This window comes from Epinephelus lanceolatus, chromosome 1 (genome assembly GCF_041903045.1).
Source record: "Epinephelus lanceolatus isolate andai-2023 chromosome 1, ASM4190304v1, whole genome shotgun sequence".
Lineage (NCBI taxonomy): Eukaryota > Metazoa > Chordata > Actinopteri > Perciformes > Serranidae > Epinephelus > Epinephelus lanceolatus.
Window position 1 is genome coordinate 51,838,840 of NC_135734.1, and position 72,089 is coordinate 51,910,928.

Below are 72,089 nucleotides of genomic sequence, written 5' to 3' on the forward strand. Positions count from 1 at the left end.
CAGTGAAGTATGAAATTAGAACAGGTTCACAACTATACTTCTGACCAACTGGAGCTGTTTCAAAGGTGCTGTGTGGCTTTAAATAAACTTGATTTGAATTGCAGTGGATTGTTCATCTTTGATTTGTCTTATGTCACCAAGCGCCTGTTTTCGATGACTTCGGAGTAAGACTGTGTTGGCAGGTAGTGAGGCAAAGTCACTGTGGGATCTGTGGGCAAAATGTACATAACAGAGACACAGCATGTGTGGACTCTGTGTTGTGGTGGGTTCCAGTCATTGGTTGACATTAACAGACTCCATTTCTTAGCTAACGTTAACTAGCATTGCGTACTATTATGCTGAAGCACAGCTGAAGAGAGGCGAGGCGATCATGGACGTGTATAAAAGTCTCATCCTTTGGATTTTCCCTGAAAATTCGTCCTGAGTCCTTCACATAGAAGTCTGTCCACAGGCTGTTGCATGCAACTGAGAAATTCTGGTAAAGTCTTAGTTTTTAAGTTTCGTTACAGTCTGTTTACTGATTGCCAAAAAAAAAAGATTAATACACGTAACAAGTTACATACACAACCTTTAAACATCCTGGGACTACAGGGCGTCTGCACGAACTGGAATCCTAAAAATAATATAGACGTACTTGCAAATGACAAAAAAAAAATCCCTGACGTTTGGTGCACGAGTCTGCCGAGCGAAGTTGGAGATTTTCTGTACTAGTGGCCCAAATCCTTAAAGTCCACCTTCACATCCTGACACTGCAGTAATCCTAAATGAACTTGGAGCGAGTTTGAAGCATCAGCCCAATGAAATCCCATCAGGAGACTTTCTGCTGGTCTCTTTTAGTTTTGTTGGAGGAAACTCACTGTGTGCCTGAATCATTCTTTTCCCCTGCTGGCTGCAGTTTGTGTGTTATTGATGGAGAGGTTTAGAGGTATATAATGTAAATGGCATTTCAGCAGTTCAGACAAGAGTGTGCTTTGCTCCTGACAGGGGGAACAGTGTATCTGCAGATGGATGTTATTGGACTGAAATGAAATGGTGAGAAAACTTTGTCTGTCTCTGATTAGCTCCCACTCCGTCTTTGTCTCACCTCCTCCCATCAGCTCCACTCAACACGTACACAAGCTTTCAACCTCCACCCGTCACTAACTTTTCTCTCTCTGCTCTCCGCGTTCAAAATGTGATTTGATCCTCGCAACATTGCATCACTTTCCAAGTTGAGTGATGAGCGATGCAGCTTTTCAGCTCGACGCCATGAATCATTCATTCAGATGAGTCTGTGACAGCGGTGTCATCGCCTTCCTCTAATACCTGACAGCAAGAAAAAAGATTCTTCATGCTGTGAATGGAATATTTTATGCTGCTCCATCCACCTCCTGACACCACGAGCTCACAGGGAGACTGACTTTTTATTTTATTTTATTTAAATAAAAGTGTTTAATGAGATCGTTTAAGCACAAAGTCATTTGATTTTTTTTAAGTCAGGTGTGCTCTAGATTCACATAAGGTTGGCTTATAAGACACTGAATCCTTTAATCTTAAAATAAGGCCTTAATTGACCCTTTGCTAAGCTCTGCCCCTTTGTAATGGTCTGTCAAGCTGTTGGAGATGGCACGGAGCCCACCCTGTAACTAACTGCCCTCCCTGAAGAAATATTATCATATTCTTGGAAAGACGAAGAGAGCAGCAGACAGAGGGGTCTGCAGTCTGTGTCTGAAGGATATATCCAGCATGTCAAACTGACTCAGCAGCAACAACAGGTTAAAAAGACAAAGAGAGTTAGAAGCTAAAGCCGAACTATATATACTATAGAAGGGTCGTAGTGATCGGCACATCTGAGACTGTGCGTTGTCATGTTCAGTGTGTTTCCATTAATACACATGGAACGCATGTCATGTGACCTTACATTACATCAATAACCATCAAACTTATTTTAAGCCAAACCATGACTTTTTTTCTAAACCTAATCACATTCGTTTTTGTGACCTAAACTTAAGGAAGTAAACCTTAAACAAACACGCTGTTTTACCTACAATGTGAGTTTATTTTCAAGCAGAAACTGTACATTTCCTGTGAAAAAGAAAGTTTATTTTTGAAAAGACACAAAGTACGTAATGAGTGCACATTGACAGGCCGTCCCTGAACATCCAGAACCGAAGCAGGTAGGCGCCTAACACATCATTTTGACAAGTATGGCCACTGACAGAAAGAGTTGAGACTTTTTTATACCAAAATGTAGAAAACATCATCATCCTCACTGTGACCTCGTCACATGTCCACGTTTGGTCATGGACTTTCCACGTCCACATATGGCGTCCAAGGTACCCTGGGTGTGTTGGTTGTTGACGTTCTGGGACGCCGTGTCAACTTCAGCCTGTTACATGCATTGTCTGTTTTCAAAATACACTTCTGTTTTCACAGGAAATGTACAGTTTGCATACAGTCTCTTTCAAAATAAAAGCACTACGTCGGTACAACACCGCCAACTGTTTCTTTCCTTCAACAACACACACACGTGGTAGTCGAGGTTGGGTTTAGGCAACAAGAACAGGGTTTGGCTTTAAAATCTTACAGGAAGTGAACACCAGCGTCCTGGGTGAAAGTCGGCGAGTGTTGGACCCGTCTACCACTACTCCTGCCTGCCCCACTTGGACTTCTGCCGCCTTAACTTTTGTTGTTGTCCCCCCGCTGTTAAACAATAAAACCAGAAACCACTAATCATGCCAGTGTGAAAGGACGATTTTGTTCGTGAGTGTCTGACGCCAGAAGTCACTGACTAAGTGCCGGTTTTCAATGACTTCGGAGATTTTGGCCTTTAAAAACTCTTCTAACCTTCGGCATGGACATTGAAGGAAGTTGCACATACTGGAGGTGAAAATGTAGTTAGCTAACTAACGTTAACTATGTTCATTTTTCATATGTAAATGTAATTTTTGATGATGATGATGATGATGATGATGATGGACAGAATTTTCTTTGAGAACAAAGGAAGAAAAAAACCCATTTTTATGAAGACTTTTGTGGCGGAGGCCTCAGAGCTGTGAGAGCTGGACTGTGTCTGTAATCAGCTCCACTGCAGGAACAAGGAAACACAGACCCAGGATCAGCCTGTGCCTCTCTGTTTAATTATCTAATGAAGAAGTTTTACAGGGTGTGTTTCTGCAGTGACATTCATTGAGTCATATCTCAGTGGATAAAAAGCTAACAGGCATCTGAGCAGATCATTTATAACCCAGTCTGATGTTTCACAGGAACAATGAGTGATGTGTTAACAGACGGGAGCTTCTCTGTTTCAGATACATTAATAACACACTAACTATCATACATTTGTCTCCAGAGCTCTCGCTGTAACAGCTTGCTGCTGAGGATAACTAATGCATAATTAAAGCGATGAACGTAATAATGTTGTCTTCCTCCGGGGCCGTGAATTGTTTCTTCTCATAATTGGAACGGAAGTGATTGTTTTTGTTTCCAGGGTGTGTGATTTGCTTCAAAGCCGATTCATATACTTTCTTTATTTGTTTATTTTTTTAGCGAGGAGAAATGCAAATAGCTTCCAGATTAAACTGCAAGACAATCTGGAAGAATAATAAACTCTTAATAGAGAAAAAACTCAATTTAGACTTCCTAAGAAACAATGCCACAACACAGACTCAGCCTTCACCTGAGCTCTCTGACACCCTCCGTACAGACCAGTCACCGTTATGAAATAAAAATAAGTGAAGACTTATGGGCTGAGAACATTCAGGAGTGCATTAATTAATTACAAAATTATTCTAGTGTGTATTTCAGAAGACAAAGCAGCTTGTCATAATTAGCAGCCTCGTTCCTGTGAAGGCTAATTTAGGATGTGTCCATGAATAACAGCAGCACCACCTCAGCAAAATAAAAACTAGATTTGGGTTATGTTTCAAAACAGGAAACTCTGCACACGTCCCAAGACAGTTCAAGTTCAGCCAAAGTCATCCAAGAATGAATATCACATTTCCTCCAAACTTGTGAGCTCAGCTGAATCCACCTGAGTGTCTCCGCATAGTTTCTGTTCCAGCCGTCGCTCGGCTGTTTTCCCTCTCTGTTCCTGCAGGAATCCCATTAGCCTGCAGGACGGAGCGGTGCACATTACCAAGCGTATCTGCACAGCCTGCAGGTGCTGGATCTCTGAATATGGAACGATGCTGATTACTAAACGCATATAAAGATAAGCAGGTGCTGTGTATTATTATTTTCTGTTTTATGCTTCTGTCAGAGTCGATGAGACTTTTTATCTGCAGCAGTGACCAGCGGCTGCAAATCTGCTTGTTGACACAACATTCAGTCTCAAGACTAAGCTGAGTTATTTTGTATGAAGAGGAGACACAGTGTGCTGATCCACAGGAAAGTATGAACACACTCAGGGTGACTGCTGGTGGGACTGTGGAGCTACAAAGAGTGAAGAGACGCAGGAAACAGACACATTTTCAACAGTTCATTCCAGGCAGCAGAGAGGAGAGGAGCACAATTAGCTTCAATAAACAATAAAAGTCTGTCTGAGTGTTTGAACGACAAAAAGGTTCAGAGAGAGAGAAACCACCTGGAGAGTTTATTACAGCAACTCTCGATACTGCATTTTCATTCTGAACATCAATCCTGGCGTCAGCAGGATCAATACTACAAAGAGATTTGTTTCTCTTTTCTATGTCGCACAGATTTGAATGTTCAAGAGTAAAACTGTGCAAACAACTCACTTGTTGTGAACACATCTAGGACATGCACTCTGCTCTCTACCTAATACCTTGTCTTTGCACTGTCCTCAATTTAATATATGTCAAAAACAATTTGCACATCATTACATTCTGTTTGTAGCTACGTTTTACACAGAAACAGATGTTTGAATGGACTGAATGAAAACTAAAAATAAGGAATTACAGGAATGAGAGATATCAGGCTGCAATAACAACAAGTCACAAACAACATGAGACAGATGAGACAAAAAATATGCTAAAAACAAGATTAACAGAGATGTGATTATCAAATCATGAAAAACATTTCAAACACAATCATGTTGTAAGAACAACAGAGGAGAGAGCAGCCAGGCTCTGCAGCAATATTCTGCAGAAGGTTCCAGACAGCAGAGCAGCTCACAGAAAAACCTGTTCCGCCCAGTTCAGAGCCAGCGTGGGGAGCTGCTGGTGAGACTGAGTCCTGGGACCAGAGCGCACAGCTGCTGGTGCTGCTGGTGAAGAAATGTACATGGTTACGCTCAGTGATATAAATCCAGTGTTGCCTTTAGACCAGAGAGGGTGGACGTGATCCACAGGTGTCAAACACATGTTTCAAACATTAAAACTAAAGATGTGGTTCAGACATTCATGTTCCCTCAGCATCATCTCTCAAACATCTGCTGACTGCTGGTTATACCGCTGATGACATCAGGCTCAGACGCGTCCAGCCGCCTCTCTGTCAGCGCCGCCACATTTGTGCTACATTTAGGCTCTCATGTCGATGTATCTATGTTGGTGGTGCCCTCATCCGGACGAGGACATCAGCTCACCTGTCTGTAAACTCTCCATTTGCTGACTTCTAGCGAGCTGCTAGCCAGGTCGAGGTTTTTAAATGTAAACGTCAGGAGCTGTAATATCCTCAGTGCTGTGTTGAAGGCAGCTGGACTTCTTCAGTTCAAACTGACTCGCAGGCTGGAAGCCATGTGTGGGCGTGAACCCTTACAGAGTTGTCGACGTCACTACAGTCTGCAGTTTTCTAGTGTTTTTCTTGAAAAATCTGTGGTTAATAAGAATTCAATATATTATAATAATATAATAAAATCATTATAAATAATGTCCCTACACTTGTCTTCACTGTTGTGTTACAGAAAATAGGGGAAAAAATAAAGTAAAATAAAATTAAATTAAATTTTAAAAAAAAAAAGTTAAATAAAATAAGTTTGGAAGGCTTGTTTTCTTTAACGATCTGTGGTAATTAATAATAATAAAACATTTAATAAAAAATAAAATAATTAAAACCATATTACTGCACTTTTCTTTAGGCTCCTTATCACAGTATTACACAATAAAAGGGGGGGATAAAATAAAATAAACTAAATTAAATAAATGTAGTTTGGAAAACTAATTTTCTTTCTAAATTAGTGGTGATTATTAGTATTATTATTATTATTTTTACTACTACTAATGATAATAATTTATTATTATCTTAGTATATATAGAAATATAAAAAAATAATGTCCTTGCACTTTTCCTCACTTGTTCTCTTATCACACAATTAAGGGGAAAAGAAAACATTTAAAAAGTAAAAATTTGCAGTAAAATAAATACAACCATTTAAATTTGTATGCTCCCCCCCCAAGCCAAAATAAAAAAGTCCCTCTCCAGTGCTTAAAAAATTATTTGACATGCCTCCAACTTTTTGCACCACCCACTCCCCCCTCGCAAATAACGAACAGTCCCTAAAGTTTAACTGCAGATAAACAAATGATGGACAGGACATGTAGAATATTTCTCATGTAATGGAGCAGCAACAGTAAACATGCAACTAATATTTCAGTTACTGCTTATTGTTTTATTAAAAAGGAACTTCAGAGATGAAACCTGTGATCTTCAGTAGTTTGATATTCAACACATTGAGCCACCGGGACAGAGGTGTCCACTAGATGGAGCTGCTGTTCCACACACCACCTGCTCTCCAGCCTCCTCCTCATGTTTTAACACTGAGGGGTTTTTTGTCTGGGATTCTACTGTGAATTTTTCAAAGGATAAACTCTTTATTTTTTTCTGATCACCATAATCAAGTATATGGATATGCCATGAGGCAGACGATGTATACAGAGCCCCAGCTTTAACTGAATAAGCGATCTTGCAGCGTCAGAGCGACGGTGAGGGTTTTATGAAAACCACTCTGGACCAAAAATCCAATTTCCAGAGCCGTGATGGACTGTCAGAGCGATGCTAATTGCTCTCTCTCCTACTGATAGACAGAACAAAGGCTGGCAATCAAAGTCCACTTTTGTCACACTCATTAGCCCAGTTACTGCCCATTTATTTCAGATGGGTTTTCTCCCCTTAAAGCGTCACAGCTGAGTGTTAACAGTGTTATGTGGGGCTGCTATAAATACCGCCACAGCCCGGGATGAAATTTGATGTAACAGGAGTGTTTTGAGTCACACTGCAGCATCGTTTCATTCAGCCCCACCTGCCTGAATGTGCTCAGGTACAGCTGGGATCAGGAATAAGCTGCTGAGTCTGGACGGTGATGTGATGCATGAATACAGCAGAACAAACAGTAATGGGATCTTTCACAATGTATAACGCCGTCTAAAATGAATGGTTTACACTATCCAGCAATTCAAATGTGCGAGGAGAGCGTGAAGAATGGTGAGATTAGTTTTCCTCTAAGCCTCTCAGAAGGAGAGAAGCTCATCAGGAGGAGATCATGAGGCAGCACTTTCTGCCCAAACCCCACGACGTACAACAACACCTGTGCCCACAGATGCAGCCATTATTCTCACATTATCCTCCGTACTGTGCACGATGCACCATCCTATATACGGACATGTTGCACACAAGGTGGGACACAAAAATTAGTTTATTACAATACATATAATTGAAGGATCAGCAAGAATTATTCAAAACAACAAAGAGAATCACAGCAGGATTAAAATGTGTTAGATGTGTCGGGAAAATCAGACGTTCTGGCCCATCGGAAGGATTATGATCTACTTCGTTCGTCCGGTTCAGTCGCCAGAAGAAAATGTTGCATTGTGCATTTCTGCAAACCACTAACACGTTACATTTGCACAAATCATATCAGTGTTTAAAGTGATGTAGTATATGAGCTGACTTTGTCATCAGGAGGTGGAGGGGATGATGGACGGTGTGACAAAATCACTCCACATTGACCAACTGTAAAATGCTCCTCAAACATGAATGCAACAGTTAACATCATTCAGCGCTGAATAATAATAATAATAATACATCACTTAGACCATTTTCTGCAGTACTTTCAGTTTTGATCATTTAAATATGTAACTTGATAAAATTGGACTTCTTTACTGTTTTTGTGCTTTTAGTGAAGGATCTGAACACCTGATCACCACTGATGAATTCACACTCAGATGTAGGTGTGAAGATTCCTGTTATACACAGTTCACGTGGGATCGATGAAGCAAACACGCTGCACTGTGGAGAACTGGAAGTTTTATTTCTTTGTGTGTGTGTGTGTGTGTGTGTGTGTGTGTGTTTAGTGGCCTTCACTACACTTCATCAAAGTGCAGCACAGTCACTGCTGTAACGGCTCTGCTGCACATCATTGCTTTTTGGGTGAAGGGCACCACGATGTCACCAAGAAGAGGATGAAAAGGACAAAGGAGAGCGGATGTGTATCTGCTGAGAGGATTCTCAAAGTCTGATCCTGACCTTCCCCCTGACCCTGGAGGAATCATTCAGTCCCACGCCTCCTAAACTTAAAAAAAAAAAATAAAAATACTGCCTTGTGGTTGTATGCCTCTGTGAAACAGTTAAGTTGCACTTACGAGTCTCCATCCATGTCAGTGAAAACATGGATGCTTCACACACAGAAGATCTATACAATCAGCACAGTTTCAAGATTAGAGTCACCAATTCAGTATCTGACCAAATGTCTCCCCTTCTGTTCCTGAGATATGACGCTGAATAATGGACAGGAAATTGTTCAAAAGTACCTGAAAGTGTGACGGACATTCATGTGAAATTTTATCATAATTACTGTTTGAATTCTTGAGTTTTGGCCAAAAACATGTTTCGTGATGTCACAGCGACCTTGACCTATGACCACTAAATTATAATCAGTTCATTGCCGAATTTGAGAAAACTCCCTCAAGGCCTTTGTGAGATATTTTTCTCACAATTATGAGATAGATGCAAAGTCACAGTGACCTTGAATTTTACCATGAAATTCTAATCAGTTCATTGTTGAGTCCAAATAGATGTTTGTGCTAAATTTGGAAGGAAAAAAAAATCCCCCAAAGCGTTCTTGAGATATTGCATTACCAAGAATGGGATGGACAGACGACAACCAAGAATATAATGCTTCTGTCTACAGCTATCACCGGCTAAGAGGCATAAAAATGATATTTAAGCAAGTGAAGGTTTACTTTACTAACAACAATCTACTCTCCATCTTTAAGCACACATACAGAGGGACATTCAACAACCACTACACTTCCACATGTAACCATGAATGAGAAGAAGTTGGTGGCAGCAGTAATGTTGAATTTGAAGAAATTCCCTCAAGGTGTCGTTGAGATATTGTGCTCACCAGAATGTGACAAAAAGGGTTGCAGTGACTTTGATGTACCACCAAAATCTAATCAGGCCATCTGTGACTCAAAATGGATGTTTGTGCCAAATTCAAAGAAATTCCCTCAAGGTAGTCTCTAGGTGAAGTTGTTCATGTTCTGACGGATGAGCCGGATGCAAGGTCAAAGTGACCTTGACCTCTGACCACCAAAGTTTCATCAGTTCATCAATCATTCCAAGCGGACATTTGTGCCAAATTCCCTCAGGGTGGTCTCGGGATATAATGTTTAAGAGAATGAAACGGACACAAGATAACAGTGACCTTGACCTTGAGAAAGTAGTCGCAGACCAGCTGTGTGATTTTCTCCATGATAATAATTTATTTGAGGAATTTCAGTCAGGATTTAGAGTGCATCATAGCACTGAGACAGCTCTAGTTAAAATTACAAATGACCTTCTGATTGCTTCAGACAAAGGACTCGTCTCTGTACTTGTTTTATTAGATCTTAGTGCGGCGTTTGACACAATTGACCATCAAATTCTACTGCAGAGACTGGATCACTTAATTGGCCTAAAAGGTTCTGCACTAAGCTGGTTTAAATCTTATTTATCTGATCGTTGTCAGTTTGTTCACATTCATAATGAATCATCCTTATGTACTAAAGTTCGTTTTGGAGTTCCGCAAGGTTCAGTGCTCGGACCAATCCTATTTACTCTATATATGCTTCCTTTAGGTAACATCATTAGAAATCACTCTATAAATTTCCATTGTTATGCGGATGATACACAGTTGTATTTATCTATGAAGCCAGAAGAAAGTAATCAATTCACTAAACTCCATAACTGCCTTAAAGACATAAAAACTTGGATGAGCACCAATTTCCTGATGTTAAATTCAGACAAAACTGAAGTTATTGTTCTTGGCCCCAAACAACTCAGAGACTCTTTATCTGATGACATAGTTTCTCTAGATGGCATTGCTCTGGCCTCTAGCATTACCGTAAGAAACCTCGGAGTAATATTTGATCAGGATTTGTCTTTTAATTCTCATTTAAAACAAACCTCACGGACTGCATTTTTTCATCTGCGTAATATTGTGAAAATTAGGCCTATCCTGACCCGAAAAGATGCAGAAAAATTGGTCCACGCTTTTGTTACCTCTAGGCTGGATTACTGTAACTCTCTATTATCAGGTAGCTCTAGTAAGTCCTTAAAAACTCTCCAGCTAATTCAGAATGCAGCAGCACGTGTACTAACAGGAACTAAGAAACGAGATCATATTTCTCCTGTTTTAGCTTCTCTGCACTGGCTCCCTGTAAAATCCAGAATTGAATTTAAAATCCTACTGTTAACTTATAAAGCTCTAAATGGTCAAGCTCCGTCATATCTTAGAGAGCTCATAGTGCCATATTATCCCACCAGAACACTGCGCTCTGAGAACGCAGGGTTACTCGTGGTCCCTAAAGTCTCCAAAAGCAGATCAGGAGCCAGAGCCTTCAGCTATCAGGCTCCTCTCCTGTGGAATCATCTTCCTGTTACGGTCCGGGAGGCAGACACCGTCTCCACATTTAAGACTAGACTTAAGACTTTCCTCTTTGATAAAGCTTATAGTTAGGGCTGGCTCAGGCTTGCCCTGTACCAGCCCCTAGTTAGGCTGACTTAGGCCTAGTCTGCCGGAGGACCCCCTATAATACACCGCGCTCCCTCTCTCTCCCTCTCTCTCTCTCTCTCTCTCTCTCTCTCTCTCTCTCATCCTATTACTGCATCTTGCTAACTCGGCCATTCTGGATGTCACTAACTCGGCTTCTTCTCCGGAGCCTTTGTGCTCCACTGTCTCTCAGATTAACTCATATCACAGCGGTGCCTGGACAGCGTGACGTGTGTGGTTGTGCTGCTGCCGTGGTCCTGCCAGATGCCTCCTGCTGCTGCTGCCATCATTAGTCATTAGTCATACTTCTACTGTTATTATACACATATGACTATTGTCACACATGTATACTGCCAGATATTAATACATACTTTCAACATATTGTACCACAGTAGCCAGAACTATAACTATAATATTATTACTTTCATTAATGTTGTTGTAAGCTACTGTCATTACCTGCATCTCTCTCTCTCTCTCTGTCTCTCTCTCTCTCTGTCTCATTGTGTCATACGGATTACTGTTAATTTATTATGTTGATCTGTTCTGTACGACATCTATTGCACGTCTGTCCGTCCTGGAAGAGGGATCCCTCCTCAGTTGCTCTTCCTGAGGTTTCTACCGTTTTTTTTCCCTGTTAAAGGGTTTTTTGGGGAGTTTTTCCTGATCAGCTGTAAGGGTCTTAAGGACAGAGGGATGTCGTATGCTGTAAAGCCCTGTGAGGCAAATTGTGATTTGTGATATTGGGCTTTATAAATAAAATTGATTGATTGATTGATTTTCTAATCAGTTCATCCATGACTCAAAATGGACATTTGTGCCAAATACACATAAATTCCCTCAAGGTGGTCTTAAGATATTACGTTGACAAGGATGAGACAGATGCAAGATTTCTGTGATGTTGACCTTTGACCACTTAAATCTGATTAGGTCATTGTTGAGCCCAAGTAAATGTGCCAAAAGAAGTATCGCTTGAGCTGTTCGTGAGATAATGGGCTCTAGTTTCCTGGCGCAGTGCAGGGTGGCGAACCCCGCGCAGAGCTAGTTTCGAGCAGCGCAACCTGAGGTGCGCTCAGTTTGGTAGTTTGGCAGACCGAGGTGCGCTGAGATGGGTGTGGCGGCGCAGCAGGGGGAGGTGTCGACAGATCCAGCTTGGCGCAGTGACAGTTTCGTGCCAAAAGGCTTTGCCAAAGGTGCATTAAAGCTAGCCAGCTGAAACCAGGTCTACTGTCAGCGCAGGCGGAGCGCAGCTGGTGTAAGCCGAAGTTTGGCTGACCAGCGGACAGTGCGCACACGTCACCAAAACCTCACAGGCAGGTCTCCAGAATATCAGGCACATTAACGATGCAATAAATACCCACAAAACCACTATTCAATAAAACTATCTGCAATCAGCACATAAATGTATCTCTGTATCGACTGTCCCGTCACATCTGATGTCAGATCAAAGGGGTTTGGCACCGTTTGGCACGTTTGGCACGCGTAATGGAAACCCAACCTGATTTGATTAACACAGCTGCAAACTAATGAGTTCACATCCCTCTCAGCCAACCACAAACAGCCACAGCATCAGATAGGGAGTATATATTCAGCATCTGTCATCTTAGAAAAGTCAAAAGAAAAGAAACAGAGTGAGACTGCGAGAGAGAAAGAGAGAGTGCACGCGCACGAGAGAAACACAACATTGATTTACAATTGTGGTGACCTCCTCCCAGGCTACCTTTGCATCATCAGCCCGTGGAGGTCTGCTCGCAGTTCCTTATATTCGGACACTGCAAGCTTGGACCTCCCGGACCAAACAAAACATCAGTTTCCTCCTGGGAGAAGTTTGGCCGTCTGACGCTGCTGCTCTCTCCTGCCATGGCGAATTGAGTAAACTCTCATTACGCCTTGGCGCAGCGCATTTAAGGGCGAGGAGAGGGGCTCATTTGATTGGTGTGATGTGTGTAAAACCCACTCCACGCCTTCTCTCCTCCCTCTTTCCGACTTGCGCAGGTAGGAAGGACGGAGGTGGGACAGACGAGTAGCTGCGCCAGGCGCACGGTGTGCCAAACTTGCAAAATCCGCCTGACCACACCCAGTTGGCGCAGCGCAGGTGCGCTGTGCCTCCGCCTCGCCCGGTCTGCGAAACTAGAGCCCATGGTGTTCACAAGAATGACACAGACAAGGTCACAGTGACGTTGACCTTTGACCTATGACCACCAAAGTTTTATCAGTTCATCATTAAGTCCAAGTGGGCGTTTGTTCTAAATCTGACAGGACGTTCTTGAAATATTGTGCTCACGAGAATGTGACAGAATTGGTCACAGTGACCATGATCTTTGGCCACCAAATTCTGATCAGTTCACCCTTGACTAAAAATGAATGTTTGTGCCAAAGAAATTCCCTCAAGATGTTTTTCAAGATATAATTTTCACAAGAATGAAATGGATACAAGGTCACAGCAACCTTGACCTTGGACCACCCAAATCTAGTTAGCTCATTGTTGAGTCCAAGTGGACATTTGTGCCACATTTGAAGAAATTCCCTTGAAGGTGTTCTTGAGATATTGCGTTGACGAGAATGAGATGGACGAAAGGCCACAATGACCTTCACCTTTGACGACCATTATTTTATCAGTTCATCATCGAGTGTGGACGTTTGCTCCAAATTTTAATTCCCTCAAGGTGTTCTAAAGATAACTGGTTCACAAGAATGAGACAGAGGACTCTATGATCATTTTTAACAGACCTATTTCAAAGTAAAACGTTGTGAAAACAAATTTGTGAAGAAAAACTGTGAACGTAGAACTCTTCCTTGTCTCTGAATGCTGCCTTAGATCATTGTGTCTCACCTAAATTATCTGACTGACTAAGTTCAGCCTGATCTGCAAACCCCAGAGCTGTCTCTTTTTCTTTGTATTGGTCTTTTACCCTTGTATCAGTGTCACAGTCAGTCAGCGCCCTCCTCTCGGGCTTCCTAATGTTGTGTGTCTCCACACAGCTTTAGGGAGGAGATCATTCAGTTGATTGACTTTGTGTTTTCCTTTCCTTCCGTTGGGATTTGCAGCAAATAGAGCTCATAATTGAGTAGCTGGGTCTTAGAAAATGAGCTCAGTTACTATCTAGGTGGTTTTGGTGTGTGAGTGGTTGTGGATGGATGCTGGGTGTCTGAAAGCGGCACTTAGTGTGACACTCTAAAAATTGAGCACCAGTGTGATTTGTGAGTCCCAAAAGTGTCCCGCTCCTTCAACAGTTTGTGTCAAGTGCTTCTCAAGCAGAACATAACAGAACATAAGACTCGTATAGATACAGCAGGCTCCATATGTTTAGACAGAGATCCTGAAAAATATTCCACTTTATTCACAGGATGGGGGTAAATATAATCTTCGTAGTAAATACAAACTATGTAAACCAACAGTCTCCTGGAAATATGTCCATAAACAACTGATTTGGGAAGCAAATACATTATGAAGCAAATATAACGCTGCATGGATTATGACGAAATCAACACTCTGTACTTCTGATCAGCTTGACCAGCTGAGTGTCAGGTGACACCATCAGCCGGCTTGAGTCCAACTCAGACCAGCCAGTTTACACAGCTGACACTTTTCTCTGCAAAGTTTGTCGCCAGTTTTGGTCTGAACTGGAGGTGATGAAAACACAACAATTTTTATTTTCAGCTGATTATTCACTAAAGAAACCAGACTTATTATATTATATTCCATTCTGCCAGTATATCCCCCTGAATCCTACACTGCACTTCAAAGGTTAGAAAGATGGTGTTCGTGGTTTATTAACATTAAACCAAAAACACAAATGTGTCCTGAAGTGCTGTAGCGGCCTGGTCAGTCTGGATCAAAGTGGTGGAGGGACTGACCGACATCCCTGAAGCCACGTCACTACCATAGCTAACAAAAAGCCCAAACCATGTTTATTAACCCAAAACAAAGCTCAGTAATCATGTAGTATGTCGTCATCTGTGATGAGATCTCTCTCACAGCACTTTATACAGTGTTTCCTAAACTGCACATCAGGCAGCAGCTTCATGGCCAAAGTTATTCACTTGAAGAGAGCTATTTATTATTTATTGACGTTACAAGGCTACTTTGGTCGCTGTCTGCTGTTATAAACGTCGTTGTCACTACTGCATTGCATTGTGGGATATTTCTAGTTTCCAGTGTTTGTAATATTTCACTGGAAATAATATGCAGGTCATATATTGCTGGTTTATACTAAGGCAGGGCTGCTCAATTACAATTTAAATTTTAAACCAGGAAATATCGATAGGCGAGTCATTTTCCTCTAAACGCTAAAAAAAAAATGCAAATTAATGTAATAAAAAATAGCAATGTTTATGGTTTCACTTTTGAATAGAAAATGTATATTTTGGTCACATAATCACATAATGCAGAAATAAAAGAGCTATCAATGCACAGCAGCACAACAAGTGGCACTGACAGTAACCTGTACAACTCTATCACTCTATGTCTATCTAATGTTTTCCTCTGAGGTCAAATGTTCAGGAAAAGTCGTAGGATGTTTTTTGTAAAATCTATATTAGCATCAGTCATGTTTACAACAGCAAAGTCACTATAAAAACTCAGTAATATCTCACTGGAAACAAATCTAACATGTCAATAAAGTAAATATCACTCCTGACATCACAATACTGAGCGAGGCAAACTGCTAACGTTATTAAAGAATGAAAAATACAGGCGTCAGTCATTCTTCCTGTCCTCTGTTCTCCTCCCTCTGCTCATGTGATTCACTGTCTGCAGGTACCACTGGTAAATTTTAAGATAAGTGGGAATCTAAGCTAAACAGTTTACAGTTTAAATACAGACAGATTTCATTTTTAGCATAGGTGAGGGTTGGGACGTAGATAGACCAGTAAATTGAAAGCTTTGCCTTCCAGCTCAGCTCCCTATTCACCACGCAGAGCCTGCATCACTGCAGACGCCGCACCAAACAATCGATCCATCTCACATTACATTGTGCCCTCAGCCGTGAACAAGACCCTGAAATACTTGAAATCCCTCGCTTGGAGCAGCAACTCTCTCCCAACCCAGAGAAACCATGTTTTCAGACTTGGAGGTACTGACTCTCATCCAGACCACTTCACACTAGAAGCAGTCAAGATGACTTCCTGTGCTCGGACGGTACGATGATGTCGTTCTGCTTAATAATTAACCATGTGCTTCAGTTCAGGAGGGTATATTTGGAGAAATGGCCCTCCGTAAACAATGGGCATTTTTTGGGGGGATAACGGGCTGCGGTATAAATGAGTTTTCTGTTCAGTAAACACAAGTTGGTTGCCTGAAGTTCACGAATGAGTGCTTGATACGGAGAAATCTGGACGTGCCATGTGAATTACTGTAATTAGGTGTGTTTTTCCAAAGTCTAGCGGCCCTGTCAGCAGCTGCTGAAATGCTAATTTAGTGACACTGAACATAACAGAATTGTGGATTGCGTGTCAGATAATATATGTATATGTGAAACAGTGTCATTTGCAGCTACAGGAAAAAAAAGAAGCTTTTATTCACTTCAGAAAACAAAGAGAAGCTGTCATTAGTAATTGGGTACGATTATCTCGGTGAGGTTCACAAACACTTAACAGACTTCTAAACAGCTTCTCACTGAGCTGCAGAGGGAGTTAAAAATAATAAGGTGGAAAGATTTGGGCTTAAATACAAATCTAACGTGGTAGGTCAAGGTAATGAAAAGGCCTCTTTACGATCTGTAAAACACAGAGGGGTTCCAGGTTCGATCAGAGGAGAGGCTAAACATGCATCTGCATACATTATGTTCCTGTTGATGTAACGTACCTGAAGCCGAATATGCACATAGGCTCTGAATCAGAGGAGGCTCTCAGTGTGCATGCAGACTCATCAGCAGGCTGCCTGCTGTACTACAGACTTCATGAGAGCTGTGGAGAAAGATCTGTGGATCCACGGGGCTTACTTACACAAATAGGTCTCACCTTTAATGGAGTTCTATAGCAATATTTAAGAAAGGTCTCGGAGAATCAACACCGCTCTCTGACATGCTCCGAGCACAGTCCATTGATCTACGGCTGTAGACCTTATTGAGGCACTGCGGGACACACTGGACGAATACAGAGGTGATTCATCTTTTGATGAGCTGTGGCAAGGCTCTGTAGACACAGAGAAGTAGTGCAATGCTGCAGTAAAGATTGGTCAGAACAGGCTACAAAGCGGCAGCTCTGCACTGAGAGGACATGTTGTGGAATAGACAATCAGACAGCGAGCTGGAGATTAAAAGAAGGGCACAGGGACAGGATCAGGAGACGCTTATTCCATCCCAATTTGAGATCACGTAAATGTAAATATGCAGAAAGATTTCAGCAAACAAGATGAGAAATTAAAAAGACTGCAAGATCACTTACAGTAACAGGTTTCTGCGTGGAACATCTTACTGCCTCAGTGTTAAGTAATTCTGTGATTCTCTCGTCCATCAGGACCAATGCAAAGAGTCAGGTAACTTTAATACAAGAGACTGCAAGTCTTTTCCTGTTCCCTACCAACAGTGACTGTTGGCTTCTTTTAACCACGATCACAATTCCTCACCAACCCTAATAACATCCATCCATCTATTTTCATCCACCTATCCAGGGTGGGGTTGCAGAGGCAGCAGGCCAAGCAAAGCACCCCAGATGTCTCTCTACCCAGCAAAGCTTTGTAGCCCCTCCAGGTGGATCCCAAGGTGTGCCTAACCCCTGCCTAACCTAAAGCCAAGGTCAGACCAAAGATTTGCGATGAGAATAGTTGAAACTTGCAACTATTTGCAATGCACTGGTTTGAAGCATTCTAAAAACCAGATAGTTTGCACCAATGCGACTGGACGAGACAGTGTTTCGTCTCCATAGCAACAACTCTCTGTGCTTACGTTCTCATTTCAAGCTTTTAAAGGTTATTTCGTGGCTGAATATAATTTGTAGTATCTTAAAATATCAGGATTGCCACACATTTTCATGGACAAAATTTCAAACCTTTTCTATGACTTTTTCGTGACCATTCATGACCTATAACTGTGGTTGTATGACTCCGCCCACCAGTCCAGTGTCTCTGACAGTCTCCATCCATGTCAGTGAAAACATGGATGCTTCACACACAGAAGATCTATACAATCAGCACAGTTTCAAGATTAGAGTCACCAATTCAGTATCTGACCAAATGTCTCCCCTTCTGTTCCTGAGATATGATGCTGACCTTGACCTTTGACCCTTGGCTACCAAAATCTCATCAGGTCATCCTTAAAGCTATGGTCTACATTTAGAAAGACAATGAGAAAGATTTGAAAAAAGCATTCCCCCCCACACACACACCCCTCGCTCTGTGCTCCATGATCCCTCCCCTCCGAGCTCGTGTCCCCCTCCCCTCGGAGCCTCCTAACGACACACCCAATACACACCCCCTCCCACAGCCAGCATTGGCATACAGTTATCTATGTCACAACATCCACAATAAAAACGAAATATTACCTTTTCAACAAAAACTGTTGTATCAGCAGCATAACTTTTCAGGCCCAGATCTTGCCGGAGTTTTCTCCATCGGTCAAAGGATGACCCGATGTTTACTCTGCTTTGAGCCCTCAATTTGTCGCATTTCCTCTTCGTTTCTGCCTTTTCAGAGGCAGACTTACGCTTCCTTTTGGCCTTTGCCGGTGGGGCAAGCAGAGGCCTGTTGCTGCTGTCGCTCTCTTTATTTTCCATATCAAAACTCGTGTAGCTGAATCGCTCAGGGCCTTACAAACCACTCGTACTTTGAAAGGCGGAGGGGGGTTGGGACGAGGCGGGACGAGGAGCAGAGGAGTGTCAAAATGGAGCGAGGGGATTGGATGGAGGGTAAGAGAGAGAGAGTGCAAATTTGAGCAAGGAGTAACTCCATGCAGACCGGATGACTGTGATTGCTCAATTTCTTTGCAGGCCTGCAGCCGCCATGGAGAATGGAGTTTTTTGGTTCCTTTTGTGCCAAATTTGTAGAAATTCCTTCAGGGCGTTCTTGAGATATTGTGTTCACAAGAATGGGCAGGATGTATGGATGAACAACCCAAAAGCAATGCCTTCCGCTGCGGCTGTTGTCGACGGGGAAACATAAAGGGAACGCTCCATATCTTAAAATATTTATTCTTATTATTAATGGAATATAAGGGTCCACGTGATTCGATCATTTTGCTTACAAAAAAGTACAAACTACTGAACCAAATGACTCCCAGCTGGCAAAGTGATCTGTAATTTCCACAAAGAAACAAAAAACCTTCACCAGCTTTTCATGTGTGACAATATGTTTCTGTGTCAAGGTGCAGTTTTATGATATTGTGTCTAACAGATGACATAAAAGACTTCATTTGAAGAGGCAAAACAGACACTGGCGTCCCTCTGAAGAACTCTTCCTCGCTCCCTTCCTCAGAATAAGCCACTTGAAGAGATGGCAGCCAATTTAAATGCATATCAACGTGGGTTAGACGGTCGGGAGTGATGTGTTGCAGTTCGGCATGTGGCAAAACTGGTTAAGTAGCTCTTTAGCTGTTTGTGTGGAAGCAGTCAAGAGGCGATGCATAATCAGTCTACATCCTGCTTTTTAATTCTGAAGCATGAGCCCAGCGCCTCGTATCTCCGCCGTATTAAAATGCAGCAACATGAAAGAGTTCATGTGAACCAACGCAGCATCGTTCGCTGCATCTGCTGCCGCCAAGAGCTGCGAACTGATCGAAGGCACGCAGAGACGAGATCTAATCAGACACTCCTGAAGTGTGTGTGAAGCGCAGAGTGTGAGTGTTTAGTATTTGGAGATCCGTCCTTGCAAATGTGCTGCTGTGAGTGTGTGTGTGTGTGTGTGTGTCTGAAATCCAGCACAATCAGCTCTCCTCAGCTATCACGAGCCTGCTGTCAGATCACACAAATCTGAATGAGAGAGAGAGTCTCTGCCCTGAATGTTAAATCCTCCAATTTAGAGTGAGTGGAGGTGCAGAGCCTCGAACATCCTGGTGTGAGTTACAGAGTGATTTTGACAGTGATTTTCCCCGCTTGACTTGGGATGGGAGGCGGAGGAAGACAGAAAATAACAGGAAGAGACAGAGAGAGGCCGTGTGTGTTTATGTGTGTGAAACTTGTGTGAAATCGTGTTTGTTAGAGAGGTTGCAACCCACCATCAGAGATTTACTGCTGTTTATCTGCTCCTTTCACTCTTTGTCACAGCTCTCCTCTGCAGGCGTGTCACTGATTTCATCACAAAATGAAACAAAATAATCTGACTGACACAAACATATCTGAATCCTATTAAAGAAAAATCTATCATAAGGAGGGGAGGGAGGACATGATGTTCCCTGGATGCTGCTGGAACTAAAAGCACCATTAAATAATATATGACCTTTATGGACCTGCAGGTGAAGACAACAGAAATGTCCAAAAAGACACTTTGCTTGTTTCACTTTAAAGGGCCAGTGTGTAAAATGGGTTGAAAACAGTGACATCAGTGGTCAAATTCTAGATTGCAGGGCTCACTCGCTCACCCCTCCTGTCGGGTAAATGACGGTGGCCTCGTAGGGACAAAAAGCCTTGTGCAGACATGAGTTTTTCAGGAGTAGGTCTGTCTAGCGACCAGGTGAATGTTTATTTAGAAATCTAAACCATGTTACGATATTGTAATGAATCCCTCACGAGCAGGAGACCAGAGGAGCGTTCGGGAAAAAGGCCTGTTTATTTGAGCACTCCAGAAACTCCGGTAACACTCCACTCCGTCCCAAACTCTGACTCTTCTGGTGTAACACACACACTTCATACACACATACTCATTTACCACACCGAGTGGGGACCCCCTCCCCTCTCTGCTCCGCCAATCTCCAGCCCGCACACTGACTGACAGCGTAGCCTGTAAACAGAGCTCAGCTGTTTATTTAGCCTAGCAATATCTCCGGACTATAGTGGCTGCAATGGACGACTTTGAATGCGATTTTGAAGAGTTTCTTGTAGCGGACACAGACCCAGAGCCATACCTGTTTGAGCCGGAGCATACAGATGAGGAACTCCATGTGTTTGATGCTGAGCGGGTGAGAAGAGAGGCTGAATGCACAGAATGGGATTCGGTGCTACTGCTACCATCGTTGGGGAGATATATCATCAGGAGGAAAAGCGCCGCAGAGAGTGCATCACAAGGAGTGAAGTTGCGTCTTCTTTTCCTCGCAGATGACGGTTCGGGTTCATTCTCTCCTGTTGCGTGGTAAGTGTGGTCCATTCGCAAACTTTATAACTAAAAAAACTTTTCACTACTCTCTATCTACGAACTACTAACACTCTCTGCTGTTTCCTCCTTCTTCCTTCCTCCCGCTGTCTTCGTTGGTTCATTTATACACGCAAAACGTGTTCTCTGGCTGGCTGGATTGTCTGCTCGGGCTGCCGTACATACATGGCGGTGCAAGATGGCGACCTCTCTAAAGCAAGGCCCTTGCTATATATATATATATATATATATATATATATATATATATATAAATAAAAGCATAATTATAAGGCTACAAAAACCAAACGAATTTTATTTTATAGCGATTATACACTTATATAAACATATTAATGGGTAGAATATTCAGATTCAGATTCAGATTGACAATAAACCATGCCAAATATTACACACTGGCCCTTTAAGGTCGACTGTTACGTTCTGCTTTTAAAGAAAGACATAAACAAAATTCTGTTTAATTTAATGCCAGGTTCACACTACATGACACCCCTGTCCGTTCTGACAGTCACAATACATGATTGTGGAGTCATAAAATCGTGCTGTGACTTGGCCGACAGACATGACACACTACATGATGGTCCACACCAATCATCCCCGGTCATCTTTTATGACATGTGTGATGTCATCAGGTTATTCTTGTCCTATTTTTATTAATTTTACTATTATTTCAGTCACTGTGTTTGTTCATGTGTCAGCTGACATGTTGTTGTAGTAACGTAAAAAAGTGCCACCAGATGGGCGGAGCTACATTTGAAGTACCGTACGCAAAGTCACTGAATCCTCCACAGGACGTTCCTGCAAATGTTTCACAATAAAAGCCTTTTTAGAAATGAAAGGATTCTGTCAGCCGAAGTTATAAGGGGCTTTTAATTGGAAACAGATACAGGAAGTGTTGAGTTTGAAATGACGGCACAATGTATTAACTTTATCAAGGCAAACGGGAGTGGATAAAAAGTAAAAATATAAAAATACAGAGGGTTTAATAAATAACGTCCTGTTTCTAATGCAGTGTGTTTGAGATGCAGCTGGTAGCCTCTGCAGCTGTGCTGAGTAAAGGCCCAGACACTTTCTGTGACTTTGATTCCTTTATATCCTCCATTATGAAGAAAGAACATTGTTTGCTAGCTTGATGCTAATGGCAGTACTCAGCGGGTTGATAAAGTGCCTCTGCTGTTTCCTTTTTACTCTGTGTGCTAACGTCCCTACAGGAACTATCTAAAAGGCTGGGCTGTTGTTGTTCTACAGTTTCCACGGCAACAGCTAACTCTGTGTTCCTATTGGTCAAAGTGACGCCTGTGACGGTAGAAGTCGTGGAGGACAAAAATAAAATCAAACATGCTAGACTTTCTGTCGGGACGTCGTGAGGCGTCTCAGACATGGCGTCGGTTGTCGTCTACTATGACACACTACATGAGATGAAACTATTTATTATCGTGTACGACACTCTTTGTCGTTCACAATCCATGCTGATACCATACGTCACTGTGTCCGGCTGTAATCAGGCTGATATTGTGTAGTGTGAACCAAGCATTACATTGATGACTTCGGCAGAGCTGCCACAGTAGTTGGTCATTTAATATGTTTTTTTTTTATTTTTTATAAATATTGTGCTACTACTGCAAATGTTTAAGGTCCAGTGTAGGATTCAGAGGGATATACTGGCAGAAATGGAATGTAAGTATGTTTTCTTTAGCACATAATCACATGGCAATACGAATTGTTGTGTTTTCGTTCCCTCAGAATGAGCTGTTTATATCTACACAGGGAGCAGGTCCTCGTCTACAGAGATCACCATGTTGCACCTCCATATTTCTACAGTAGATTTTGACATTTGCATGTTTGTGTTTTAACGTTGGCCGCCGTAGTTAGAGGACCCTCTGTGACAAGCTGCATTGGACAAACACGACCTGTCTGTACCTGGAAATGGACTGTAAGTGACTTGCAAACGTGTCAAGTTTGTAAAAATCACATTTGATTTGGAAGTACATTGAATTTTAGGCGCAGAGCTTTTATTTTGAAGTGTTGTTTCCTGCTGTAGAGTGAGTGACTAATGGACAGATACTGGACAGAGACAGAAAACTAGCTTGATGACATGGCCAAACGCAAGTATGAGTATATTCAGTGGACCTTGAACTAATGACTGAGGAGAAATCTGGAGCCTGTGGCTGGACCAGTTGGAAACCACTAATTTAATGCACATAAACAGTTAGTAACATTATTAATGTGTTGTTTTTATCTTTTATGGCCAAAAGTAAAAAAGAAAGGTTGTCCGAAGAATCGACTTAATAGCATATTGTGATGAAACTGGTGATTTACAGTCCTTATTTCTACATGCTGAACACGTGTATTAATAAACTTTTGGCTTTTCACTGGTGAGGCTTTTATGGCACAGTCACAATCACAGTTGTCCCAATAAGTCCAAGTAACGTCAGAGCTTATTATTACTGTGGTCTTGATTCATTTTGCCCCGGGCCATTTAATACTGGGTCTCTGTACTCATCTCTAGCCGGCCCACTCGGAGGCTGCTTCTGGGCTGGATGTGGCCAGCGGGCCACCAATTGAATTGGCCTGCTGCAGTCTCATTTTACAATGTCACATTATTAAATTTAAGCACATTGTAATGAGCTATATTTGTTATGATTTTAGTCCTGGTTGATTTTATGACATCTTTACTTCCTGCTGTTTGTTTTTTGTATTCTGTTACACGTATTATTTCACATTATCAGCCTGTTTCTAATCTCCCATTTTCCTGGTCTGCTCTCCCTCCTGTCATACACTGACTCTGCTGTGCTTTCAGATCCTGCCACCCCCACCTGCCCTGCAGTAACCCCTGTGTTCCCGCCATCCCCCATCATCTGACCTCCTCTGCCCACCTGCACACCTGCTCCCACTTCCTCATCAGCCCAGTAGCATGTATACTGGCCCACTTTCATTCATTCCCCACCACTCATTTTCCCTTCCTGCCTGAGTTTCAGACGGCTGCTCTCCACAGAAGTCTGATCCGCTCTCTGATATGTTCGCCTTGTCTCCTCTTTCTGCCTGGTTTTGACTTTCATCTCTTTCTGAACTTGAGTAAACTTTTTGTTTTACTTGCCTCGTTTCAGAGACGTGCTTTTGGCTTCAAACCTTATTCTTTATATTTTACACAGATAGAAAATTCTGAGGCATTTTAAAACACCTGTTGCATTAGTCATTGGTACTTTTACCAGTCCAGCACTTGGTGTGTCCTTGGGCAGACAAATAAACCCAGGACCGTCTAGTTTCGGTGATGTTTTCAAAAGATTCAAATCAGTTTGCACTTTGAAAGGCTGCATTCTTGCTCGCTGAAGTGTCCTTGTGAGCAAAGCTTCATGCCACATATTGTAAGTGTGTAAGAGCATCCGCCATGCTCGAGGTGTGAATGGTGCGATGATGTGAACAGCTGGCCCCTCAGGATTCTGTGTCTGTGTCTGAGGTTAGTGGAGATAATCGTGCATTATGTTCAGAGGTGGACCGCCTACACGTTTGACTGAGGTCATGTGGCCAGTGGAGTGGACTTTTAAAATGTCACCTTGAGCTGTATCTTTCATTGTCTCCTCAGAAAGAAAGAAGCAGGGCAGAGTGAAGGGCTGTGAGTCACAAGGTTCCTTCTCTCTGCCGCTGCTGTCTCACACTGCATTCTTTTCTCATCAGACATCCAGGGCAACTCGTCAAAGCACCAACTGACAGCACGGTGTTACTCACATTCTCACTGCCTCGCCATCCCTCACGCTCTGTCTGACTTTTTCTGAGACGCTGTACCTGTCTCTCTCTGACGCTCTCTGTTTCTGTTACCAGTCGTGCCTGCGCATCTCAGTTTTCTTCCCGGAGGCATGTCAGTTTGTCATCCCTCATTAATTCAGCGCATTTATTCACGAAACTCAAAGAAACAAAGTGCATACAACAGCATTAACCCTCAGCATCTGACTGATGCATTTTACATCATCCAAATGACATACACCTGTTGGAGAGTACCAGCGACAGGCACATGAACCAACAGTTGTAGTGTTTCACACATGGTGATACACACATACATAACTTAAAATAGGTCAATGTTGTCTTTGTTTCACATGTGACGTGACCTGGGTCAAAGGACTGTGTATGTTTGATCCATCCACCACCCTGACCTCTGACCTACGCAGACTAAGGCTGTGTCCTCTGTGTTACTTATTACTATAAAGTCCACTCTGTAGTGAGTCCGCCATGTTGTCTGAAAGTATAGTGGAAATTATTATTCCCTATATAGTGGACTCAAAGTATCTTGCAATGCACCGTGAAAAGTAGTGTACAACGGACTGTCACTCACCAAGCACTATCCCATCATGCATTGTGCCAAAGAAACGGATGGATGAGAGGACTGAGAGCAGCGCCATTACAACCTGTAATGACATGTTGAAGTTTATTTTACCAGTTATCGTTTGTCATGTAATGAACCGTCAATTTAAGAGAAAAAAATAAATCGGCTATTGATTGGTGCTTCACAGTTACTGCGACCTGGGTCACTACTAGCTCTGATCTGTGTTGTTACGGCATAACGCACAACGTTAACATTAAATTCACAAGTTATTCCATGACTGACTGGTAAAATAAATGTCAACACAACAAAGGTTAAACAGAAAATGGCTCATAATAGGAGGAGAGAATTAAATTAGAGCACTCTGGGCTGAGTGTTTCGTCATCTACTCTGATTTGCCTTGATTCCTTCATATCATATAAAATGAATGCCTTAAGTTATTTGTTTTACTCCGAATTTATATTACTGATATTACTGAGGTCTGCTGCTGAATTCAGTGTCATGTTTGACTTGGTAGAACTCTGATTTAATAAATCAGCAGTGACAAAAATGTGTAAACTGTCATTAACGCAGACAAGTGGAGGATTAGCTGGTAAACATCACGTTTATTCACTTTACATGGAGCTAAAATTAACACAGAATTATGTCAAATGTTACCATAATGTGTTACTGTCTGTTTATGAGTTAGAGAAATCATCCTTTAGGAGTAGATGTTTGCCGTAAACTACCTCGGGCTCTGTTAAATTTAACAATATGCTAACGTAGCAGGGCAAGCTAATCGCTAACACGCTTGGTAAAAAAGGAAAACAACAAATGCTTTGAGACGGCTGACATAGATGACAGAGGTATGATCACATTATACAGAGTTTTCATCATTATATAGTAAGATAAACAGGATTATGCTGGTTCAACCAGATCTCATCCAAACCGTCAGTTCTGGTGGTGAAGCAGAAACACTGTGTGCAGCTGATGTCTCCCTTCGTTCATGAAGTGGTGAGTTTAAATGTAAAGTCGTCATTAGACCAAGCAGTGAGCACAAAACTTAAGCAAACTGGTCGTCCGCCATTGTTCGAGTTGTTTCCAGCGTTTGCTCATTACACAAAGCAACAATAGGCATGTGTGGTTTGAGAAGATGACATCATCATCTGTTTTCCACGCCCACACAGATAAACAGTAAACAAAGCGTTTACAAAGATATGTGTTCTAGGTTTTTTAAACTCTGTTCGTGTGGACGAGAGGCACAAATGTAGAGGAATATACATTCCCCTCCTTCCTGTGACTTATCTCTTTAGAGCCTGTGACTGTTTTGGCCACGGCTGCTGATGCAAGAGGATCCCCTGTGCACATTAAGCACTGTTGCCTCCTACATCTTTCAAAGAACCCCTCGGATCCGAGACCACTTTGAAGTGCCCCTTATCGATCTGTTCCTCTGAAGTGAGAGCCCCTTAAGGTTGAGGAGGTGGAGGAAGTAAAGAGACAGAGTAAGACATTTAGACTTTACCTCCACCTGACGTCACGGGCCCCAAGAAACAAATCCTGCTTTGTTGATGTATTGAGATGCTCGTGGACACTCAGACACAGTGTGGTTTATAGCTTCAATATCAGGCCTGAATGTTTTGCTGTGATTTTAACATTTTTACTTCCTGTAGATATATGTGTAAAACACAAATACAGGCCTTTGCACGCTGAGTCTGTTTTTTAATCCATCATCCCCCAAAAAAATCGTAACCCACAGAAGCCTTGCACACTGAACATCGTTCTATTTGTTGTCAAAATAAGCAATAAAAAGACAGACAGAGTTTCCTCCTTTACCTCTCTCCACTGCAGTTACCCATCTGTCTGTCATTTGGCACCACAGCTTTCCTCCTCCTCTTCATCATCATCCACCTGAATATTACCATCTGACCTGTTGAAAGTATCTGTCTGAGTCATGAAATGACAAACAACATCAGAATCAGACATTTATCTCTCATTCTGCTTTTATGTTTAATCTGCTCCCGTTTGTCTTGGTAAATTTAATGCAGCAGGATTTTATGACTCTGCGCTTGCTTAATCTGACACAGTGACTGTTGGAACAGACAAAATGTCAGGTAGTCTGAGCCAATAAACACTGAAACACTCCAACTGGAATTCCTGGATATAACTCCAACAACTCGAAGCCCCCCGCGCTGTTTTAACACTGGGCTACTTTCACTTTCTCAATCACTGTTAACTGAAGAAACATGGAAAAATATTCAGCAAAAAAATGTGTGTCTTGCTCATAGCAAACACACAACTGCTCGACACAGTGCCTAAAACTTAAACTGAATTATTAACAACAAACTTACTGTTCACAAACTGTCAGAATCAGAACCATCCTCACTTGTTTTACACAAATCTGCCCAGTTGAAGTGTTCAGACGTCGCTCTGCTCACAGCGTCTCCGCTGAAACAGAGAGAAATAAAGAAAACAGAGCTGCTGGCATCAGACGTGAACGTTCACACATTGCTGTCAGCTGGGGTTTAAATACTGAATGATGTCATCAGCTCTCCAATCAGCATGCAGCAATTTCAGTACAATCGTAAGACACCACCTGTAGCTCATCACACACACACACACGCACACACACTCGGCAGAGGTAGGGGATCTGTCAAATGAAACGCCAAAGCCAGAGCATGCACGTGACTTTCACATGAGAAGAATCAAAGACTTCTCTGAGTGATGGTCTTCACACACTCAGTCTGTTTCATTCGTCCGAAATCGTCACACGTCTAAAAATAAACACAACCTCATGTTGTGTTGATCGTGTTTGCACACTGAGTCCCAAACTTTCTTCCATCATTAAAATTTCGAACAGGTTTGATTTTCTGTGTTTTTTGTAGCCGTCAGCGCCTTTAGAGACGTTTGACCGAGCATCACGGCCTTTGCACACTGCGTCTGTTGGGGGTGCATTTCCAGGCATGTTTTAGGATGACTCACGGGCAGTCTGACAACCTGCTGTGTATCGCTGGGTCATATAGCTCTGGGTATCCAGCAACTGCTACCACAAGTTTTTCCTCCATTGTTTACCAACTGTAAACTTGTTGTCATGACCACCACAGAAGGTTCGATAAGATGAAAAGAGATGACATTTTTCTGCTTTGAAGTTTTTTCAACTTGAGGAGTTCAGAGCGCTCCGGCAAAAACACCAGGCGCCCACAGTGCAGAAACACGAGGCACATAGCAGCGCAACAACAGCAAGCAAAAAGCTTCATTCTCATTAAAAACAATTGTAAAAAGCTGCTAAAATGTTTTCTGTGCAATGAGGGCCTGTTGTTACATATATGACCTGAATGAACCTTTTCTTTTTAAGAGTGTGAACAGGTTAAATAATGAAACTGACTTTGAAATGTTTCTGTGGATTCACTGTGAGAGGCGGGAGTGTGTGTGCCTCACGCTTGTGATGGTCATTTAAGCTTCAAAGGCAAAATGAGTTTTAAATCCATCAGTGAGGACGTCTGTCAGAGAACATAAAAACAGTCTTCCTCCTCTTTATCAGAACTTTTCTAACTCAGTGCTGTCCTCTCTCTCAGCAGGTGGTAAATATCAGCAAACTGAGGCTCTCTCTGATGATTCCGTGTCTGAATGAAGCTGTACCGAACTTTAAAGTAAAAGTTTCCGTCTGAGTAACAGGCAGGGATCCAGCAGTTAGATGGAGGCAGGTGTTATGTATTCACGTCTGAACAGGGTATCAGGAGCAGCATTCAGCGAGCAGGGAGACGCTGGAGTGTCTTCAGTTTGTAGCGTCCACTCTGAGGATGGAGTCAAACAAAAAATCCCCTCTGCTTTCTGAGTGCGGAGGAGGTCACGGCGATGCTAATCGGCCTTCCTCACGTATTGCAGCTGCACTCTGATTGGTTCAGGTGGCTGAGGTTGAGAGGTAGCGCTCTGAGGATGGTGAGAACAGCTCCAGGCGCAGCACAGCCAGAACTTTAGCTTCAGATTCACAGTGTGAGGGCGAAAGGAAAAAGGTAATCCATTTCCCTCCGTCTCGCTTTCTCCTCAGCCTGCTGCTCTCCAGAAATCCTCCTCCAGCAGAGGAACAAGCCGGGGTCACTGTAGGTGAGCTCAGCGCCTGTATCTGACAGCAGTGTCGGCGTTACGCATTCACAGGTGGAGGAGTTTGTGTGTGTGTGTTTATCTGCGTATGTTGGAGTGGCTCTGAATAACGAGCAGCTAGAAGGTGATTTTAAGGAAAATCAAACAAACAGCCATCCATCATTGTCTGCGTATCAAAACACGTTCAGAGTCCTTCATCCTCTCTATTTGTCTCAAAGGCCTTAAAAACTCCAACTGTTCATATTTTACCGTACAGCCACAATCTGTTTCTTGTGAATCTGTTTTGGGACAGATGGAAAAAACTGTGCAGACATTTACAAGACATAAATATCAGCGCAGGACGGAACATAAACTGCAGAGATGGATGGTGCAAAGTGCCACAAGTGACGTGATGTACAGTCCGATAGGTCGGCTCACACTCACTTAGGGAAACTAAAACTTGATGAAACACATCTGCAGGATAAACCAGCTCTGTCTCTGAGGAACCATCACTCACTTAGAGTCTCTTCATTTCCTTAAGTCCTCCTCCTCCACAGTCAGCTCAAGACAAATGGAAATAAGGTGCTGCGTCCATCTGTCCTTCTGTCTCTGTAAAGGATAACTTAGGCATTTTTCAACCTGGACCCCAAAGCCCTGTTTCCACTGATCAGTTCAGTTCAGTTCAGTTCAGTTCGGCTCGCTTTTACTTTGTTCCCACAGTGTAAAGTTGTGGATGGTCCCAACAGAAGCGTTACTTAGCGTCCCCATGTTTGGTCCCCCCTCTGTTGGGGTACCTAGCACACAGATCTGGTACTAAAAGGTGGAGCTAGAAACCCTGCAGTCTGATTGGTCAGTAGAGGACGCTCACTCTGGTTTTATGTAACCTCTGTTCATATATCAGTAAACTACAACTATAAAATGAAAGAGAAAAGTATAGCCAGTATTGAGTTGCTTAAAGTGTGAGTTTTCGTCGAACTGTGGGACCATGGCGAGGTGTCAAACTTCCATGTTTCGTCACCAAACAAAAAGTGGTTCGTCACTTCAGCATGTGGTCCAATCTGCCACAAACTTCACATGTTTAATGACTGAATGAATTATGTATAGTTATAGCGCCCCCTACTGGCAATAGGAAATGACATGCTTTATGCTTTCAGTGACTTCTCCCAGCAAGTTGATCAGATCCAACTCAAAACTGTTCAGCACAGTTACGTTAAGACTTTGACGATGCTTGCCTGTGAAGATTGCGAGTTTACATTGAAGGATGTTGCCATGGTGATGTTTTATTCATCATGAAACAGGAAGTTGTTGTAACTTCAGTGTACCTTGTCCAATCTGCCCCAAATTCAACTTCTGTAATAAGGCTCCAGGCCTGAAAGCATCAACATGCAAATTAGGTGTCATGGTGACTGCGCCACCTACTGGCAACAGGAAGTAAGCCTTATGAGACAATTGACCTATGGCTAAGTCCCGCCCTCAAACGCGATGAGCCAGTCACAGTGCGTATAGCCATTCCCATACACTGGGACATTCTCAACATCCCTGCTCATAAGTCAGTGGTGATTACGACTGACAAGGCAGCAGCTGTGCGAGACACACACTCTGCTTTTATTGCTTTGTGCCGCAAAGACGAGGAGTTTCCAGAGTTATCAGTGTGTGATCCATCAACAGGTGCTCGCCAGCAAAATTGTGTATTTTCTCTGTGTAATGACCCCAGAGGATTTGTTAACTAGATGAAGTTATGACTTGCTCCTGCATGCTGAAATCTGTTGATTAAGTTGTGGGAAAGTGCTGCAGCGATTTATCGACCAGCGGCCTGAGCACCATGCATGGGTGACTGATTTGGGGTTTCTTACAGACCTGATGGTCAAACTGAACGAGCTCACCTCTGAACTGCGGGGTAAAGACAAAGAGGTGGCTCACATGATTAGTCCTGTCAACACATTCAAAGCCAAATTGGATTGAGAAACAGGAAACTGACATTCATTCCAAACCTGAGAGATGGTCGCAGGACGTGACAGAACCTGAACAGTTCTGTGCCCATCTGGATGAGGTGGCAGCTGAACTTGACAGGCGTTTTCAGGGAATGGAAGACATTGTCATATTCATCACAAATCCATTTCTTCCCACTGACACTGACACTGTATCTGTCAGGCTGCAGGATGCATTTTCCTTCCCAAGTGGAGTGGACATGGAAATAATTGAACTGCAAAGTGATGCTGAAATACAAGCCAGGGAGGACAGAAACTTTTGGAGACTGTGAGCAGGGAGACATCTCCTCTCCTCTCCTCTCCTCTCCTCTCCTCTCCTCGCCTCTCCTCTCCTCTAAGCCTCCTACTTTGGCTCTACTGATCTTTGTCAGATAACCTTTTTACTGATGAAAATGATCAAAACAGAGCAGAGGACTTGCCTGACTGACGGGCACCTTACTGACTGTGTGGGCCTTTTCCACTGTCACTTTTGGCTGCGCTGGGTCAAGCCATGCGTACTGATTCACGTTTCCATTCTCAGTTAAGATGCGCCATGCCACGCAGAGCTGTGCCAGAGATGGACCTTCTCTGGAGTATGTCCAAAAGCCGGGCCGCCTGTCCTAAAGCAGGTAGCAGTGACATCTGCAGCCAACCCACAATGACCCTGCTTCTCCCCCTCAAACATGTCGTATGTGTTGACACTCTCCTCCCCTCTGTCTGCAGGAGACCAGAGAGAAAGATATCTATAAAAGTCTCTGTGTGTTCAGCTCTCAGTCTGTCTGTAGCTTCTAACTGAATCTCTGTGGTTTGGAGTTTAGTTTCTCTTTTGCGTCCTGTTTTTACTTCAGATATCCGCTTTATTTTACTGTTTCACTGTTGCATGTTTCTGACCACACTGTCAGAAACAGACTCCATGAGGGTGGCGTGAGGGCCCCACGTCCTCTAGTGGGACCTGTGCTCACAGCCCAGCACCGTGCAGCTCCATCATTCACCAGAGAACACCAGAACTGGCAGGTCCACCATCGGCGCCCCGTTCTCTTCACAGATGAGAGCAGGTTCACACTGAGCACATGTGACAGGTGGGAAGGAGTCTGGAGACGCCGCGGTGATCGTTATGTTGGGCATTGATGCATTGATTGGCCCTCTGGTTCCCCTGACGTACACCAATTGGACCTTATGTGTCGGTGCATCCGACATCTCTGCTGCCCTGATCCAGGTCTGGGAGGATATCCCCCAGGACATCATCTGCTGATTCATCAGGAGCATGGCCAGAAGTTGTCAGGAGGTCATACAGGCAGGCGAGGGCAGAACACGCTACTGATGAGTTGATGTGATAAAGTTAAAGCAGGTTGGATCAGCCTGTGATTTACATTTTTGACTCTGATTCTCGGTGTGATTTTCCCCATCACATTCTCTGGGTGTGTTAGTCCCATTTTGAGAAATTCATTTAGGACCATTTGAGTTGGACTAACATGGTTACATGGATTTTAAAAGTCCGTTTTTAGTCGGACTGACACAATAAATCCATTTTCTCTGATGTCATGTCAACGTACTGACTGACTTTGGGGATGTTTTGCATAGTTTGGAGTGAAACACTGAGTATAATGCTTGTTTAGTTCCCTTCTGTGGCACATGGCTCAGTAGAAAGATTTATGTTGCTCTTTTAGTTAAGACAAACTACATTAAATGCATTGTAGTCGTTCATATTTTCATGTCTGCCTTCAAGGAGCAGGATACATTGTGGCTTGTTCCACGTTGGAGGTATAAAATGACTTCACGTCATTTTTAAAGTTGTTCCTTACTTTGTATAAAGAGGCCAGGCAATGTCTCTGTTACCAACGTGTCCTACTGTTTTGGCCTGAATAAGATTTGGGCAGTTGCATTGAAGGTGAAAGCAAACTCAGCCACACATGAACCAGCAAACACTCAGGCTCACTTGGTTTTGAGATCTCTGATAGTTATTTTCAGGGTTTAAGCAAGAAGAGAGCTCCTGAGGATGAACTCTGTGATGAGAGGAGCTCTCAGGAGTCACACAGTACATGCTGTAGCTGCAGCAGCCTGCATCACAATTAATGTAATGCTCTCTAATTCAGAAACAAACTGAGAAACCTTAAACTTTCTAAACTTCAGATTTAGTCCAACCTTGCCTCGGGCGTTTCGTTGGGCTGAATTCCAAAAACTTGTGTTTTTCCGTGCCGCGCTGAGAGAGAAGCACACATACACTGATTGTCATGCTCGGAATGTGGATGTAATTACACACATAGAAATATCCCAGCGTGGGGTTCTGATTGAGAGTGAGTGGATTCTTATGATGGGCTCATTACATTGAGGGTGTTGGTCTGTGAAAGTGAGTGGGCTTAATTGGGCAATTGTAAGTGATTAGTAGGAAGAATAAAGGGAGGCTTGGCTCTGGTGAAATGACTCTGCTATTAGAGACAAGCCATAAAGGAGGCCATATGTACATAATGCACACACACACACACAAAGACAAATGTCTATGCATGCACACACAAAGAGAGAAACGTATTCACAAATAAAGTTATGAATATACTCATGAATACATGACTCACACACAAACAGGCACAGACGAAACTGTCGTTGTACACACTGAAACCACACACACACACACACACACACACACACACACACACACAGCTGTACACCCCTGACACGTTATTATTCAACAGTCGTTCAGAAAGCTGCTCTCTGTGACTTCCTCCATTAACTTGTAATTGTTTCAGGGCTTGGAGAGGGATAAGTATTGGATGTAATTAAATCTGACCTTTCCCCAAAGCTGTTTAACCCTTCTTTGTAAGTGTGTGTGTGTGTGCATGTGTGTGTGTGTGCACTTCTATGTAAATTCTGCACAAGATAATGCATGTTTAATTAATTGGCAATCAATGCACAGACAGTCTGTGAATCTCTGCCTCGAGGCAGCATTTGGATGTGTGGGTTTGTTTGTTTGTCAGCCAGAGTCTGTGTGTGTGTGTGTGTGTGTGTGTGTGTGTGTGTGTGTGTGTATCTGCATATACTCTGCATGAAAAATGAAACAATCGCGCACAAATTGCAACAGTACAAAGAGGGACATCACCTGCTGAGACTGGTGAGTAAATTAAGTGATAAGTTCAAATTAAATAATTAACGTAAACCTTTGGGACGTAAGGAAAACACACGTTAATCAACATTTGTTTTAGAGGGTGGCTGCTCAGAAGCTTCGTCTCCACCAAACCCTTTCAGTCCAGTCCCTGTGGAGCCAGCAGTAAGCCTTCAGACATGGTCCCTAGACCCTCGGTGTGTTCAGACAGTCCTGTTAAATGTGGGCGGGGTTGTTGTCACTCACTGCTCCGTCCAGCACTCGCTGTATTTCCTCATCAGCGGTGACACAGATGGAAGTCTGCACCTGGTTTATCGTCCACAGAACGAGGCTGCACGCTCACATTTTCACAACAAAATAGAACAGGCTGCAGTGAGAGTCTCTCTCCATGGGATATTTAAAAATAGCAGCTTTGTGCATTTAGTCCTTCTCAGGCAAGCTCAGGGGTTTAGTGTTGCTGTAGCCCACAGGAAGTGAGGATTAGAATATATGACCTTCACATAATCCGCTCCAAATTAATCTATATTTTTAAAGTCATTACTAAAAGTGTGTGTCATATAAAAACTAAAGTGATGGTCAAAGTTGTCACAGTGAAATTTAAGGTGTGCTGATGGATTCACGTCATCAACTCATGCATTGAGTAACATTACAAGTTAACGTTCCACCTTAAAAGTTGCCGGCAGTCGGCCCAGTGAATGAAGTGATTTTTTTCTCTTTCATTTTATAGTTGTAGTTTACTGATGTATGAACAGAGGTTACATAAAACCAGAGTGAGCGTCCTCTACTGACCAATCAGACTGCAGGGTTTCTAGCTCCACCTTTATTTACATTTACATTATGATATTTTACTTTATTACTTATCTTGTTGACTTTTTTTAATCTGCTGTTATTGTCTCTCTCTCTGCCTGTACGGTGACCTTGAGACCTTGAGTGTCATGAAAGGTGCCTATAAATAAAATGTATTATTATTATTATTATGAATAATAATATTGATTATTATTTTAGATCTATTTGAACAGAATCATGCAGACCACAACCTGCCTAGCCTTCATTTGATAAAACAGTTCAAGCACAAAAGGCGAGAGTGAGGTGATGACAGGGCTCGCGTCTGCTGCGGCAAGGACACAGAGGTCAGGAAATGGTCAGGCCAATCAGAGACCGCCCTACAGTTTCCACTATGTGACGCAGTCTGGAACAGGACACCACTGTTGATGTCACAGATGACATCATCACTGAGTCTGTGGTGGATTTAATAAATAAAAAAACAAAACAAAAACAGCTGAATCCAAAACGACAGTGAAATCATTTCACAACCAGAAACTACTAAGTACCAGAACACACACACACACACACACACACACACACACACACACTGCAGCCAGTCTGGAAGCATGGAACATTAAGGAGCTGCAGTCGACAACGTAAAAGGCAAAGAAGGGATAAATTACGGCGTACAAGGTGACGGAGATGACAGGGTCACACTTCCCTCATGTGATTTAATTTGACAAAAGATTGATAGCCATCTACATGGCGAAGGCATGGAGACGTGAGGTAAAGATCCTGTGTGAGGTGAAAGCGGCAGGTGTATGCCATCGTTCTACAGAGAACAGGAAGTTGTTTGATTTGCTGATTTGGCTCGTTCACCAGCACGTCCATCAGTTAAAGCTGCGTCTCTGACTGAACGGAGATACGATACGGGGCGAGTTAGCAGCAGGTCAGAATATTCATGTCCGTCTGAATCCACAGTGACATGGTGATGGCAGTTCTGTTCCTGTTTGTCATCCCTGTGCATGTTTACTTTGTTGTGTGTGGTCATCCATGAAGTGCCTGCTGACAGGGTGTAATCTCCAGACTCTCCTCCATGGTGAAAGTGCTCCGTGCCTCTCAGCGTCCCTGATCGGTCAGGTTACCGGCACCGCTCAGCACTCAGACCAGCCTCCCTGCTGTGATCCCCACAGGAATCTGCTGAGGACAGGGAGAAGAGATGCACCGTGCCAGTCAGATTCCTCCACCCTGAACAGGGGAGAAGACATCCTCTGGTCCTCCACCTGCTCCACCTGCTCCACCCAGCTGCTTTCAGCCAGGTGATTGAGGGGATGGTGCGACACTTAAGCTCGGTACACACTGTGTGATGTTGGGCTGTCCCAGACAAAAGATGACCAGCGGTAAAGAAACGTGGCGTTATCTTTGGTCGTGGCTCTAAAACGGTGGCCCTATGTGAAACAGTGAGAGCGGTTCAAAGATGGCCTCGGTCACAGTCTGAGATCAAAGACAGGCTGGGATACAATTCTGACAGTGTGACTGCTGTTACCACCTGCGTCTACTAACCAACCAATAGACACCTAGCAGCTAGCAAACACACACACAAAGACACACACACACACACACACTGTAGTGTATAGTGCCCACTAAACTTTAGGTTACTTTCAGAGATACTTTTTTTGTGATATTTTATTCATATTTTTTGGGACATTAACTCAATATTTTTTGGACATTTTATTCACCTTTTTCCCTGAAATGTTAATTCTCTATTTTTGGATATTATATTAAAAAAAATTTGGGAAATTTTATCACCCTTTTTTTCTGACATTTTAGCAACATTTTTGGACATTTTTCATTATTTTTTCAATATTTTTGGACATTTTTAAAAATATTTTTCGAACATTTTATCAACATTTTTTCTGACTTTTTTTCTGACCATTTAATAATATTTTTCAGCCATGTTATCAGCTTTTCTGGACATTTTATTAATTCTTTAATGATAATAATAACATTTTTTATTGTTTGTATTGTTAATAATGTGACCCTCTTTGTTGTGCATCACAGTTTGAGGAGTTAAATCACGTGCAGCATTCTTGTGCACTCAGTATGTGAAGCTGTTGCATCGTACATCGTAGCCTGTGACTCAGTAGGCGCTGTCATCGTACAGTCTGCAGACATCAAACTTGATGTCGTACTCGAGTTTATTATCAGATCCATGTGGCACAGTGTAGCTGCACTAAACTCATAAGACTGGTCAAATCTGTCTGTAGGCAAGAAGCCAATAAATAAGGAGTCATCACTGTATTTCCAGCCAATTTTTAGGCACCAGACTGTTTTTTCGACGATACGCTGTGAGGAAAAGTGTCTGCTTATTACCAAGACATCACTGTGTTTCTGGACTGTGCCTCCAAATCTGTGTATTTTAAGCCAAAACATGATCTTTCTTCAAACAATAACCAAGTGGTTCTTTTGCCTAAACTCAACCACAATATTATTATTATCCTGCTACAGATCAGAAATTGATGATGGGCTTTAGCTGTTCTGTGGTTGGTCACAGGTCGTCTCTCTGTCATCTTGTTAAACACCTTATTTCAGCCAACCTGCCTTTCATTTGCATAACTCATAAGTCGACCTGTCTGAGCTTTGCTCTGTGTGCATTACGACCCAACACTTCGTCTGCCCTTTCTGGAGTTTAATCACATCATCAAACTGCAGGATGTTCTGAACAGTTTCTCCTGGTGTGATGAAGAACAGCGAGCACGTAACTGAAGGGAACGTTCCAACACAGCTAATTCTGTACTGGATCAAAGCAACCTGACTATCTGCATGTTAATTTCTCTCAGCTATAAAGAAAACGGACTCCAGGGAGGAGATATGAGCACGCTCAAATTATTATTTAGTTTCATTCAATTAGACAGCGTAAATAAATAAAACAATCCTGGCTAATGAGCAGTGGAAAACAGCAGCCAGTCACATGAGCAAAACATGTATTAATGGGATTATTCAGTGATGTGAGGATTTGTGCATCTTCACACTGAGGGGGTAGAGCATCTCTCGAGGCTGAGCTCACAACATGATTGGCTGATGAGCGTCCTCTCCTCTTGTGTCATTACAACATTAGAATGAGAATTGGATTGTGTGTGTGTGTGTGTGTGTGTGTGTGTTGGAGCTTCTGTGTTAGCTCACTGATTGCACTGAGCGTCTCCATCTCCATCACTGATGTTGTTCCCCTGGGGGGGGGGGGGGGGTCAGCATGCAGCAAAACTCATTCTGTTCAGGTCACATGCAAACAATTAATGTTGCGCTTGTGCATATATGTAATGTATGTACGTGTGTGTGTGTGTGTGTGTGTAATAAAGAAAGAGAGTTCTCATTGCAATGTGCTTTATGTGAAGAGGCTCGAGATTTATGGACTGTTGGTTATTTATGGGGGGGAGTGCAAAGAAAGGGAAGCATGTCAAATAATTTGAAGCACTGGAGAGAGACTTATGTTTTTGATTTTGGCTTGGGGGAGGGGCATGGAAATTTAAATAGTTGTATTTTGTATACTGCTGATTTTTTAAAGGCTTTTTGCCTTTATGATAGAACAGCTGGAGAGAGACAGGAAATCGGGGGAAAGAATAGTAATGACACGTGGGTTGGAATCGAAGTTGAGCCAGCGCTCAGCCTTCATGATGTGCACGCTCTATCTGGCTAGCTAGAGGGCGCCACGTTACTGCCGAGACTATTTTTGGGTGTGTTTTCTTTAAAATTACACCATTTATGAGTCAGAAACTGTAAAAACAGAAATTATTGTTGGATTTTCAAAATTCTGATGGCCCTTGTTACAACATGTGCAACTAATGTTGTGTACCCACCAAACGCGAATTCGCAAATTCGTGCGTCGAGATTACAGACGCAATTAGACGCAAATTCGCACTGGGCGGTGCGATGGACGCGTCTAGCCCGACGCAATGGATGCGATAGACGCGGCGCGATAGCCACTAAATTCGCGTCCATCGGCTCATCGCTTGAGTTGAAAATATTGAACTTTTGAGCCGAATTCGCGTGACGCTGTGCCGTGAAAGCCAATCACTGGCCCTGACGTCGTTGTTGTACTCTGTTGACACAACAATAAACTGCTACTCACCGGAGACAGATGGACAGGCGCTCCGCAGCTGAAATGGAGCGCCTGTAGTTGGTGTCCTGCCGGGAGATCCTGGCACCAACCCTGGCCAACAGGTCCTCAAACTGGGCCCCAGTCAGCCTGAAGTACTGCTGAAAGCGGCTATCATCCAGACGGAGTTCCTGGAGGAGGTGGTGAAACGCGCCGAGCTGGATGCGCTTCTGCAGGATAGGGTGAACCCAAAAACAACGGCGTTTGGCCCTCCGACGCATTTGGGACTTCCAGAGCAGGTACAAAGCAGCAATAGTGGTTATCTCAGCCATGGTTGAGGAGAGAATGGCGGGCCAGATGTTGTTATCTAGTGAAAATGGGCGGGCTGGCTACTCGCGCGACTGACGCGATAACGGGAATTAACAAAATGGTCCGGTGTCCAAACTCATGCGTTACGCGCAAGTAAATCGCGTTTGGTGGGAACAAAGCATTATGCATCTGTCAGAGAAAAAAAAATCACACACACACACACACACACACCAAATCTGAGTTTCAAATAGTGATATTTCAACATGTTCTCATCCCAAGTCGTTACATATCTTCGCTTTGTCAGTGGACTTTCATGTCTACATATTAAACACTATTCATCCTCCTGCGTCTGCTGTGGATGTTCCGGGACGCCACAACATCAACAAAACATCATAGTTTTGCTCTACATTTATACTGGAAGTGAACAGCAGGCTCCCAGGTGAAAGTCTGGGGTTTGTTGAACCTGTTCACCACCCCTCCCATCCTGTAGGGACTCCCCAGCTCCTTCCATTTGGTTGTTACAGGCAGTGTTTCAAACTGAAGCTGTCCCACGTCAATCATACCACTGCAACAGGTACCATCCCGTCGCATTGTGAACTGATGCCGCCCGTCTGCGTACCAAACACATTCTCACTCTGACCTTGTCACATATCAACGTTTGGTCATGGACTTTAAACATCGAGATATGACGTGCAAGGTACCCTGACCAAGGCAACATGATGATTCTTCAGGAGTCTTTGTGTTTGTGTCACCTGATGAATGTCAGTCCAGTACTCTCCCTCTGTTAGCTCTGTGTTTGGTCTCCACCAATTCATGACGGAAACGTCTGTCTGTGTAGCTGCTAAACGCTCCACTATGATAAGCAGGGCTGAGACGATGTTCCTACATCTTGTTTCTATATTTATTGTGAGTTTTAATTATCGGGATGCTACAAGTGTTGTAATGCAATATGATGATTTATTGTGATTTTTATGTCTCCACACCGAGACATAGCTGAGGCACAACACATTCTCACTAGAGGCTGACATTTTTTCAGGAGTCCCACGGGTCATGTGATTCACGTAGGATTCCCACGGGATGGGAATCAGTTTCACTATTCGTCATGTGATTGGGACGGGATGGGGAAAAAGTCAGCGGGAGCGGGCGGGACTGGGAATCATAATTAGGCCTGTCGCGATATGTGATGAGTCGGTTAATTGCACGGTAAATTAAAAGAGAGACGGTAACTTTTCCGGCCGTGATTAATCGCCATATTCATGAGTGTTTGCTTTCCTTGTCTCTCTCCACCAAAGAGACTGGACGACAAGAGCGTTCACTGCCGTGCATCGTCTGGCAGCCAGGTGAGTTGGTTCATTAGCGTAATGAACAGAGGGAAAGAGCGTCAGAGAAAGACAGGGAACTTGTTCCTAAACCAAACACCACGGCCCCTGTGTGGGAGTGTTTTGGATTTATACCCAATGACAGAGGGGAGCCCAGTAATGTGGACGAGCTGGACACAAAGAGCGAATACGACCAACTTAACTGCACACCAGAGAGTGAGAGACTGACAGTCTATTGTTTTGTATTTATTTATTTATTTTGATATTTTATGTGTTATTTTGAATATTTAAATTTTCTTTTTTTGCATTCCTAAATATTCTTGTTAAATAAATGTGTATTTCTCTTTAAAATGGTGAACTTGCATCAATATGTCTCTATTATCATTATTTAAGTTTATAAAATGGTCTAAAAACAGCAAAATTAAAACAATAATAAAAATGGTCTTAAAAGCACAATATTACGCAATATTATCACTTATCGCAATAATTTCTGACGCAATTAATCGCCCAGCAAAATTTGTTATCGTGACAGGCCTAATCATGCTAACAATCGTCAAGTTTTTATAAAGTAGTTGAAACTAGCTCCACCTCCAGCAGCTACAACAGTAACATGCTGCTCTGACACTGATGCTTCAGTATTAATAATCTAATGATGTCATATATAATAATATCAGTCAGAGGAACCAAACACTACTTTAACGACATTTTTCTCCCTCAGAACTCTCACTCTGAACAGCTTCAAGGTGGAGTGAATGTAAAAATAATTAGGCAATAAACATCAAAACACAACATTAGATGTCATATTTGGGTTTATATTCAACTAGGGTAGGCATTGTGTGATCCTGTTTTCAAAATACCCTTCTGTTTTCACAGGAAATGTACAGTTTGCATACAGTCTCTTTCAAAATAAAAGCACACGTGGCGTCCCAATGGAGGTGTCCCATTTTGCCAGTAGTGCCTGTAAAAAAGAAAGTGGTTTCAGGACATATTGTGTTTGAGATCGTCATCAATTCTGTCTTTGATTATTCTTTATTTTTTCTCTAGTATATTGTTATCAGGGGGTTAATGTTGATAGAATTGTATGAAGTTGGGAGCTAAAGCATCGGGATGATTCAGTTAATCGTTCCACTTTAACAAAACCCACCCTACTCAAACACTACCACAATAAAAGTGGCAGCTTATGTCCAGGTCGAGTGCAGCGGCTTCTTACAGCGTGTTCTATGAAAATGACACCCTGACAGCGCTGAGAGGGAACCAGAACAGTAAACATGCGGGCAAGCAGAAAGTCTGATGGACTGATTGAGTAGGGAAAAAGGAGGAACTATGCATGTGACCATTTCATGTCAAGATACAGAGAAATCATGCACAACACATGAACTGTGGATTTTTTTAAAGCTTAAACAAGTTTCTCTGAACAGGAATAGAAGTGATTTTGAAAACGTGGTGTTAAACGCTGCAATTTAAATCTCCCATCAGATGCCCACTCAGCCTTCAGAGATACATTTGTGAGAGAAGAATGGCGTTCCACCAACCAGCTCTCAGCTTGATGATACACTCGCTCTGCTAAGAGCCATCGATTGTCTTGCTATATATTTAAGCCATGTCGGATCAATAAGGGAGATTTAGAGGGGCTTGTTTTTTATGGTGCAAACATGTGGTTGGTGTGTGATGAAGCATGTTGCAGGAACACACACACACACACACACACACACACACACAAAGCAATATGTCAGGCTTGTATTTATTGTGCGATGTTTGTAAATTCCATGTTTCACACACAGTCGTTCGAGACATGGCGGAAGGCTTTTTGTTAATTCTGAGCTGACGTGGATTTTACAAACTGACACGCACAATTACAAACAGAATCCCTGTTGAACAGATTTATTGAGCCTCCACATGGTTCGTGTGTTGTTTTATTCAGTGGATCTTCTCATACGTCGGTTCTGTCACTCCTTCCTGTCTCTGTTTTACTCATCACTTCCCTTCATCTTTATAAGGGACTGGTCTTTATTTATCAGAGGAGGGGGGTGGCCGGGTGTGACTTCAGAGAGACTGGCAGAAATGCATGACTCTCCCTCCACCATAAGTTAGTTATTAGATTTTTTTTAAACTTACCCTCTGACGTTCAAATATCAAAAGTTGAAGACGAAATCCTGGAGTTAAAAACCCTTGTGTTTTTTGACTCTTGGCGTGCAAAGGTTTTATTTTGGACGCATTTTAAGAGATGTAGAACAATACGATGTGGTGTGATGTTGATGAAATATGTAGCCTGCTCTTACTCTGTAGTCGTCAAATATTGCCGCTTTGTCAGTGATTTTGGCGCCAAAAGCCACCTTTCATGGCGGTATGACATGACACCAGGAGATGTCAGTTTGTAACGCACCCACATGAAACCTTTCATGGTGTTATGATACCCTGCCAGTCAGCCGCATGGCACCCGTAACAACAGTATGACACGCCAACCAGGTCTCACTCCAAGGTCATCGAATACCAGCACTTAGGTGGTGACTTTGTCTTTTCATGTCAGCATGATATGTGGCCGGTCGTCATTATTGTTTAACGGTGCCCAGTGATGACAGGGGAGAGTGGCAGAGAGAGAGCTTTCACCCAGGACGCCGGTGTTCACTTCCTGTAAGATTGTAAAGCCAAACCCAGTTCTTTTTGTACCGACGTAGTGCTTTTATTTTGAAAGAGGCTGTATGCAAACTGTACATTTCCTGTGAAAACAGAGGTGTATTTTGAAAACAGACAATGCATGTAACAGGCTGAAGTTGACACAGCGTCCCAGAACGTCAACAACCAACACACCCAGGGTACCTTGGACGTCATATGTGGACGTGGAAAGTCCATGACCAAACGTGGACATGTGACGAGTTCACAGTGAGGATGAGTTGTGCCTCAGGCCTCAGCTATCAACGGCGTGGAGGAAGAAAAATCACAAAACATATTGAATCGGGATGTAAGAGCATCGTCTCAGCCATGGTGAACACCGTGGAGCATTTAGCAGCTACAGACACAGACATTTCTCTCAGGAGTCGGTGGAGACCAAAAACAGAGCTAACAGAAGGAGAATATGGGACTGACGTTCATCAGGTGACACAAACACAGAGACTCCTGAAGAATCACCATGCTGACCCGTAACTTTCCTGGATGTGGAAATAACCTGTTTCTTTACAACTTCAACAAACCAGCTGAGAAGATGAGGATGTGTTCATGTTGCGTCCACTTGTTTCTGCGTCAAACAAGTGGACACGCAAATCTGTGATTAAGTTTTATCAGCAGAAATCCTCGGTGTCGTGTTAATAAGGACAAATGCAATTTACCCGTTTAGTATCTGAATAAGAGCCACACACCCTCAGTGAATGTCCTCCTTTATGTTCTGATCAGCAGAAACAAGGATCAACAAACCTGTCTTAGCTGTGTGATTAACAACCTGACCACTGAAGTCGTGTTCAGACTCCATTATTTAGCATATTTACAGTCCTTTCGTCGATGACTTGGAGGAGTTCAGCTCTCAGATGCTTCAGCACTTAAGGACACATTTGAGAGAGTCTTTTCCCCCCTCTCTAATCAGACCATTGATCCCAAGCCTCTCTCCTCCTCTCCCTCGTGTCTTCGGTGGTAATGGGTATTGAAGAAGACATTGATGGGGTCCAAATTAAAGTAGATGTCTCAGTGAGGTGGAATTTCTAGTTTCCGTCTCAGCTGAGCTCTGTGATGTGAGACTCGGCCCCCCAGGATTCCTGCACTTCTCAGAGACTTCCAACTGGGCAGACACTCAATGACCACAGTCCATGAACCGTGAAATCATGAGGTGGTTCAGGAAGTGTGTGTGTGTGTGTGTGTGTGTGTGTGTGTGTGTGTGTGTGTGCGTGTGTGTGTCAGTGCTGATCTGTGTCTGTGTACACAGGTAGTTACTGAATGTCCCTGTGTGTCAGTCTGAGGAGACGCCGGCTCCTGTAAATGTGACTGGAATCAAATTATCTCTCAATATTATCCTGAACTTCATCCAAATAACTTCTGTTCATATCTGAAACTCTGCTGCACATCATTCATGTTTATTACTGGAAGAGATGTGCCATTTATTTGGCACGCTGAACATTCATGTTGGCTCTTCGCCTGACCTTACCCACATGTTTATGTTGCCTAACTACAGCTTTACCTCAAGCATTTCATCCCCATGTTGTAGCTGACACTGGCAGATATTGTAGAAATAAATACTCTAAAAGATATTGTAGCCTGTCTTACACCTGGTGCAAACGGCTCACAGCGCACTGCAACATTGTTAGTTTTAGACGGACCCAGCTGTCATTTTCACAACCAGCGCCCACCTTGTGTCACCTTGTGTTCACATGGGGTGTGATTAAAACAATCTGTGTGAGTGAATCACATGTGAAGACACATGGGCTCTAGTTTCCTGGCGCGGCGCAGGGTGGCGCAGGGTCGCAAACCCTGCGCAGAGCTGGTTTCGAGCAGCGCAACCTGAGGCATTTGGTAGTTTGGCAGACTGAGGTGTGCTGAGATGGGTGTGGCGGCGCAGCAGGGGGAGGTGTCGACAGATCCAGCTTGGCGCAGTGACAGTTTCGTGCCAAAAGGCTTTGCCGAAGGTGCGCTAAAAGCTCGCCAGCTGAAACCAGGTCTACTGTCAGCGCAGGCGGAGCACAGCTGGTGTAGTGGAAGTTTGGCTGACCGGCGGACAGTGTGCACACGTCACCAAAACCTCACAGGCATGTCTCCAGAATATCAGGCACATTAACGATGCAATAAATACCCACAAAACCACTATTCAATGCAACTATCTGCAATCAGCACATAAATGTATCTCTATATCGACTGTCCCGTCACATCTGATGTCAGATCAAAGGGGATTGGCACCGTTTGGCACGTTTGGCACGCGTAATGGAAACCCAACCTGATTTGATTAACACAGCTGCAAACTAATGAGTTCACATCCCTCTCAGCCAACCACAAACAGCCACAGCATCAGATAGGGAGTATATATTCAGCATCTGTCATCTTAGAAAAGCCAAAAGAAAAGAAACAGAGTGAGACTGCGAGAGAGAAAGAGAGAGAGCGCACAAGAGAAACGCAACATTGATTTACAATTGTGGTGACCTCCTCCCAGGCTACCTTTGCATCATCAGCCCGTGGAGGTCTGCTCGCAGTTCTGTATATTCGGACACTGTGAGCTTGGACCTCCCGGACCAAAACATCAGTTTCCTCCTGGGAGAAGTTTGGCCGTCTGATGCTGCTGCTCTCTTCTGCCATGGCGAATTGAGTAAACTCTCATTACGCCTTCACGCGGCGCATTTAAGGGTGAGGAGAGGGGCTCATTTGATTGGTGTGATGTGTGTAAAACCCACTCCACGCCTTCTCTCCTCCCTCTTTCTGACTTGCGCAGGTAGGAAGGATGGAGGTGGGAAAGAGGAGTAGCTGCACCAGGCGCACGGTGTGCCAAACTTGCAAAATCCGCCTGGCCACACCCAGCTGGTGAAGCGCAGGTGCGCTGCGCCCCCGTATCGTCCGGTCTGCGAAACTAGAGGCCTTGGCGGCGTGATGGTCGTGAATTAAGCAGTGCAAATGAACTGAATAGCGTGACTTCACGTCATACACTTATTCCTGAAAATTAGAAAATCTGAACTTGAGTGACCAGTTCACAACTCGAGCCAATCAGATCCTCCGGGGACGTAAGATGCAGAGGGCATACCGGCGGAAGTTCATCCATCGATTCAAGGATTTCCCACTTGTATGAAGTAAGCCAGCACAAAATATTCCAGTGTACAAACTCACGCAAGTTACATGACGCGAAAATTCTCATCGCGTTCGGCGTGAACACACATCGTGAGAAGCAAATGTACTTTCACCAATCTGTGCGCCCATGGGTGTGTAGGTCTTACAATGAGGTGCAGTCAGGTGCACTGTTGGCCTGTTGTTACTGTGAGGCAACAGAAAGAAACTCATCTTTCAACCAAAAACAAAAACCAGAGCTCTGTACCACGAAACCAGTTCAACAGAGTCAGACCCTCTGTGCCTGAGCTGGCCTGACAAAACCTAAAGCCTCAGTCAGAGATTAGGGATGTGTGATATTATCAGCATGTCATCAGTAACAGCTGATTTCGGCTTTGAATCGGCCAACATGCTTTTTCTTATTTTGCACGATGAATGAATATCACAGACACCGAACAGTGTTTCATGTCTCCATCTGCTGGTGGGCCGTCACAAACAGAGTCTGCATGTATAATATGATGTTAATTCCACGACAGACGAGAAAAAGAGGGTAAAAAAGAGGATCAATATTGATTATTGATCAAATTAGTTGTTACATATCGGCACATCTGATATCGGCAAAAGATCCAGTATCATGAATTCTTATCAGAGATAATGGGTTCCACAGAGGTGGTTACCAACTTACTCTGTTAGCTCAGAGCAACCTCAGCCCCCTCACCCTCTGCACATTACTTTGCACTGCGATTATTCTCCATTTAACTCGCAAAATTGGAGTTGGACACGCCCTAATTGCACCTGCGCCACACACTTGCCAAAGAAAATAGTTTGTACAAGAGTCAAACAGGACGGAGATTTTCCCACTGGTCTGTTCTCTGACTGAAGGCTCATTTTACCTCTGCAGTGCTACGTCCTTCCTTCTGCAGGCTTTTGATGTGGGTAGAGATTATTAATAATAAAGACAAGACTAAAGAGGAAGTTGAAGAAAGACTTGTTTTATCCGTTTAGCTCACATCTGACAAAGACATCGCGTCAGACCCTGTGCTCACCTCAGCACTCGCTCTGTAACAGTGAGTGAAACAACATAAACACAGCGAGGGAGTGGCCTCCTGTTCTGATGAAACAAGGTGAAACACCAGTTACCTGATGTAACTCCAGTTATATAAGCACATGTAGCCCATCATCACTTCATATTGCAAAGTAAAGTCAAACACTTGGCGTGGAGACTGTCATTAAGCACTGATCACATATGATTCATCTTCAGACTTCTGTCTTTCTACATCTGCAGCTGTTTTCTAATAAACTGCTCTTGTGTGTATCTTACTGTTTCCCACACATTAGTGAGACATTTGATTTCTCTCTATAACTCCAGGAGTGTCACGACAAACCCTCCTGTCAGAGAACTGATGTCATTTTGACTGCACACAAATCAAACAGCCACGTTTAGATGAACTGATGTCAGATCGTCTCTACAGGAGACTGCAGTGGAGTCTTTGATCGGCTTTACTGAAATATCGAAAGGAATAAAAGGCCAAAATACTTCATGACTCGTCCACTGGTCTCACATTAACAATCTATTTTTAATTCATGTTGGTCTGTCTGATGCTAAAAGAAAAAAAGGATGTTGTCCCCATAAAATAATCCCTTAATTAGCTGTTAATATCAAACAAAAATGTAATTATTTTGGCACCCTTGGCCATAAATGCTAGCCTGGAAATGTCTAGACTCAAATCTAGAAAGATTTTGAGTCTGGCCCTCACCGATACACCCTTCCTACCCAAGGGGCGGCACTAACTGAAGCATGTTAAATTCCACCGCATGCAATTGGACAGCACGATAGCCAATCAGAGCAAAAAACAAGGTGGCGTATTCATTGCACTAAGCCCCATGTGTTTGCCGACCAGTGGGGCTAACTGATATATTATGCTTTTGCCGTATCCCGTTGGCAAAACAGCAAAAACGTCCTTCCTGGAAGCGAAGGCTTCAGGGTAGTCTTCTGTTCCTCTCAAGGAGAAAGATAAGTGTAGTTGGCTTAGCGTTTCTTCCAAAGCTAAATTGAATGGACGCGGTCCTTCATCAGCGGCCATCTTGGCTGTTTAATTTTAGACTCCTACGGGGCGGCGCCGTCGTCATCATGTTACAACCGCCCAGAGCCCGCCTCTGTCAGACAGACTGATAGGATTGGTCCGATGGTGATTCAGCACGCTCTGCTCGTCCCCGTGCAGAGCAACTTTGAATTTGCTAGGGGCGGGGCATCTGGATTTCCAGGTTACGTAAGTAATAATTGCAGCGTGTTTGTTGGCAGACTGCCTACGTTGTGATATATAGTCCCAATTAGAGTTCTGGGCCCAGTTGTTTAGAGGCAATCTGATTGGATCTTTAAAATGGGTTGTTCAAAAAAAAAAAAAAAAAAAAAAAAAGTTTCCTCCAGTTTGTTTTGCTATGGAAGCTAACGTTAGCTAATGTGCTAAAAAGTTAGCGTTGCAGAGAAATCCAATCTTCCTCTTAATCCCTCCCCAGTTTCTGATGAGGTGGACATGATAACCCTTAATACACATAACCTTATTCATCCCTACAACAGGAAATACTTTTTCCCTAACCTGATATGAAGTGTGCGCTGCACATGTGAGCATTTTTGATGATGGCCTCCGTCCAGTCCTTTGGTCTTATCACATTTAACCATAGTTGTCTTTGTTTTTGTTGACGGGCAGTGGCGGCTGGTTTTGAGCCATGACTCCTTCTATTCTGGCTCCCAATAACACAACAAGACAAACACATTTTAACACTCCTATGGAGCCTACAGCCCTGTGGGGGAGAGGCAGCTGCACCTCCAGCTGATAACATGATGTCATCATGACGTCGGCTCTAAAACCGATCTAAAGTAATTCCTTACATTTCAACAGGGCCTTCGTGACCACTTGCAGTTGATGCTCAGGCTCTAAAAATATATGATTCAAAAATCTGTAACATATGAAGATAATATAGCTGAATAAGATAAATGATGGTTCAGTAAGAGATATGAAATATACTATAAAGTAAGGTCTTAATAAAATATAATATATGCTATGGTGGAATAGAATATCAAATACAACTAAAGAACTGATCTGTGCGCAGATCATAAAGGTCACAGCTACGGCCGCCTAACAGCAAAGATTTCATAATTAAAGGCTGAACTCAGACGTGTGGTGAAAGTCAATGTCAGGGTTCAGTATGAGAGTCACTGGAAGTCCTCTGTGTGTGTGTGTGTGTGTGTGTGTGTGTGCATTTCTACATGAGACAGACAGACAGACAGACAGGACCTGCCATCACATCAGGGAGGAGGGCGGGAGGTTTGGTGAAGTGCGGATCATTGACACAGCGATCACGTCTGCAGAGACGAGGCCAGTTGGCTCACTGCGGGTCGCTCTCTGTCTCTTTCTCTGAACGTCTTTCAGCTTTCATCTGTTGTTACCTTTCACACATCTTTCTTTCTGTCTCGACACATTTCCTCTGTGGTCTCTGTCCAACTTTGTCTCTGTCTCGTCAGCTGTCTTTGTCACACATCATTGTCCCTCCAGCCTCACTGACACATGTTCAACTCATTTGCTTGTCTGTGGCTTTGTTTCGTTCCCATTCACACGTTCTCCTCTTCCTTTCCTTCTGATTCATTGAACAACTTCCTGAAACCATTTGATTTTACATTAAAGACATTAAATAAGATATGTGTCTATCTTCTCATAAAAACAAAACAACACTGTAGGTAATGGATGTTAAGTGTATATTAATGCGTAGCTTAACTGTTGTGAAGTGCTGATCCTACACTGAGTTTCTGTGACTGGCTTTAGGCTAAATATTAATTTTGACATACCATATTTTGTTCCCAGTATCAGCACTTTGAATTCTTCATGCTCTATTTTGAGCAGCCGGAAGCAGTGTTAATTTCATTGATGAAAACTATGATGAAAATTTTTCATCAATGACCTTTTTTCTAATATTAAAATGAGAAAATGACGAGCTAAAAATAGATCTTGATAATAAAAACTAAGATGAAATGTATGTTTCATTTTCATTGACGAGACAAGATGAAAGTGTTAGTGGTGGACTGTCGAATTTTTCCCACATGGAAATTCTGACCAATCAAGAGCAGCTTTCTCACACAAGGCATTTGATCTGGTCCTCTTGTAAATGCTGCCGTGAGAACACGAACCAACTCTAGGCAATTATACAACTTTGAAACAACATGAGTCCCTGATTCAGACCAGAGGAGACCACTCTAGGGCTGACAGCAGCCTAAATCTAATAAGTTAAGTACAGTGTCTCTTAATAGGTGGAAACTGACTGCAGACCAGTCAACATAATGAAAGACTCAGGTCTGAGGGACGTCCTCAGGCTGTCAGGTTGTGACCATTAATAAGTCTTACAGTCAGGAGGAACATAGTTTGACACATACATACATACATACATACACATTAACAGTTGTATTAGACTGCATTCCAGTGTACTTAATAAAGTGGCCACTGAGTGCAAAGCTCTATGTGTAAATTAATTATTATAAGCCAGTGCATGCAAACAGCAGGTAAAATAATGTGACAGGCTGGTTCCTGTTTCAGCACCCTCTAGTGGTTCAGGATCTACCTTACAGATTATTCTCCATCAGAACTGTAAACCTGTTCTCATCCTCTGCTCCCATCACCTGTGGTGTACCCCATGGCCCCACCTTGGGACCACTCTTATTTGCCCTTTATATGCTTCCTTTAGGCTCCATCTTCCATAAAAACAATATCTCCTACCACTGCTATGCAGATGATACTCTGCTTTACCTCCCATTAGAACCAGGTGATAAGAATAAGAACACAGTTAGGTCCCTCATCCACTGCCTCCACGATGTGTAATCTTGGATGGCAAAAAACTGTCTTCACCTAAATAACAGGAAGACAGATGTGGTCTTATTTGGCCCCTCAAACTCCATTCGGGGTTCAGCAAGCCACCTAAGGCCCCTGGCACCTAATCTTCATGCCCTGGTCAGAACAGTTGACCCTTTTCAGTGAAGCGCTCCCCCTCTGTCGACATGTTTAGATCTAAGACCTTTGATTGTCCTTAAGGTTTCTCTTTTATTGTTCAGATTCTATTTTCAGACCGTACTATTCTGTGCTTTGTTTCTTTTTCATTTGTTTATCTCTGCATGTTTTTGGGTCTGTTATTTCTCTCATGTTCTGCTGTTTCCATGTTATTTCACTTATTTTATTGTTCAGCACTGGCCGGCTCTGGTTGTTCTTAAACCTGCTTTGATTTGAATTGATCTCCGTAACTAAGACATCTCTGAGCAGGTTCCTTTGTTCAAACACATTTAATGCCCAATCCCGTCAGGTGTGTGTGGGAGAATGTCAGTGGTTCAAACAGAAACAGGCCGCTCTAATTACACACAGAGTAATTAAATGTCCCCTCGCCTTGTTAGCAAAAAACGACATTATTAATTCAGTTAATAAAGTTTTCTCTTCCCATTCCTCCCTACAAATTTACTGAACATTAATAAATGCTCTAACAGAGACAATACACTGTCTTTCTTTCTGTCACCAAAGGTCCTTGCTGAGAGCGATATGAAGGTTATAAAATGAAGAGCAGCAGGACAATAGCCGCTCCATTATTCATTAAGACATTGTAAAGTAAATGTAGAGGGACAAAGAGCCGGAGACAGAGTGTATCAGTGGGGGTGCACATCCTTAAAAAATAGATACATGGAGGCTAAGGATGATGGGAAATAAGAAATGAAAAGAAGACAATGGCTGAAAAGAAGAGACGGAAGGAGAGTGAATGACAGAAGCAGGGGGCATGCAGGTCGGACTTTAATGCCACAACATGAAGAGATCAGCCTGCTGCTTTTTGTTGACTGCTTCCATCGGATAGATGAACCAGTAAATCCTTCCTCTGTTGCAGAAAAATCATTACCACTGGGAGACATCTCTCTGACTCCTCTAACAAGCACACAATGACTGAGAGACGCATGAAAAGGAGACTTTTTAAAAAAGCTTTTCCAAGCAGAAAGACTTGCAGCAGGAAAAAGAGTCAGTCTTTGAGACCAAAACAAGTCCTTCACTTGCATTTGAACTTCACGGTGTTTGCGTTTGAAGTTAAAATAAACTTAGAGTCTCATATAGTGAACGTTAAGCTCAAAGTTTATCTTAAGTTCTCTGATGTTTCTGGAGAAAAATCATCCAAATTTGGTTCAAATGGTTGCAGCCCTGGTTGGAAATTTGAACATAAATCAGTGAGATCAAATTCAATATGGACTGCCTCAATGATTAACCCTTTGAACTTTGCCTTGGAATGGTCTGCTACTGCATATGTTGGTATTTTTGCTCATTGTGATGTCTTATTTTTTTGAGTATTTTCAAATGCTTCATATCCCTACAACCTGTACCGCCTACGCTAAAAGGTTAAAGGGAAATTTCGGTTTATTTCAACCTGTCTCCTATCGTCCTAAATTTGTTTCAAGTGACTAGTGACATAAAAATAATAGTTAGCATGTTAGCCGTTAGCCTAGATACAGCCGTCAGACCTGTTAAAATGTAAGTGAACGGGCAACCTTCAAGTGCAAAGTTAGTCCACTAAACAAGCTTTTTTTCCACAAAGACCGCCTCATATCGTTAGGATAAATGTCAGAGAACATACAGAAAACCACATGTAAACGTGTTGTCTTACCTTACCGGTGTGCTGCCATGTTTGTTTACTATCTAGTGCTGCTGTGGCTGAAATATCGCGAAAACAAGCAGCGATCTCATACCGTGCCTGAAATCTCTATGCGCCCCGGCTGTATCTAAGCTAACGGCTAACATGCTAACTATTATTTTTATGTCACTAGTCACTTGAAACAAATTTAGGACGATAGGAGACAAGTTGAAATAAACCGAAATTTCCCTTTAAGTCAATAAAGCATAATAAATGATGACATGTAGAAATGATTTCATAAATTAAAAAAAATAAAATTAATCACAGACAAAATAACAGTGTAAGTAAAAAAAAGAAAACTGATTAATTGCGTTCCGTGTTGCCCTTTGTCCCTGTGCGTCATTGAAGGCCACAGTGTCTTTGTCACATGATGGAGGCAGACGAGACGACGCTGCTCGGCCCCGTGAATGAAACGTTAACATTTAAAAAGATGGAACTGTTGATAGGAGCACCGTTTTCTGCAGTTTCTGTAGGAAGGATTTTCTGTACCATAGAAGAACTTCCAGCCTGAAGCATCACCTCAACACAAAGACTTAGGCAGCAAACCTGGAGGTCTGAGCTAGCACAGCCTCTGAAGCTATGCTAGCGCCAGCCTCGTCGAGTCACACTCGACCAGGTGTTCAGATGCAAACTGAGTAAGAGTGCTGTCAGCCCTAGAGTGGTAATCAGGGACTCATGTTGTTCCAAAGTTGTATCATTGCCTAGAGTTGGTTGGTGTTCTCACGGCAGCATTTACAAGAGGACCAGATCAAATGCCTTGTGTGAGAAAGCTGCTCTTGATTGGTCAGAATTTCCATGTGGGAAAAATCCAGGAAGTAAAGCAAACGTTGAAGAAGAGTACACTTGCAAGATAAATGTGACACTTTCTAATGTCACAATGGAGGGACAACTACGCAGGTTGATTTTAGCGCTGCTCATCGTGGACTATATTGCTGTCATTGTTCATTTTAGTCAAACCATACAGTTTGAAAACGAGGCGCGGCTCCAACTAGAAAACAATGTTTTGATGCATTGGATGTGCTGAATGTGCATATTAAGGCAGTACAGGAGGAGGTGCACATTAATAATCCTCCAGGACTGTAACATGCTCATGTTTAACCCAAACAATGTGTCATGTGACTGCAGTTGCTTCACATCCAGGTTGGAACACCTTCTCACCACAAACCAACCGCACCAGAGTTCCTTTGGAACCGGACTGAGACCACCTCTTCAAGAAGGTCTCAGTCTGGTTGTTTTGGTGTGTTCACACCTGCACAAATGAACCGCACTGAGGGGGCAAATTAACGAGTTCGACAAAACTAAACCAAACAGGGCAGGTGTGACAGCAGCCTTAGTCTACCTGTGACCGACTCTCTAACTCCCTTCCTAAATGGACTGCAGACAGTTTGAATGGTCGAGGACAGGAGGGCAACTGTGTCCAAAATCCAGCAGCTTCACTACGGCACATCTGACAAAATTCATTTAAATGTATATTTATTAAATACTTTCACAGCAAAAATTGATGTATCTGATTTAGTTAGATTAATTAATCACAGAGTATGTAATTAATTAGATTACATTTTTTAATTGCGTGACAGTCCTTTAAATTTGAAAAAATAAACACAAAAAACTAATTAATCCAAAAGATTTTTAAATGTTATAATATGATTGAAATGTTTCTTAACACTCCATACGTATTTGAAGTTTGCACTTTTTTTTGAGTATTTGAGATTTGATCATTTTTATGAGCTGAGTGAAAATTCATTTTGATAATTAATCCGCAGTAGAAATATTTTCCCAGTGCCTACATTGGTATCTTTTGGTATTTCACACCCCTAAAATCTGTACAGCCTGGAAGCCAAACAGTTATTATGAGTCAATAAACCATAATAATTAAAAAATTATTAAAGCTGTGTCATGAATTAAAAAATAATTACAAACTTCATTCCTGTCAACTTCCTGCTTTGCTTCTCTGCCATCACCACACATTCACCGTCTTATGGACTGCATGTAGAATAATGTAATGACATCATCACCAAAGCAGACAACATGATGGTCTCAGCTCTCTGTTGCTAAAAGAATAAACACTTTAGCTATTATAGTTTTTTTTAATTTTAGATCAGCTTTAAACAGAATCATGAAAACAACACAGTCGCCCACAGGAGGTCCATTTCAGAGGGTTAAAAATGATTAGAATTATTTCTTAAATAAAAACCGTTAGCTCTGTAAATTGCCTCTGGATCTTCAAGGAGCCGTTAGGAAGCTTTTTATTGAGTGAAGTATCTCTTTGGGTCTGAATGGTTCTATATAAAGTGGATATACTTTGAAAGCATGAAGTACAATGGAGCTATCTGAGCCCCGTGGGCCTGTGAAAAGCACTCACATCAGCTCCGTTCCAGTTTAGGCTTAATGGAGTATGAAAGACTTAATGATATGTGTTGGGAACTGAAGCTTCATACAAACTCTGAATCATGTCCAGCATCTTTCTGCCTCTCAGCAACACTGAGCACAGGGGGAGGAGTTAAAAACAGCAGCCACAGCAGACATACACAGTACACTGACACTAAGTGGGAAAATAAGACTTTGATAAGTGAGGCTGAATGTCCACTAAGTGTCTTTTTTTTGGATCTCCAGTGTCTGTTTTTATTGTTTCCAGTGAGGGGAGAGTGTATGCGGCTGCCTGGAGAAAAAGCACCATTACCAGAGTCTTTCTTTTAGAGTGCTCCAACATTTTTGTGCAACTTTTCAGAAGGCGCTGGTGTTGTTATTGTCGCTTCTTTGTTTCGAGCTCTATATGTCAAAAATGATTACAACAAAGACAAAAACACATTCTCAGTGGGTGGTGGCCACCGTCAGTTTTGTCCCTTGTCACTGATCCTGTTTGAGATATTCATGGACAGAATCTCGAGACGCAGTCGGGGGGCAAGGAAGGGGTCCGGTTTGTCGACCTCATGATTGCATCTCTGCTCTTTGCAGATGATGTGACTCTGTTGGCTTCATCACACCGTGACCTCCAGCGTGACCTGGGGCAGTGTGAAGTGGTCAGGATGAGAGTCAGCACCTCCAAGTGGGAGAGAGTATCAAGTACTCAAGCATCTCAGGGTCTTGTTCATGAGTGAAGGCAGAGTGGAGTGTGAGATGGATCTGTGGTTTGGTGTGGTGTCTGCAGTGATGCAGGCACTCTGCCAAACTGTCGTAGTGAAGAAGAAACTGAGCTGGAAGACCAAGGTTTTGATTCACTGGTCCATCTCCGTCCCAACCCTCACCTATGGTCATGAGCTCTGGGTAGTGACTGACAGAATGAGGTCACAGATACAAGCAGCTGAAATGAGTTTCCTCTGTAGGGTGTCTGGGCTCAGCCTTAGAGATAGGGGGAGGAGCTTGGGCATCCAGAGGGAGTTGAGATGGTTCAACATCTGATCAGGATCCTTCTGGGCGCCTCCCGTTAGAGGTGTTCTGGGCATGTCCAGCTGGTAGGAGTTCCTCACTCAACTGCTGCCCCTGCAACCTGGCCACCAGATAAGCGCACGAAAATGGATGGATGGAAAGACGGAAACATTTGTGAGAGCAGATCAGCCGGAGACTGAATGTTGCTGGTGTGTGTTGTGCTTTTATCACCCTACTCGTTGCATTAGCTGCCTCGCTAAAGTTAATATCAAAATATTGTTGTCACAGAAACAAAACCCACGGTCAGCGCCTCATCAAAAACTATTTAGTGTTTGGATGAAATGCTCCCCAGCACCCTGCCAGCACTTTACTGGCACAGAAAAAATGCTTTATAACACACACACTAAGAATCAATGTAAAATTACATTTAGTGGCATAAATAAAAGATGAGTAATAAACAGACAGATAAACTTCATCGATGCCAAATGGTCAAAAACTATACATACAGATTTCTCTTGGTTTGAACATTGTTGGAAGAGTTTGGGATACCAACAAATATGTAACATTTGTCTGGTTGTTTTTAGACATTTTAATGTGGAGCAGTTACATCATTTCTCTTTGAATACTTCATGTTGGACAAAGTTTGAGGAGACTTGTTTAAAGTCACACTGTAGTGCATTAATCCAAACCTCAAACTCTGACGGGGAAATTTCCCTCTGATTTATATCCACAGAAGCTCACAAACAATATCACTGGTTAACCCTTTGGAAGATTGGAAGTGGAAGATTGATGTTTGCATACTCCTGCATATATATTTCAATCTAAAATAAAAACTATTAAAGCTAAAACATGAATTCATTTTTGCAGCAGAGAGCCAAGGCTTCTGTCTTCCCCGTCATCAAAGTATAGACTGACGATGACATCATTACATTGTTTACTATATGTGGTGCACTGTGCGAAATCAGAGAAATGAATGATGAAACAATCACATCGCCTTCACACTCTGCTCATAAAAATGAGAATGTCTTAAAAACTAAATAATGCAAACAGGTCAAATAACTTTTGGAAATTTAGGAAAAAATATTTTTTTCTACATTTAAAAATCTTTTGGATCAATATGTTTCTGATGAAATCTGATGAAAAAATGTCAGATTTTTCCATCTATTTTTTATGACACATTTCAATACTTTTATCAATTATTATGGTTTATTGACTTACATAACTTTTTAGCTGAAGTTGTACAGGTTTTATGAAGCATTTGAAGATACTCCAAAGATACAAGAAATGACATCACAATAAACAAAAATACCCATGTAGGCACTGGCTGACCTTTTCTATTGCAGTTCAAAGGGTTAAAGTCATGCTGTTGTACAGAAGCAATAACAGGGGAACATTTTCTGGTGATTAATATCCACAAAAGCTCACAAACAATATCACTGATCAATGCTTATATATCTATCAAACACAACAGGTGCTCACTATTTATTCCTGAATTTTGAAAAAGTGTGAATTAAATTAACAGCAGCATTTTGTGAGAAACAGCAGCAAAAACAGGAAACGGCGGTACAGCTGAATAAAATAAAGATGTCCTCCAGATAAATCACAAACATGGTAAAACACCTCCTCATCATTCACCACTGAAAAGTGTCAATCCTTCTTAACATACTTCCAAACAAAAATAAACACATCTACAGTAACCTCAACACCTCCAGGATCCCTCCCATCTCCCCACCTGCCTCACCACCCATCACCATTCAGCCCCTGTCCCACTTCTCTCCAGTATCCCCAGCACAGTTAACAACCATCATGACTGGAATAAAAACCTCCACCTGCACTCTGGATCCCATACCATCCACACTCATTAAGGACTGCCTCCCTGTCATCTCCCCACTCATTACTAGTATTATTAACGCCTCCCTCAGCTCTGGTTCCGTCCCCCAAACCCTCAAACTGGCTGCCATCACACCAATCATCAAAAAACCTGGTTTAAACCCTGACAATCAAAGTAACTTCCGCCCCATCTCCAATCTCCCCTTCCTGTCAAAAATCCGGGAACGTGCTGTCGCCTCACAACTCAGAACCCACCTCACCTCCAATAACCTGTTTGAATCTTTCCAATATGGTTTCTGTTCAAGACATAGCACTGAAACAGCCCTCCTGAAAGTCACCAACGACATCCTCCTCTCCTTAGACTCCGGACACCTCAACACTCTCATCCTCCTTGACCTCACAGCAGCCTTTGACACCATCAATCACTCCATCCTGCTCTCGCGACTGGAATCATCTCTCCACATCAGCGGCACAACACTCTCCTGGATTCACTCCTACCTCACCAACCGACACCAGTTCATCAGTATAAACAACTGCACCTCCCCCACCGCTCCTATGTCCCAAGGTGTCCCCCAGGGGTCGGTGCTTGGTCCCCTCCTCTTCATCCTCTACATGCTCCCCCTTGGCAACATCATCCGTTGTCACGGCCTCCAGTTCCACTGCTACGCCGACGACATCCAACTGTACATCTCCACCAAAGCCATCACCAACACCACCCACTCCACACTCACCAACTGTCTCACTGAAATAAAACCATGGATGCAAACAAACTATCTCCAACTGAACAGTGACAAATCGGACATAATCATCATTGACCCCACATCCCGCACCAGAGCCACCCACAACCTCTGCCTCACCTTCGATAACTGCACTCTGTCTCCCTCACCACACACCTGCAACCTAGGAATCATCTTCCACAGCCAGCTAAGGTTTGACCACCACATCAATCACATCACCAGGACTGCCTTCTTCCACCTCAGGAACATCGCCCGTCTCCGCCCCTCACTCACCTTCTCTGGTGCAGAAACCCTCATCCACGCATTTATCACATCCAGACTGGACTATTGCAACAGCATCCTCTATGGCTCATCATTCAAACTCCTCAATAAACTTCAGTACATCCAGAACTCTGCTGCCCGCCTGCTCACCTACACCCGCTCCCGAGACCTCCGCTCATCTGAAGGAAATCTCCTCTCACTACCTGCACAGACCAAAGCACCGAACCTGGGGGGACAGGGCCTTCTCCATTGCTGCCCCCTCCCTCTGGAACTCACTCCCCAAACCCATCCATATCTGCACACACCTCCCAACATTCAAGACCATGCTCAAAACTCACCTTTTTAAATCAGCTTTTAATGTATAAGTTTTAAGTCACTCTGAATGTGTAACTGTTGCCATCAGGTTTTATTGAACATCCAGCTGCTCAGGACAAACCGCAGTCAGTTACGTCTTCCAAATCACCTGAGTGGATGCTCTGTGTGGGACTTCCCAAGGTTCATGTGAGTCGATGTATTGACGTAAACCCAGAGGCCTGGGGCTGTGGTCTGCTTTAAAAAGCAGACTGAAGGCACAATGTGAAAGTGAGCTGGTTGTAATGACTCTCAGGTCGGTGCCATCACTCAGTGAAGTCAAGTAATTGGGCCCTCCAGCTGAGACTCTTCCTGTTCATGTGACTGTGATGTGTGTAATTATTGGAAACATTATTCCACAACTTAAACAGAAAAAAACATATTTCTGTTTTAATGGAAGCATTGTGCCATGCGTGCATTTATTTATTTCCAGCTCCTGCTCCCATGCCTTATTCATGAAGTGAAACAGCTTCAAGCAACAGAGTCTCTTCTTGTGTGTGTGTGTGTGTGTGTGTGTGTGGCTGAGGAAGGGAAAGAACGAGGCTCAGTTTGATCTGTTCAGCCATAAAATAATATCAATGTCTATTTTAATTGGTACTGTATTAAAAAATATTGGCATCTTTATTAATGCCAATGACCGACATTAATTTTGACAGCTGTTTTAGATTTAGTCTGAGTCTTGAGATGAAAATGTTTATTATTTTAAGTCACATTTTATTCATTTTATCCTTCATAGTTTAAGTCGACGAAAACTCAAAACAGTTTAGTCACTACTTTTAGGTTGATTTACGAGCACACATTAATTTATGCTCTCAACAAATAACCAATGTGAGCCAACTAGGATTTGTCCCCAGGTTCATTGTAAACTCTGACTTATCCATGTGACTGTTAAGAAGCAGAAACATAACTTGTTTCTTCATGTGCAACATGTTAGTCTGGAGGTTTAAACTGGTGTCCTCTCACAGAGTTGGTGATTCAAACTAAACTTTCATCTCTGTCAGAGAAAACTGATCTGAGTTCAGACTGTTTACTTACAGCACAGCTACACTCACAGATAACTGAGCCTCCTACCTGCCTGTCAAACACCATCAACCCACAAACCTTCTCCAGTCCGGACTGAGTGGAGTCCTGCGGGGTGAAGCTGTGAAGGCTGCGAGCGGAGCTAGCTGCTAACAGCCACCGCTGCAACTAACAAACTCCACAAATCCATTCAGCAGCTCCACCATCCACAGTCAGACACACACGGCTAATTATTTACTGCTGAATTACAGCTCACAACTCGCACCAACCCAAACATCCTGGTGCAGACTATTTACTGGAGTTTACCAGCCGCTCGCTCATCAGGCATCTGAAGATCATTACAAGCAGAGCAGTTCTCGGCTTTCAGTGCCCGATAGTCCACCACTAACATTTTCATCATCTCTCGTGTCGTCACATGATCAGAGTCTTGACAGTGGATAACATCAACATACATATTACCCAGCAATCATCACTGCATTTCTGTATAGAACAAAAATACCAAAGAAAATCAGATTTGTGAATTTAGAAATCGTTAATTTAACATTTTTTAATTGTTGATTTATAGTTATAGAATAAGCGTATTGTTTTATTATAGAGGCTGGTGACTGTTTCACAGAAAAGAAAAAATAAACATGACGGAGATGGGTTGCCCTTTGTCAAAGGCATATACACGGGCACATCTTTTCAGGGTGGAGCCTTTTCTCCACCTACTGTACTGTTGGAGGGCCCGCTCTGTCCAAGGGCCCCTCACCTCATGGGCCCCGGTGCAACTGCACTGCCTGCACTGTCTGTATTTGTGCCCCTGGTTGTATCCCAACTGTTCTGACTAAGTGAGAATCCTCAGCAGGGTTCAGGTTCATTGATATTCTGTTCAGAGATGATCAATAATCAACAGCTGCATGTACCAATATCTCCACATGATTAAATGCATTAATTCATTACAGTTATTGATGATTACTGCAGCAGCAGAATAATGAAATGATTTGAGAAGCGTGACCTTTGGCTGCTGCTGCTGAAACAACAGATCTGTTGTCACATCATATTCAGTGTTTGTCAGCATAAATATTTCTCTGTCAACAGCAGCAAAATGTAGAGCTGCTCCCCTGACGATGATTCTGTAAACTAGTTTGAAGTTTTACATGCAAATGAGCGTCATCGTGCTGCAGCTATTGACAGTGAAACATGATGCCGTATCCCAGAACACACCTCACCCATGCTGCTGTCGCTGAGTTCCCAACTGACACTCATTTGTCTCCTGATGGCTGCCAAAAAAGTTTTGCTCTTCTTTGAGCTTTCAGAGACCAACTGATGTTTACGAGTCTGGGCCGCCAGTCTGTCAGCGATCATTAGAGCTGCATGAAGACTGGTTTTATATGTTTAAATTTCCTTTGAGCTATTTCTGTTTTATAAACTAAATTAAAATTTGACTCTCTTCACTTTTAGTAATTCCTTTCATTAGTCATCAGTATATAAAATAAATGACTTGTATAATAAACTTTGAGCCTACTGTAATTTGAGTAGTCGAAGAGAAAACTAGAATTTTCAGGCTTTAAAAAAACTGGACCGTAACAGGACACTTGTGCAATCACAGGTCATGTCAGACAGAGAGTTCCTGTCAGCTGTTCTACAAATGCAGATGTACGTGCACGTCTCTGCAGATGGTGAAAGTCTGATTTAATCGAGGAGAATCCTGCAGAGAATGTTGCTATTTCTGCACTGACTACAGCCTAAACTGCAAACAAACCCAAAACAGAAGGACCGACTTTTAAAAAGAGAGTCTAAACGAGGGTCTGACAATAAACTCAACGAAGCACATGTCAGTATTGGCAAAGTGTTTCAGAGATGGAGAGATAATGTTGCTGATAGTTTAGCCTTCTGCTAACTGGAGCTGAAGGTCCACGCTGCAGCTTCAAGTTCACGTTCATGTAGCTAACATTAGCTAGAGCCTTGTTACAGTGTGTCCTCTGCCTCACTCCTCGCCGCTACAGACCACCTCACCGGGAGCAGAGTGGGCAACAGATCTGGAGATGGACCCCTAGTCAGTGGCCGCAGCAACCCAAATCCAACCAGCTCAAACATCAGCTGCAGGAGACTGAAGTGCCCCAACTTGCTGGATCAGCAAACTTTCTGTTGCTGCTGTTACACAGGTTACACTGTTGATGGCCACCAGCTCACTGTGACACCTGGTGCTGGATGGGGTTGTGCTGACCGAATTCAAGTCGCTACAGCCGCTGACCGATGTGTCTGTGTCTGGAGCTGCTGCCCACTCTCCACCTGGTGAAGCAGTCCACAGAGGCAAGGGGTGAGGAGGAGGGACTGTGTGGTGCTGCCAGCTGATTCTAGTCTTTTCTTCTTGTGGTCTGACAAACAGAGAGAGATTAGTGCAGGGAGGGTCTGAGAGATGAGCTGTGGACCACGCTACAATAAAATCACATGACATAAATCAGTGTATGGGAAACACTGGTGTCGTGAATAAAGCATGTACATGCCCAGGGCTGTTGTTCACTGTTTTATTCCCTTTTTGCCACACCTGTCTGACTTGATTATTTGTTCGAGACGTTGGTAAACCTTCCTCCCACACTGCTGCAACACACACGATGGTTCCTGTCAACCTGCCACTGCTCAGCTCACCATGATGTGTAGGCAGAGCAACAGGTGAACAGATCACAGTGAAAAACATTCAGGTATTTTTGTATCAATGTTTTAGATCTCTGATTTCTACCAGACTGAGTCAGACACAGGCCCATCAGCCTCCGACAGGCTCCACGTTATTAAATTTAATTGCGTCTGTCCTGCCAATCAGGAACCATCACACAGTCATGTTCATGTGAGGGTATGGTCACAGTCACAGGTGAGAGGATGCAGACAGTGACCATCGCTTGTAGAGTGAAACACCACAGAGCCAGAGAGACACTGTAGCAGGCCCTCAGTTTTATGTTGTATGGATGGAGATTGCTATTTATGTATTTTAGATTGTTGCGTACGCAATTGCTTGCTTAAAATAGAAGTAGAAATCTTTTCTACTTAGGTAATGCACTAGCTTGCTAGCTAACGTTGTCTGCTTATCAACTCCTTAATCATGAATCATTACAGAATATAGCAACTTTCACTATTGATAATTTTAGAAAGACCACTGCATGCTTTTTAACCAGCATTTTAAAGTGGAAGTAGACAACACTTCAGCTAACTCAGCTAGCGTGCTAGCTATGCTAGCTAATGCTGGCAGCTGGAAACAAACAACTATGATTCATTGCCTGTTTACTGTCCAATAATTAAAACAAAGAACACACTTTCTTGCGGTGCTCCTTCTAAAATGAGCTGTGGTTGAAGTTACTAGAGTTGATACGCAGATACTAGCTAGTGCTAGCATAGCGTGCTAGTCACAATGTTGACTACTCCCACCACTATAAAGTGACTGGCTAGACTGAAGCTGATGTTTTGACAGACAGGGGATTTTGGGCCTCTGATTGGCCACATAAAAAAGAAGTCTGACCGACGCCCTGCCCTCTCAAGCTTGCTCATGCGCACATCTAAAACTGTGGCTCTCCGGCTCTGCAGGGGGATGATATTGGCTGCAGAGGCAATGTTTGTGCTGAAAGTGGGCGTGACGCACATGGAAGCTAGCTTGCTAATAAATACCATTAAATATTAGGTTAGCTGTTGGTATATTTTCCATTGTCTTACGTTCCATGCCTGTCTCCAGATTCACTGATGCTGACCATTTCAAGAAACAAGAACACTTATGTCAGACAAAAAACCAAACAAACATTATACCTCACCTGTCATGTGTTTTGGTAATCCACAGATTATAAGGGCCAGATAAAATATTTGGTCCAAATACATTATTACATCTGTAGATATTCACGACCTGCCATTGCATCATTGTTGATATTTCTTCACATATTATCCGTAATTTCTCCAGTTTGCATGAGAATATTGCAGACAGGTTGGTATTAAAATGGTGGCTCAACTCTGACCTTTTGATTGATGCCTCACTTGAGTCAACAGGAGCTTCCAAACTGTCAGTCTAGACTTCATCAATGAGAAGAAAGGACCTGTCTTCTTCCTCAGGTCTCAGAGCCAATCAGTTTTTAATCCATCACTGTCACCACACACTGTTGATGGTAAGGTGTTCTAGAGATAGTGCATTCATGAGAATGAGAAGGATGCAAGGTCACAGTGACCTTGACCTTTGACCACTGAAATCTAATCAGTCCACCATTGAGTCCAAGTGGACATTTGTGCCAAATCTAAAAACAAAGAGTCCCTCAAGGCGTTGTTGAGATGTGAGAATGTGGCAGACAGATGGACAACCCTGAAAACATAATGCCTCTGGCTATGGCTATTGCCAGCGTGGACGCATAAACATTTTTAGGCGATGATAAAAACCTGTTTTTTGAGTGTGCTGAAACTAAGATAACTCTATGACAGCGCTCTCAGTGATTCTGACTTCAGTGTTGCCTTTCAAATGAAACCATGTATGTACCGTGTACTAAAAAATGGAACAAGAACAGATTCTGATTTCTGATTGACCTTTGACATTTACAGGTCTGGTAAAAGTTTTTTAATCACACAGAACATTCAAGTTCTGTTTGTTTTGGTTCAATCAGTCTCTAAAGTGCGGCTCATTTAGACTGAGGTGAAAGCTGTCAATCAAACTGTGTCGCTCTCTGAACTGGAGGTGATGCTCATTTTCAGACGTCCTGGTTGTTTAGTGTGAGCGAAGCTTTGAAAGCAAAGGAGAGCGATCATGAATGAAGGAGCCGCACCACCAGTAAATCCATCAGATGATCGTCAGCTGCCACAACAGCAATCTCCTGATCTGATCAACGATGTATAGCCTAAATTTAGGCGAGATCATTGCATCAGTAACCATGGCAACACTTACTCACTGCATGTGAGTGGATTTCCCTGCTACATCAGAAAGTGGAAAGGAGTTAAAACATCACTTGCTGTGTGATGCACAGCTCATTGATGAGTTTTAAATACGTTGTGTTTTCACAGTCTGCAGTTTCACATCACGTTTATTCATTTTTAATTTCACCAGAAAAACCTTTTGAGATTTAAAATCATAAGTGTGTCGAGGCCAAGACACTCACAGACAACACAGAATACATCATGTGCGATGTTGAACTGCACATACACACACACACACACACACACACACACACACACAGAGAGGCATCAGATTTGTGTCAGTCATTTATCTGCATCACGTGTCTTCATGTCCTGCCAGCAGCTCCACTGCAGCATCACTGTTCAACTAAACACTGTGAAGGAAGAAGAATATTCTCCTGAGCCTTTTCAGTGCAAACCAGACTCTGCAACCATGATATGATGCTGGCAGCAGGAACACGTTTCATCTCAACCACAGAGTGGGTTTCCTCCATCTTTAACTAAACAGCCTCCTGCTGGCTGCTCACACACCAGCAGCTTCGTCTCTGCTGCAGCTGCTGGTTTGTTGCGTGCTCACAGTTTGTCCCCACGTTTGTTGTTACTCAGTGCGACTGAAAATGTAGCACGGTACAAAACTTGAAATCAGCAACACTTTAAGGAACAGTGTGTAAGATGTAGAGAGATTTAGTGGTGTCTAGCTGTGAGGACTGCAGATTTTAACCAGCTGAAACTTCTCAGTATTAAATTTCCCTCGGTGTTCATCGTTCAGTTTTTTTTTTTACTGGGAGCTGAATTATCCACAAAGGTCTCTTCCTCTCCAACACAAACACACCAGCTGATTTAAACCAGTAAAAACACTGAATAAAACAGGTTCAAGTTAAAAAAAAATGTTTTCCTGATGCTGTTTGTTGCAGATTCTCTTCTAACTACGGTGCACAACATGAAAACATGAATGTCCCTATCTAGAGCTGCTATCTGGTTTGTCCATTCTGGGCTACTGTAGAAACATGATGGTGCAACATGGTGATCTCTGTAGACGAGAACCTGCTCGCTGTGTAGATATAGACGGCTCATTCTGAGGTAACGAAACACAACAAGCTGATTATACACTAAAGAAAACAGACATGTTATATTTCTGACAAAATATCCAGCTTGTGTTTGACATATATCTTGTTGCACATTTCTGTTCCACTGTTAGCTTGTTTGCTATATTACACGAATGCTGTTGTCACACTTCACAGCCCGCAGAGCCTCGTTCATGCCTTAAAACTTTAAATGGTAAAAGAAAAAAACCTTATCGTCCAATGTTCTTATTGAACAGCCAAATCTGATTCGACTGATATAACTCTGAGTTGGATAAGTCCTAGTCTTTTGTTGCTTAAAGGGGAACTAATGTTGTTTTCAACCTGGGCCCTATTTTCTGATCTCCTTTTGTCTAAATGAGTGATAGGATGTTCAGTATGTGACATTTCTCCAGTACGAAGCTAGGGCTGACCTGCCTGCAGCCCGTGAGCGCGCGCTATATTAAATAATAGGGCACTCAGACAGCGTCAAACAACGTCAAAATACATCCACTAAAAGTGCATTTTTTTCACACAGATAGGCTCGGATTGTTAGTATAATTATCTGACAACATAACGGAAAGGAGAAATGAACGTGTGTGTTTACCTTTAGCTGGATTCAGACATGTTCCTCTGCCTGTTGCTGCTCCCTCTCTCTCCTCGTCTGCTCTTCAGTTTCAATGAGCTCTGCGTCCGTGTACGTCCGTGTACGTCCATGTACTCCGTGTTCAAATAAATACGGGCGCTCATCAAATTCAAATGGCTCATCCAGATCCACCTGGTCGAAATCAGGTTAAAATTCGGACAGTTTTGTTGTGGCAAGTCAAAACACTCACTCAGAGAGTGAAAGTCTGGCTCTGAAATCTCACGTCTTGTGAGTTGTTGCAGGAAGTTACCGCTGGAGTGACCTTACAAACGCAAGGAGTTCCTCTGTTTGGAGAAGTCATGGCTGAATTTTTACCCGATTTTGACCAACTGGATCTGGATGAGCCATTTGAATTTGATGAGCGCCCATATTTATTTGAACACGGACGTACACGGACGTACACGGACGCAGAGCTCATTGAAACTGAAGAGCGGACGAGGAGAGAGAGGGAGCAGCAACAGGCAGAGGAACATGTCTGAATCCAGCTAAAGGTAAACACACACGTTCATTTCTCCTTTCCGTTATGTTGTCAGATAATTATACTAACAAAGTTTATTTTGAAAAAGCCTATGTACTGCATGTAAGAAGCAGAAACTGTACATATCCTATGACAATGGAAGTTACTTTGCAAAGACACAACGCATGTAACAAGTGTTAACTGAGGTGTCTGTGCACGTCCAGAACTGACGCAGCAGGGTACCTAGCACGTCATATTTCAGGCTGTTCTCATAAACTGTTCGTACATATGCCACATATTTTTAAAGGCTGTGATCACATGACCCATGCACTTGTAAGGAGGCAGGTTAGAGAGGAGGATGGGTCACAGAAACACGGACTTTACCTTGGACACATGTGTTCTCAACTGTGTGAACTTCAAGAGAACTGTAATTCATTTTAAGGTTCGTCCTCTGTGGGCTTCTTTTCCTAAACCTAACCTCTGCCTTTATGTTGTGTAGGCAAGTGTACGCTAAGGCTGTAAAGTCATATGTGGAGCGCTAAATCATGGGACATCATACGTACTGCTGTGCATCATACCAAGCATCTTAAGAGAATACGTTGACCTGGCGTGTCACATTGTGAGGTTCAGGTGCACTGACAAAGCGGCGGTGTTTAGGAGTTGGGATGAGAACAGGTTGATACCCCCCCCCCCCAACCCTCCACACTGGATGTTTAAGTTAAAATATTGATTTTTAAAAATACTCCAAACAAAGAACATTTTATACTCAACTTTGTCACAACAACAGACAGAAAATGTCTCTTACATTCTTAAAGCCTCATTTATTTCCCCCTGCGCTGATGCAAACACACACTGCGCCACAGGAACACACACACCATCTCACAGTGCATTCAGATTCTGGCCAGAGTTCCCAATTGGTGTTGTTAGAGAACATGACTCCAGTTTTCATTACAGAGCCGTAAAACTACTTTGGGGATGATTCACGGACGCTCAGCCAGGACTCACAAATACATTCAGTCAGACTCCAGAGAGGCAGCGCTGAATAAACCAGGCCGCGCTGCAAGCTGGCAGCTGTCACATGCGTTTTGGACACCTGCCTATACACACCCACAGACACACACATATCAAACACACACACACACACACTGTCATTGTGGTTTCAGTGAGAATGTTGAGAATAAGAAGACAAAACAAACTCCTATTGTGTTTCTTTGTGTCTCAGACTCACACAGCAGTAATGGAAGTGATCCAGTGTGCGTCCACTTTACTATCTCCGCCTCTCAGCAGCATCACTGGGCCCCGCTGATTAACTCTTCACTCTCCCTGTCTGCCTGCAGCTCTGGCTGCACAGATACAGGAGTGGACGGGACGGGACAGAACAGGACACGTGTCTTTGTGTCTCTCACTGTCACAAACACCACTTGTTGAGGCAGCGATCAGTTTCAGAATAAAATAACTACAGAGAAACAGCAGACTGATAGAAACATAGTGTTTTCAGGGTTGTTGTGAGTATTTTACTACTACTACTTTTTTTTAGTATTAGGTTGTAAATATATTTAGTGTTTCAATGTGAGTGTTTTGCATTTTGTTTAAGAGTATTTTGTTGATAATATTTTGAGACTGTTGTATAAGTTTTTTTGTTATTGATATTTTTGTTTTGTTATTTCAATTTGAGTTTTAGGTATTTTGTTGTGAGTATTTTTTTACTGAGTTTTTTGTTATGAATATTACGCTGTCAATATTTAGTATTTCATTGTGAGTATTTAGTGTAAGTATTTAGTATTTTGTTGTGAGTATGAGGTTGTAACCTGACAGTTTGTCGACAGCAGCCTGTGGAACAGCAGAAGACGTTTTCAGATTCTTCACTTAATTAAAAGTACCAGTATTTTAATGTGAAACTACTCTGTGACCATTAAGGCCCTGCATCTAAACATACATACAGTAGTATTTTTAAGCCTATTTTCAGAAGTGAAAGTACACAAGTTCTTTGACCTTTGACCTTTGACTGACAAATTCTAATCAGTTAATTCTCCAGTCCCAATGGATGTTTGTGCCAAATTTGAAGAAATTTCCTCAAGGTGTTCTTGAGATATCACGTTCACAACTATGGGTTAAACAGACAACCTGAGAACACGCCTCTGGTCACGGCTGCCGTCCCCGCAGAGGCGTAAAAATCCAAATTCAAAATTAAATATTTGCTCATGTTTTAATCATCAGGAAAAAACAACATTCTGTACAGTCACTGTGAGACATGTCTCAGAGGTGTGTGCTCAGTATTTATCACTCAAACTACATTAAAACATTTTTCTTTATGAATTCAGGATTTTTATTTTTATATTCCACTTAGGTCCAAAATTTCCTTGAAGCAGTTTGATGCGTACCAAAAGTTGAGACGCAGAGAGCTGCGACACTGAAACTCTTGTGTGACTGACTCGGAGCTGAATCACTGACGGACTGCGATCTCATCTTTCTCCCACTGCTGCTGCTTTTAATCATTTTTAATGCCATCGTTATTACTCACTCTGCTCAGACTCTGACTCATGCAGATCAACACTTCCTCTCCTCTAAAATGTTCTTACAGTATCTTCCTCTTCCTCCAGGGGAAGAGGAGCGAGTGGTGGCGGCCTTAACATCATGACATTAAAAATCAGTGTGAAGTAAATAAGAGCGGCGCTCAACAGCCGCGGCTCTTTAAATACATTATTAAATGCACACGGACCATTTCAGCTAATTGAAGGCTCTGGGCTACATCTCGTTTAGCGTGTGGATTACTCCCGCCATTGTCAGTCAGGATCGAAGCAATAGTTTATGATTTATTATTTCCATTTATGCAACGGATATTTTCTTACTTAATCTACCGTATCGGTTGCCCAGAGCGCCGTGTGAAAAGACAGAGTTCATTTTACCGCTGACAACATTAGCCAAACAGCCCGAGTCGCACGTCTTCTCGCTGTCACTGCGGTGAAGTCAGAGGAGCAGTGGGGGAGTAACATTAAATCAAAGACTGCTTTATGATCGCTGCTCTAAGCAATGTGACTGCAAAGGAGGTGGAATGATTTGAGTTATTAGCCAGTCTGAGCCCCGGACGCAGGCTGGTTAAAGACGGGTGAGAGGTTGATGGCCGCTGGCGCCAAGACTGACCCAGTCAGGAGCTGAGATTGAAACATGTGGCTCATCAGAGCTCTCAAAGAACTCCCAGAAGTCCCCTGGTGGTTCGTATGTAGCCAGGTGTAAATTAAATGACACCAGACACACAACCATTTTCAGGGATCTTCTACTCGAGTATTTGGAATGTTAAGTTTGTGTCTGAGTTAACAGAGACTTTCAGGTGCCATGATGTCACGTCACATGTCACGTGTAAAGTATTTTTACAGTCAGTATCTAAAGTATTCCAGACGTCCCTCTCCCCAACAACACCTTCCAGCTCCTCCTGGAGGACCCAGAGGCGTTCCCAGGCCAGATGAGACATATAATTCCTCCAGTGTGTTCTGGGTCTGCCCCGGGGCCTCCTACCAGCTGGATGTGCCTGGAACACCTCTAATATTTGACTTCAAAATTGGATATTTCACTGCGCCATATTGTGAGTCTGGTGCAGCCCTGAGTGTGCTCCCTCCCAATGACTGGTGTCTGGATGTTCCACGACACCAAGAAGGATTAACAGAACCACACACACGCACACACACACACACACTCATCACAGTCCTTTGAAGTTGTTCTCACCTCTGTCCACACACCACCAGCTAACAACATGTTAGGCTAACTAGCATCCAGCCTGCTCCCAGCACCAGCAGCAAGCTGCACATCCAACCAAACAAACCACCAGATGTTCTTCAGCTCCGTCACTCTGACCAGAAACACAACACACACCTCTGTCTGTCTGTAACATCACCAGCTAACACCGTCAGGTAACAACAGCCAGCTAACAGTATGCTACATCCCCCAATTCACTGCTCAACAAACGGAGCGGCCCTCCTCAGT